At 36.3% G+C, this 72,089-nt stretch overlaps 2 protein-coding genes across 4 annotated transcripts; one reads left to right on the top strand and one right to left on the bottom strand.

The window, feature by feature from the left end:
• Positions 1 to 20,481: 20,481 nt before the first annotated feature.
• LOC131158209 (phospholipid:diacylglycerol acyltransferase 1-like) lies at positions 20,482 to 35,445 on the bottom strand. Its single transcript, XM_058112906.1, has 7 exons — positions 34,506 to 35,445; positions 28,326 to 28,548; positions 27,846 to 28,129; positions 26,432 to 26,756; positions 22,195 to 22,454; positions 21,383 to 21,875; positions 20,482 to 20,788 (listed from the first exon to the last, which is right to left on the bottom strand). Exons 1-6 carry the CDS (start codon positions 34,982 to 34,984, stop codon positions 21,392 to 21,394), a joined length of 2,055 nt encoding a protein of 684 aa, XP_057968889.1. The 5' UTR covers positions 34,985 to 35,445; the 3' UTR covers positions 20,482 to 20,788; positions 21,383 to 21,391.
• A 31,054-nt stretch (positions 35,446 to 66,499) lies between these two features.
• On the top strand, positions 66,500 to 72,023 carry LOC131158403 (protein Brevis radix-like 4). 3 transcript variants are annotated; one of them, XM_058113252.1, is made up of 6 exons: positions 66,500 to 66,835; positions 67,317 to 67,510; positions 67,601 to 68,019; positions 70,579 to 70,714; positions 70,941 to 71,341; positions 71,539 to 72,023. In XM_058113252.1, the coding sequence occupies exons 2-6, from the start codon at positions 67,391 to 67,393 to the stop codon at positions 71,615 to 71,617; spliced, it is 1,155 nt and encodes a 384-aa protein (XP_057969235.1). In that variant the 5' UTR covers positions 66,500 to 66,835; positions 67,317 to 67,390; the 3' UTR covers positions 71,618 to 72,023. The 3 variants fall into 3 exon arrangements, with proteins under 3 accessions (XP_057969235.1, XP_057969234.1, XP_057969233.1); XM_058113251.1 differs by having other exon boundaries at positions 66,500 to 66,850; XM_058113250.1 differs by having other exon boundaries at positions 66,539 to 66,830.
• The last annotated feature ends 66 nt before the right edge of the window (positions 72,024 to 72,089 follow it).

Genomic DNA, 72,089 nt, shown 5'->3' with positions numbered 1-72,089 from the left:
TATGTTGACTTTGGTGCAATTCCAAGAGGGGGGGTGAATTGGAAATTTAAAAATTTCTCCCCTAGGTTCAACTAATCTAGCAACAGTATAACATAACCTAGGATCTTTCTAAAATAGACTCAATTCCCTAAGCAAGTATGTATGCAAATATTTAAAGCAATTAAAATATTCACAGCAGTTCAAGTACAACGTACATGTGCGGAATTGAAAATGCAAAAATTAAATAGAGAGTCGACACAAAATATGTTATCAGAGTTCGGCCAATACCGCCTATGTCCCAGCCTTGGCTCACTAGTACAAGGATTCCATTATGGCTCACTTAACAGGTGGAGCGGTACCAAATACAACTAGATCAAATTAACACAGGGCTGACCTCAACCTTTACAAACAATCCTTCCAAACTGGATTACCACCTTCTCAGGTCATGCCTGGAATACAATAGAATCACAATATAATTTGTGTACAAAATTTATGTTTCTCAAACAAGCATATTTGTACCAGTAATAATCAGAACACACCAATAATGTATGAAACAATAAGTTCAATGGTGTATGTGTGCAAGCAACACTCAGTAAAATGTATAATCTCAAATATGCACAATAGTGTTCAAACAATCAATTCTTTGAAAACCAAGTATACCTAATCTCAATGTCAGATTAGTGTTTCAAAGATGCTAGCAATAATATTCAAACAAACTCAAAAGGATTTTCTCAAATGTAGTAGGCACAATAGTTGTTTGAAATCAAGTTTGTAAAATATTTTGCACACCAAAATAATGCTTAAGGAATCTTGCAATATCAATGCAAAGACCCCAAAGCCAATGAGTTTTCCCACACAAGATTTATTTATTCAAATCAGTGGGAAAAACTCTAGGTAACTCTCAAGATAAAAATCAAGCATTACAAACTTCAAAAGAGAGTTGTGGGCTTTTTAGAATTGAGCACAAATAATTTAAATACTCTTACTAGGCTTTCATAATCAAGGAATGTGGAGTAGGATAGTATTTGGAAGTAGTATGAACAATATATGCTTGGAAAAATTCAAAGAGTTTTGGCTTAATCACTTTTGCTAATCCCATGCTAATCTTTGCAAATGAGGGGATATATATAGACACCCTTGAATTTTTTACCGTTTAGGACCTATTAGTCCTTTCTGGAAAAGTTTAAATGAGGTTAATAAAAAATAATAGTGTTTTAACCTCGGTAAAACTCGAGCAACCCTAGAGGGCCGGTCAACCAATTTCATGGTCTAGTCGACTAGGTTGCCAAGTTCAGTCGACTAGGGGATTTTTGAACTATAGGTTCGGTCGACCGTACAAAGGCAATTTTGAACCCTCCGAGGTTTACTCAACCAGACTAAGTTCGGTTGACCAAACTTTATGATCCTTAGTCAACCAAGTTCTTTTGAACTTGGTGGTTAGATCGACCAGGGCATTGGGACTTCCCACGTGTCCGTTTGGTCGACCACGCGTTGCTCTACATTTCTAGTCGGTCGATCGAAGGGTCAAACTGTTGACCCCAGGGAGGTTCGGTCGACTAAAGGGCCTTGAGTACTAGGGTTCGGTCGACCGAACATGTCAATTTTGTGCATTTTGATCCTTTTCCTCTTATGTAATGTCCCTAATCACATGATAAGCAGTTCTAAGTCAAAAGGAAACTTTTTCATGCAGAGTTGTGTGTCCTAAGGTCAGTCTAAGGTCTTTGAGCATATAGTCCAAAAAATTCAACATTGATCCCAACGGTCCTATGGTTCCCTATGGTCAAACTATGGTCATTGAACTTATCTATCCTATCATGTATGCAATGCATTAATTATTATAGATCATAATTAATATTACAGACCCTGAATAATATGAAATATAAATTACAAAATAAACACTTTGGGTCTTCAATTTCTTTCAAGTCCATGTGCGTGCACCATATGAAACTTCCAATTGATCCTACACACAAACTCATCAACCATAAAATACCAGAGTATGTGTCATAATCAAAACGGGATATAACCTATAAGGTCAAACAAATTATATTGCATTATAGTTTATGTAGTGTGCTTCTTATGCATAGTTCATATTTGTAATTCATGCTGCACAATGTTCATATCTTCCCAAAAGTTCATTTTGCTCAATATACTAAAAAGTTTATATTCATTTATCTTTGCATACATCTTTTCTAGCATTTCTCTCACCCTTTGTCATTATTCAAAAAGAAGCGAGGGATAAAAACTTATCATTCCAACAAGGAGTCAATATAAGCAACCATATCAACAAGGCATCATACAATCGAAGTGGTTTGAATACGTCCAAAAAGATCTAAAATTTAGTTTCTTAAAAGTACTGAAAAACATCAAACTATCAGCTCCATCATCTTCTTCTTCATTTGCTTTTTCATCTTGCTCTTCTTCCTCAAATCCTTCCTCTTCTTCCTTATCTTCTTATTCTTCGTCACTCCCTTACTCAGAGTCCTCATCATCACTGTGAGGAGCTGAGCTGGTGTCCATGGGATCACCACCTCGGGAGGAGCTAGCATGCAAATCCTCAATCTAGATGAAGCATTGATCCAGTGATGCAACCTTCTCCTGAATGCTCTGGAGTCTAGATCTTACTTTGGAGCGGAAAGAAGAGAAGTCATTCTGAAAAGCTAGAAACCATGAAGGTGTGTCTTCAAGAAAACTCTGAGCATGTGCTGGAGGAGGAGGAGCTGCTGTAAGTGCGCGTTAAGGCCTACCTACTTTAAGGTACCAACCGTCATCACCTTTGTCATATCCCATTTGTTTCAAAGTTGTGGTATTGGAAAGATCATAATGGGTGCGCTTGATGAACAATTCATTAGGAGTGGAGAGGTTTAGCTGAGTGAAAAGGAGGTTTAGAATACCTCCGTAGGGAAGAACGACCCTAACTATTTCTAATTTGGTCCACATCCACTTGATGATCAAACTAGTCAAATCTAGTTTCTTGCTTTTGAGGAGACACCAAAGGACAAAACACTCGATGTAGGATAGGTGATCAAAAGAACCAGATTTTGGAATGATGTTGTAGGAAATAATTTTATGGAGGATTTGGGCTTTGAGAGTAAGTTGTTTATACAGAGGAGGATGCCCAAAGTATATTAGCTCATTTTCCATAACTAAAGGTAGAAAAACTTCTGGGGTGAAGTCTTGTTCTAAAATCCAAGATTGAGAGAGATTTGGACATTCAAATTCACTTGGAGTGATTTTTAAGATGGGGGCTAAAATTTCAGAGTTCAAAGTAATTTTCTTTCCCCGAACTTAGGTAGACAAAACTCCATCACCGTACACCATTTGCATAAAATATTTTGATAAGATTCGGAAACATTCCTTTGGATTGATGTATAATAAAATCAAACCATCATGTTTCCCTAAACAGAGGAAGGATTTTGGGAAATTCCTCATCAAAAAATGAAGTGTCTAGGACCTTACCAAGTATGGGATCGGTGGAACGAAAAGAGGTACGGTATCTAAGCTTAGCTTGTGGTGCCACTAACCATCTTTCTATATTTTGTTCATCTCTTCTTGAAGACGTTCCACAATTCGATGTGGTTTTGGTACGTGGCATGATTGGAGATAAAGAACAAGCAAGATTCAGTTTCTGGAAACCCTAGAATCCGTAGAGATGATTTAAACTTGAATTAGGAGCCTTGGATTCAGGAGTTTTTGGGTGAGAATGGAAGGAGATAGAGAGAGAGGGAGAGAGAGAGAGAGAGAGAGAGAGAGAGAGAGAGAGAGAGAGAGAGAGGAGTGATAGAATAAGGATCAAAAGACTGAAGTTAGGGTTTTTAAAATGTTTAAATATTTATACCCCACAACTTCAAAAGATTGAAGTACAAGTTCAGTCGTCCGAAGATTTTCAGAATCGAAAACTGAACAGGTAGTAGCACCTTAGAAGACTGAAGTCCAGGTTCAATTGTCTGAATCTTTAGTGCTACAGTGTTCAATCGGCTGAGCTTTCAGGCTCAGTTGTCTGAAGTCTAAACATTTTCCATAATTCCTTCTTTTCTTATTCTGAATTCTTTTTAAATCACTGCCCTACTATGTAATAATCCAAGTTCTCTTCTAATAGTTATAAATTTTTCTTCATTGATAGGTTTTGTAAAGATATCCGCTAATTGATCATTTGTATTAACGAACTCAAGAGTTATATCTTCTTTTTGTACGTGATCTTTCAAGAAATGATGTCTAATATCAATATGTTTTGCTCTTGAATGAGATACTAGATTTTTTGATATAGTTATAGCACTAGTATTATCACACTTAATTGGGATTGTTGTATATTCTAAGTGTTAGTCTTTTAGTTGTTGTTTCATGTATAAATTTTGTGCACAACAACTCTCAGCTGCTACATATTCAGCTCCGGCTATAAATAAAGTTACGAAGATTTGCTTTTTAGAAAACAAAGAGACTAGTGATCGTCCTAGAAAGTGACAAGTGCCACTAGTGCTCTTTCTATCTATTTTATATCTTGCATAGTCCACATCTGAGTAGCTAATCATTTCGAATCCGGTGTCCTTAGGATACCAAAGACCTAAAACCATAGTGCCTATCAAGTATCTTAAAATTCTCTTAACAACTATTTGGTGTGGTTCTTTGGGTGCTGATTGGAAACGTGCACACATACACACACTAAACATTATGTCGGGCCTACTAGCTGTTAGATAAAGTAAACTTCCAATCATTCCTCTATAATACTTCATATCTACCGGTTTTCCTTTCTCATCTTTATTAAGGCTAATGGAAGTGCTCATGGGGGTTCCTATGGTTTTACTATTTTTCATATCAAATTTTTTAATCATATATTTTATGTATTTTGATTGACTTATAAAAGTCTCATTCTTTGCTTGTTTAATTTGTAGTTCAAGAAAATAGTTTAATTCCCTCATCATACTCATTTCAAATTCTTCTTGCATACATTTTGCAAATTCTTTACATAAATTTTCATTAGTAGCACCAAATATTATATCATCTACATAGATTTGAATTAAAAGTATATCATCTTTATTAGTTTTGATGAATAAGGTACTATCAACTTTTCCTCTTGAAAACCCTTTCTATATTAAAAATCCACTAAGTCTTTCATACCAAGCCCTAGGGGCTTGTTTTAACCCATATAAAGCCTTAGTTAATCTAAACACATAATCAAGGTTTTTTAAGTCTTCAAATCCGGGGGGTTGTTCAACATATACTTCTTCATTAATATAACCATTTAAGAAAGCACTTTTTAACATCCATTTGGTATATGTTAAATTCTTTATGTGTTGCATAAGTTAAAAACATTCTTATAGCTTCCATTCTAGCTACGGGGGTAAAAGTTTTGTCATAATCTATTCCTTCTTCTTGGTTATATCCTTTACCTACAAGTTTAGCTTTGTTTCTAACTACTATACCATTTTCATCATTCTTGTTTCTAAATACCCATTTATTTAGATAATTGAATGATTTTCTGGTTTGGGGACTAATTTTCATATTTTGCTTCTTTCAAATTAATTTAACTCCTCTTGCATAGCTATTACCCAAGAGTCATCTTTAAGGACTTCTTCAACATTTTTAGGGTCATCTTAAGATAGGAAAGCATCGTGATTACATAGATTCTTTTGTAACACCCCGAACCCTTAAACCCGGGTCCGACGCGTTATACCTGATAAAATCCCTAATAATCCATAATCAACATATACGCAGCGGAAAACATAAATATAATCTCCACAAATATAATACTAGAGTTTTCTAAAATCTATCTACATATCGTAATAAACCATGCTTCCACCTGTATTCAACATATATACATATCCCCAAAAAACATCCAGTATTCATAATCATTCCTTTCTTACCATCCTTAAAACATAAAACATAAAATATAAAATATTTACATTCCCTAAAATTAACATAGAAATATACCATTTTCTTTTTCTATTTCCCAATAATGCTATAAAAATCTTGAGTTTTCAAAGCTCGATCTCGAGGAAAATCCTGAAAAAGATAAATTTATATTCAGGTATGACACGTCCCAGTAAGGGAAGAAACCATATATTAAACACAACGTGTGACTAACATGAGGTATATAACAACATAATATTTAACATTTAAAAATTGTTAACACAATTTTTGAAACCATTCTCTGATCCGAATTAAACACATGCAAAAGATTTAACCCACGAGATTACCTGAGGATAGGGGTGATTACCCACCCATACAAGTAGCACCCCTCTGCTATGATATTTAGATAACCCTAAAGTCACTAATAAAGCATACAAGGGCACTCACCTTACTCAGTAAGCCCTCAAGTGTTAGATTGATCTCGTACTCACACCGTTCAACAATAGCTTACCAGAAAAGGCCCTAAGGATAGGGAAATCTATCCGTCCATACAAGTAGGTTCCCTCGGCCCTAGTACGTTATGTAGCTATTGCCACATCTGAAGCTAGTAGTGCACTCGCCTTACTCAGTAAGCCCTCAAGCGAAGAGTGCGCTCCGCCCAAACGTAACATGTTCTACATACATAAATACTTCTAATATCATAATACATTATTCTTTTCTGTCATTATTCAATCATACACATCCGTTCATATTCATAGCTTAAACATTGCATTTCATTTCACTTTAAGTGACTCTTTCCCATTTTACATTGTTCACATTTCAAATTTTATTTCCATTCCATTCATTTCCCTTTTCATTTCATACCCAACATCTTTCAACTGTTTTACCCAGCATCTTTCAACTGTTTTTACCCAGCATTTTTCAACTGTCATACATTTACCCAGCATCTTTCAATTGTTTTATCCAGCATTTTTCAACTGTTACACATTTAACCAGCATCTTTCAACTGTTTTACCCAATATTTTTCAACTGTTTACCCAACTTTTTTCAGCTATTTACATGGTTGCATTAACACACACAAGCAGCATAGTCCATATCATGTTTTATTCACAATGCATTACTTACTTAACCTGCATCTCATACATTTAACATATATTTGCATAGAATCTCATGTCACACAGTTAGTAATAAAATCCATACATTGCCTGTAAAATAAGCCAGCCAACATTTATATTTATATACTGAAAATACCTTTCATTTCTTACATAATTATCCTGAACATATTTCCCACTTTCATCAGTTCATTTTCACATATACATATCTAATAAACAACCCTAAACTCGAAAAAATATAATTTAAATAGTTGGCATTTTATCCATACCAAACATATACACGTATATATAACACAATTAATTTTTTCATTAAATTCATAAAAATTCTGTTTTAATATATATTTTTCTCCTTACCTGATTTCTTGAATTATACCAATAAGGACTCCGAAAAATACCTGCGGTGCTCACCCAGATCCTGAATAAAAAATCTTAATTCCATGTAATTAATTCTAAATAAAATATTATTTTAATATTTCTTAAACCCATAAATTTTAAATAAATAAATATATCCTTAAATATAGCCAAATTACCAAAATTTTCAAATCTCACTCTCGTTTTGGAGTAGGGTATAAAAACCCCAATTGGAACTTTTCTTATGTCAAAATGACGACGATCACGACTAAGATCCCATAGTGGTGCCTGATCATCGATTTAACAGCAAATTTAACAAGAAATTGAGAAATTAGGGAAAAGTTACCTTACCCCAAGAAGGGTGCCTACGCCGCTCCCACGACAAATCCACTCTAGTAAAATGTCGGTGGCGGAGTTAAGAATCCAACGGTACCTTTCGTTTCCTGATCGGTCGAATATCTGTAGAAAAATGAGGGAAGAGAGAGAGGTGGAGACGGAGAGGCAACGGAGACCGCAGAGGCTCTCTCTCTGTTTTTTCGAAGGAAGCCTCTCTGAGGCTTCCTTATCCTTTTTTTTTTTCTTTTTTTTCTTTTTTTTGCCTTTACTTACTTTGCATATAATATAATAATATTATATATATATATATATATATATATAACATATTATTTATTTAATACATCAGATTTAATAATACTTAATTAATTAATTAATTAATTCATAATAATAAATTTTTTTAAAAGTTTTATTTATTTATTTAATTTAATAATATTTAATTAATTAATTAATTAATTATTACTCTTAATTTTTTTTCCATACTATTTCTTTTTATTTTTTTATTTAATACATTAATTTAATAATGCTTAACTAATTAATTGATTAATAATTATAATTAATTAATTTTTTTTTTCTGGGTTATTACATATTGAATGAAGATCTAGTGGTTACACCTCTAGAAGGTTCTCCTATAATTTGATCTTGAGGGTGATTTCTTACATACTTCCATTCTCTTGGTAATTCAAGATTTTCTACAGGATTATTTTTTGAAGTTTCTTCATTGGTTTCTTCTTTTTCTTCTTTGATTTCTAGATCATACACTTTTTGTGAAATATCATCATTTTGTTCATTCTTGATTTCTTTTGTAAAAGGGTTTGATTCATCAAAGTTTTACATGTATTGAATCAATGATGGTTAGTGTTCTTTTATTATAGATCCTATAAGTCTTACTATTTGTTAGTTTACATGGTGCTGATTTATTATGACTTATTCCATGATCATTACAAAAAATTCCAATATCTTTGTTTTAAATTCTCTTCCTTGGTCACTTCTTATGTTTAAAACATTGTAACCTTTCTCATTTTGAAGTTTCTTGCATAGAGTTATTAGCATATTACAAGCTTTATCTTTGTTAGCTAAAAACAATACCCATGTGTATCTAGAGTAGTCATCAACAATCACGAAGGCATATTGTTTTCCTCCTAAGCTTTGAATTCTAGTAGGTCCAAATAAATCTAAGTGTATGAGTTTTAAGGGTCTGCTAGTTGATATGTGTTTTTTTCTTTTTAAAGCTTGTTTTGATTTGTTTTCCAAGTTGGCAAGCATCACAAATATTATTTTTAATAAACTTAGTATTAGGTAGACCTTTTACTAAATTCTTCTTAGATAGTTTAGATAGAAGGTCCATGCTAGCATGTCCTAATCTTCTATGCCAAAGCCAACTACTTTCACTCATGGCAACCAAGCAAGTTACATCTTGAGAAATTAGGCTATCAAGATTTATGCAATAGACATTGTTCATTCTATGTGTTGTGAATAGAATTTCATGATTCTTAAGATTTTGTATTATGCATTTGTCTTTCTTAAAGATTATGTCAAACCCTTTGTCACTAAGTTGACTAATACTTAAGAGATTGTGCTTTAAGCCATCAATTAGCAAAACATCATCAATGGTGAGTGAGGATTCTTTACCTATCTTACCAATTTCGATAATATTGCCTTTTGCATTATCACCGAAGGTTACATATCCTCCATCCTTTTGAGTGAGGATGGTGAACTTTGATCTATCTCCCATCATGTGTCTTGAACATCCGCTGTTCATGTGCCATTTTTCTTTTGATGGAGTAGACCTAAAGCAAACCTACAAGAAAGGATTTATGTTGTTACTTTTGGAATCCAAACATTCTTAATTCTTTTTAAGTTTTGTCTAGTTTTAATGTTTATCTTTCATTCATTCTTTACTTTGACATATTTCTTCTTAAGTTGACAATTAAACATTATATGTCCCTTGTTTTCACACAAATAGCAAGTAGTATGTTCATGTATGTTTATGGAGGATGTACTTGCATAGTGTTTAGATTGTTTTACAAAGTATCCCATAAATAAATTCTTCTTTCTTTTATTTGTAATTCCATTATAGCCTATTCCCTCTTTATTGTTAGCCATTTTTTGTTATCCTACCATTTTCTCAAAGTTTTCTTTACCTCTAGTAAAATTGTAAATAATCTTTTCTTTGTCTTTAATTTGACTTTTGAGGTTTTTTATCTCTAGCTCTTTCTTGCTTTGATCATTTTCTTGATATTTTTCCAATTCTTGATACATATCATTAATTTTCTTCTTAAGCTCATCAATTTGTGAGTCTTTTTCTTTTTCAGTAGACTTTGAGAATTCTAGCTGACTTTTAAGATTCTCATTTTGTTCTTTCAAAGTTATGTTCCTCTTTGAAACTTTAATAGACCTATTATGAAGAGCAAAAAATTCAACTTGAAGTTCTTTATAGGATGGCATACTTTCACATGAATCGTTACATGATTCATTACTAGAATCTTTCGAGGAGTAAGAGTTTTCCTCTTTGTTGTGTGCCATGAAGCACATGTTTTCTATCTCATATTCGCTAGACTCGTTCTCCTATTCACTTGAGCTTGTGTTGTCCCAGGTTGCTTTCATTGCTGGCTTCTTTTTCTTCTTTTCCTTTTTGAGCTGAGGGCAATCCAGATTGATGTGTCTGACCTTTTTACAATGGTAACAAGTAGGTGGATCATTCTTATTTTTGTTTTCCTTTTTACTAGTTTCACCTTTTTCAATTTTTGAGCCTTTGAATTTTCTAGTGAATTTCTTATTTCTTTTGAAGAATTTTCTAAGTCTTTTAGTTATGAATGCTAATTCTTCATCATCTAATTCACTGGATTCATTATCTTCTTCAATTGAATTTTCTTTAGAGGCTTTTAGAGCTATGGATTTCTTATTTTTATTTTCAGTGTTTCTTTCTTTCATGGTCATTTCATAAGTTAGAAGAAATCATATGAGTTCATCTAGTGAGGTTGTTTTGAGGTTTCTACCTTTCGTTATGACTGTGGCTTTTGGTTCCCAAATAGGTGGAAGTCCTTTAAGGATTTTTCGAATCATATCATAGGTGGAATACGTTTTCCCTAAAGCATTTGTGAGTTTATGATGTGTGTGAACCTAGTGTACATGCTTGTGATGGTTTCATCAGAATTCATCCTAAAGGCTTCATATTCACTAGTTAACATATCAATCCTATTATCTCTAACATTTATGGTGTCCTCGTAGGTTACTTATAGTTTATCCTAAATTTCCTTTTTTGTTTTACATGCCATAACTCTATTGAATTCATTAATATCAAGTGCACAATATAGGGCGTTTATTGCACTAGAGTTAACTTGCAGCATTTTGTGATCTATTTCGGTCATCTCTTTTTCTTCCCTAGGTACCTCTTTTCCATCCACTAGTTTGATAGGGATTAAGTCACCATGTGTGACAATCTTCCATGCCTTCCAATCCATTGTTTGAAGGTAGATTCTCCTACGTTGTTTCCAAAAAGTGTAGTTGAGTCCACAAAAGATGGGTGGTCTAGTTGAAGATTGACCCTCTCCAAAGGGAGCTATTCCTATGTGTGTCATGTAAATCTTTATATAACTACTTTTTAAGATTTGTTATAACATGTCTCTGATACCAATTGAAAGTTAAGGAATTAGCCCAGGAGGGGGGGTGAATTGGGTTATTAAAATTTTAATGAATTCTTTTCAAGAATTTTAACCTCTTGTTATTTTACATGAACACACAGCAAAAGCTTATTCACTTAATCAATCCACAACACAAAATACAACACAAGCAATCGAAACTTGATCAATAAAAGAACCAATCAAACACCTTGAAGTAAACAACTAAGGAAACCAAACCAATATGAAGTTTGCAGCCTTTTGATAATTTCAGCTTTTGGATTGTAGCCCTGTGAATAAGTGTAAACCCTGTGTTTGAATGAAATTTGTTTGCAATTTCTTAATAATGATTTCTACAAACGATTAAACAACATACTCCCTTTTTAGGTTTCCGCAAGCATTTAATCAAAACATGCTTTCTTTGATTAAGAGTCTTCTTTTAATCTTGGTTTTATACTTTCAGCAACTAGCAATTTTGTTAACACCACAATATATATGTTTGTTGAAAAAAAAAGAGAAAGGGTAAAGAAACAACACCAAGATTTTTACGAGATTTGGCTTATCCCTAGCCTACGTCCTCACCTTTGGCCAATGCTACCATAGGATTCCACTATCGTACTCCTTTTCGAGCGGAGTAAACTGTTACAAGTGATTACCACACTCAGCCACTCGTTCACTAGGCTATAGAAATGCCTCTCCAAGTGATTTCCCACACTCGGTCAACGATCCAATAACCTGGAACCGTCCAAGAAACTACAAGAAACAAAAAGTAATTTCTACGTACAAGAATACTCTCACAAAGAGCATATTAGTACAATTCAAAACACTAGATACTTCAATATTCAAATATCAAATTGAAATACAATTGAAGCTCAAGTTAGAATTCACCAAGTTCCTTCTCCAGATGAGAATTCAGCAATAGGAACTCAGAGAGTGGTGATCAGCAAATCAAAATATCAGCAATTCAGTTGAGCAAGCAGTAGAGCAAGAGAGAGCTTTGATTGCAAGATAGCTTTCAGCAAATTTTTTTTCTTTCCCTAGTATAATTTGATTTGTAAAACCATGTATTTATAAGCTACTGAAAGTAATTTCGTGTTGCCCAAGGTTACTTGGAGTGTCTTCCAAGTTTTTAGAAAATTTGGGGCACAAGAAACCATTATTTGAATTTTGAACATTTAAAAAATTTTACTGTTAACAGTGTTCAGACGACTATACTATCGGGTTCAGTCTTCTGATGTTCCTTAATACATTGAAAAATATAGTCTGGACACAGGGTCAAATGACTGAACTTCAGGTTCAGTCTTCTAAAATCCCAGTTCAAACGACTGAACTATCGTGTTTAGTCTTCTGAGGGTGTTCTGCCTGTTCTGTGTTTCAACAAATAAATCTTCAGTTAACTAAACTAATTCTTCAATTTTCTAAAGAAATTTTTCAGACGTTTAAAGTAAAACTTCAGTCGTCTGATGATGCATCTTCAGAATTTTAAGGGTATACCTCAGTCGTCTGGGCAAACTAATTTTAGATTTTTTATTTTTGTTTTCAAAAATCATTTTTGCTCTTTTACTTTGATTTCTTATAAAACTTTTTTTTTTTTTTTGGGTTTAAAATAAGGTCTTAAAGTCCAAAATTTACCTTAGAAGAGCTTTAAAAATATTTCAAGAGATATTCAAACATGAAGTACTTATAACATGGTCCTAAAGCTTAAACACTATTTTTCAAGCCTTCCATGAAATTTTGCTTTTTGTTCCTTTTGACTTGAGCTTTGAGTCAGCTTTAAGTGTCCACATATTTTGCTCATGTTGGAGTTGCTTTAAGCTGTCTCTTGAATCTCTCTACATATGGATAAAACTTTATGAATCCTTGAGCTTTCCATTAGCTTTTCTTTTGAACTTTGGCATTCCTGAAACATCACCACTTAACCAACACATATTAAATTATCCTTCATTTGTTATCATCAAAATAAGATTGAAAAGTCATGTTAAGCCAACAGTATTGTACAAGAAAACTCTTTGTTAGAGCAGATTTGTACAATTTAAAGAACAATATACTTCAGCAATATAACAATATAAAGATTGAAGCTCAAGTAAATATTACTATGGTTCTATCGTAGATTGAAAATCTCAATGAAAGATCAAAAAACCGTGAACTTTTATCAACAAGAATACAACAGGTACTTAGCAAGAGTATTAGCAAGATAGCTTTGAAGAGTAGAAAGAATTTGCTTGAATGTTGATTGTTGTTATATTTAATTCTTGGGATTAACATGTATTTATAGATATAAAAAGTAAATTTTCGTATTTCCCAAGTTACTTGTAGTGTTTCCCAAGTTTTCTCAAAGTTTAGAGTCCAAGAAATCAATTTTGGAAACTTTCCCTCGCTGTTTAAAAATTTTAAAGTACGAAGGTCAGTCGATTGGGACTTGAGATCAGTAGCTTGTGCCTCTTAAGTTCAACGTATTTTTTAAACACAGAATGGGGTTAGTCGCCTATGCCCGATGGGTCAATCGCCTGTCCTAGTTCTGTTTGCTCAATTTTATCAATATAATTATGTCAGACGCCTGTCTTTGCAACTTGTATGCTTTCAAGGAATTTATTTCCAAAACTATTTAACTTTTAAACTTGGAATATTGAAATGAAACTTTAAAAAAAATATTTTCATGGTTTTCGAAAATGGGTCTCTAAGTCAATAATAATTCCTAAGAGTTTCAAACATTTATATTGAAATTTGTGAAGTACTTACATAAGACTTCTTAAAGACTATGACTTTCTAATCACTAAGTCTTCATGCATTGCTTCCATTCTTTATATTTGTCTTGTCTTCTTGCTTCAATAATCTTTAGCTTCATAAGATCTTCTAGCTTTAAGTTTAAGCTTTCAAAAAAAATTTCAATCACTTGATCTTGATATTTTATCAACACACTTGAATCCTGAAATTTCACTTAACCAAATATGTTAAGTTCCTTTGATTTGTTATCATCAAAATAAGATTCTAAGTCTTGTTAGATCAACATAAGCTAGTACTCAAATCTAAAGGGAGAGCTTTTGAAATTAAATTCTATCTTTTTACACTCACCCACCTTGGCTTAGAATCCTATCTTAAAAAGCTTACTGTGGCATGTTTGTTTAAAGCATAAATTCTTGTTGCTCATAGTAAATTATAAGTGAAAATATGGTTTAATTTGAAGCTCAAAACATTAACCTTAGGACTCCAAGTTTCATGAAAAACTTTTTCACTAAAAATGTTGAACTTATACAAAAGGTTTAAAGTGGGTTTTGAACTTAAAAGAAGGCAAAATTTTAATTTTTCATAAGGGTTAGTCGACCGGCCTTATAGGCCTAGTCGATCGGAGTATGTACTTGGCCAAAATGTGCTTTTACAAAGGGCCCAGTCGACCGACTGCTATAGCCCATTCGACCAGATAGTGTAATTGACCAATTTTATAAAGGCCCGGCAGACCGACTCTTAGGCCCAGCAGATCAATTAGAAAAAATGGGCATAAATTTCAATTTTACAAAGGCCCAATCAATCGGCCTTCATAGCCCAGTCAATCGGCATTCAAAGAAAGGATGATCCAGTAGATCGAATCTTAAGCCCAACAGACTGAACCTCGTGAATATGGAAAATCGTCTTTGATCGATCAACCGGACCTTAGGCCAGTCAACCAGACCTCTTGGGTTCAAGGCATTTTGAGCCTCCCACAACAATATTTTTTGAAAATAAAATACCATTTAAATGCCCAATGGTCAGTTAACGACTATAATTTGTTTTTGCCTATAAATATCAACCCTAAAAACTTGGGGAAGGTTGGAGAATCACCTTGAAACTTATGTGAACATCTATTGATTCTCCTTCATATTTTTATACCCTTTTGTGCATCAAATTTCATATTTCTCCTACTCTTTCATTTTTGAAAAATTCTTTTTGGAGAAAATCTTTGGGTCATATAAGTAAGCTTTGAGCATTTATTCAATTCATATATCTTGCTTGAAGAGCTTCTTATTCTAGAGATTTCAAAGGTCAAATCTTGAAGAAATTATTTTCAAATTTCTCCTACTTTCATTTTGAAATTATATTTTTAGGAGAAAATCTGTTGGGTTATTCAAGAAAAGGTTTGAGCATATATTCATTGATATATATTTGCTTGAGAAGCTTCTGGAGATAGGTTAGAACATATATTCACTCTTATATATTTTTCATGGAAGCCTCTTAGCATTTGGATTTTAAAAGGTCAATCTTAAAGAGAAAATTTTCCAAACTCTCACTCTTAATTGTAAAATATTTTTGAGAGAATTTCCCATACTCTATTGAGCCTCATTTTAAAATCATATGAGAGTGCATTTAGATTTTAAATTATACAAATCAACTTTTGAGAAGAATTTTTATTATACAAAAAATGTTTTTGAAACAACCCTTTGCAGTTCGGGTTGTGAACTGTGGCCAAGTGAGGGTACATCACTTGGTGAGGTAGCTCCACCTAGAATGAGCGAACCAAACGAGGGGATTGGAGAGGGGGGGCTCCAACCTATTTAAAGGAGTGTGTAGAGGGTGGCTCCACCCTATTTGATCGAGTGTACCAAGCATGGGGTATCGCTTGGAGAGGGGGGTTTCACCCTATTTGAAGGAGTGTGTAATGCGGGGCTCCACCCGATTTGAAGGAGTGTTTAGTGGAATCCTTGAGTGGTTTGCCTAAGGCGAGGACGTAGGCGAGTATAGCCAAACCTCGTTAAAAATCTTGGTATCTCTCTCTCTCTCCCTACACTATTTAAATTTCCACACGTATATATTGTTTATATTGTTGTGATTTTTTTACATACAAGCATTTATATTTTGATTGGGATATTACTAGGCGAATCGATTAAATTATTTTGCAAAAGTTTTTAAAATCCAATTCCACCCCCCCCCCCTCTTAGGGTTACACCATTCCTCACACAATCCCTTTTTTTTTTTTTTACCTCGAAAGGTTCAACATTCAATTTAATCCGAGTTTTATAAAAATAGACTATAATAATCCACAAAATCCTATCATTCTTCCAGTTTGATCGTATAAGTAAAGTTCTAATAAAATAGCTTCCCTAGCTTAAATTACATAATGTATATCCACTATAATAAATGTCAAACATGAGTAACCACCATTTAATCACAATAAATTCATAAATAAAATTATATATATCCAACAATGTAAATAATCAAATTTGAGAGATATATTGATATCATAAATGTCAAATACACACAACCTCATGAACATCATACATAAAATGGAAGTGTGATATAAAACAACATATCTAAATGTGATTAAGATGCATATTTTTTGAAAGGATCCAAGTATTACCCATGATGCTTGTTGATCCTAGCCATCACCATGTGTTAGGCAATGACCAAGGTCGTTGGCAATTGTTAGTTGGTGGTTATTTTAGTTTAGATTTGAAATTTTAAGATTCAAAGTTGTTTCTGAATCACTTGGTACAGTAAAAAATGGAAAGAAAAAAAAAGTAGCAAATCTTTTAAGAAGATTAATGGAAAAGTTTAAGGAAAAGAAAAGGGACTTGCATATAATATTTATTAACCTTGAGAAAGCATATGATAGGATACCTAGAGAAGTTCTATGGCGGTTTTTAGAAAAAAAGGGTATATGTTGTAAGTATACCGATATCATTAAGGATATGTACAATGAAATAATGACTAGTGTAAGGACTATAGATGGAGAAACTAGAGAATTTCCAATTACCATAGGTGTGCATCAAGGATCTGCTTTGAGTCCTTATCTTTTTGCTTTAGTGATAGACCAAATGACTAAGAGTATGCAAAAGGAGGTTCTATGGTGTATATTGTTTGCAGATGATATTGTTTAATTGACAAAACTAGGGATGGAGTAGAGGTTGAGTTAGAATTATGGAGAGAAGTTTTGGAATCTAGAGGCTTTAGGATAAGTAGAAATAAAACAAAATATATGAAATGTAATTTTAGTAATTATTGGAGGAATATTGGAGACAAAGTTAAATTTGATGATGAAAAAATAAATAGCACTTGTATATTTCGATACCTTGGATCTATTATGCAAGCTGAAGGAGAAATTGAAGATAATGTAATGCATAAAGTTAAAGCAGTTTAGGTAAAATGGAGAAGTGTTTCAAGTGTGCTATGTGATCGTAGAATACCCTTAAAATTGAAAGGGAAGTTTTATAGGACAACTATAAAACTAGCTATGCTATATGGATCGGAATGTTGGGCGACGAAGAAACATAATATCTAAAAAGTAAAAGTTGTCGAGATGAGAATGCTTATATGGATGAGTGGTATAATATTGAAAGATAAATTAAGGAATGAACATATTCGTGGTAAGTTAAGTGTAACTTTTATAGAAGATAAGATAATTGAGGGATGACTCAGATGGTATGGACACTTGCAACGTAAGCCTTATAGTGCACCTATGAGGAAGAGTGACTTAGTCACTATAGGGGGCAGTAGAAGGAGTAGGGGTAGACCTAAAATAACTTGGGAGGAGATAGTGAATAAGAATTTAATATCCTTGAATCTATCAAAAGAAATGGTTCATGATAGCATAAATTGGTGGATAAGACTAGCTATGCTATATGGATCGGAATGTTGGGCGACAAAGAAACATAATATCCAAAAAGTAAAAGTTGCCGAGATGAGAATGCTTAGATGGATGAGTGGTCCATGATTGCATAAATCTTATATTTTGCCTTGCTTTTTGTGCACAAGATCAAAAATACTATCAAACCCCTCACCATTTTGGACTATCCCAAATCAATAAAAATTATTATAAATAAAAAGAACAAAAAGTTTTTTAAAAAAAAAATGACAATGGTTTTGCCTCAATTTTTGTGCACGAGATGAAAATTACTATTGGACCCCTCCTTAGAATTTAGAAATGCCCTGGATCACCTGATCTAGCCAAAAATGACAAAAAGAATGCAAAAAAGTTTTAAAAGATAGAATATTATCTTGACTTTTGTGCACAAGGTCAAAATTACTGTTACACCCTACCTTACCATTTCAATCTATCCTCGATTACTAGGTGTAATCAAAAATGGAAAAAAGAGAATAGAAAAACTAGGAAAGATAGGGTTTTGCCTTAATTTTCATGCACGAGGTTAAAAACACTATCAAACCCCACCTTTCCATTTCAAACTAACTCGGATCACCCGAAATAGTTAAAAATTATTTTTAAAAAGCAAAAAAAAATTCAAAAATGAATAGAAATGGAAGGTAAAGGTGTGTGTTTTTAACATGTGTGTCTTATAGGAGGAAGCCCTAAATTCCTTTTTATAGAGAAAAAGGAAGGTAAAGGTTACTCTAATGCCCTATTTCCAAAAATGCACTTTCAAAATAAGGAAAACCCCCTCCTTCCCCCTCCTTGTCTTATAAGGGTGTTTGGAAGCAAGCCTCATTCTATCCTACAGGAAAAAAAATCCTTAATTCAATTAAGAATAACTCCCTACTTGAAAAAAATTAGAACAATTAAACCCCCAAAAAGTTAAATTGAAAATCTCAATTTTAAGTTGCATTAGTAGTGACTTAGAGAAAGGAGAAAAAAACCCCAATAAATTACTTGATGACCGATTAATACCTTTTATCTTCCAATTAATTGAAAAATTTTCACCTTGGACTAAATTGGGTGTTTTCAATCACATATACAACCTTTGTCTAATACCAAACCTTTGATCTTCAAACCCCAAACACCATTCCCATATTTGTCTAATCAAGTTGTGTCTGGGAAGCATGAAGTAAATATTGTCAATTCAGCTACACTATCTGGCTGGAGTAGGAGGTATGAATCGAACTGATCATTGCTACACTATAAAGGGTGGGGAAAACCTTGGCACTAACAAGCTAGTTATAGTTATTTTTTAATTTTATTTCCATTTTTTAAATATTGAAACAACAATGACAGGTCTATAACTAACATATGCTTATAACTTGTAATTTTAAAACAAATTAAACAATTGCCACTTATACATATGAAACGGTCCAAAGCATTTTGGGCACTTGATTAATCGACTGGGATTACTCGACAATTGCCAATTAAAATTGATCTTTACAATTTTATATATTTAATGTATAATTTTTCATTTCATTCAACTTCCAACATCCATTCTATTGCAACACACTAAATATAAGCTAGGAGAAGAAAAGAGGAATGGGTTAAAATTTCCTTTGCCTCTTATTTGGCCAAAAGTGACAAAATAAAAGGATTGATTGATGTTATCAGTGGCAAATCTCCTTATAAAAAAAGTTCTTGCACTTTTAAGGGAAAAGTTCTCTTTCCTCCCTCCACTTTCCCTTCTCTTTCCCTCCTACCAAACAGAAGGCAGCAGATATGAAAATAAGGTTGACATAATTATGTCTTCCCAAAAAGGGAATTACAGTGAAACTAATTTACCAGGGGACAGTGTGTCCTATCTTTTTGTGAGTTATCGTTTTAGATGGTTTCTCAAATTGTTGAATCTTCAACATATAAAATGTCATCTTCATTCCCAGAAAATGAAGAGTAATCTTCATTTATTTTGTTCTACATTCAGTAGACTGCTTGTGCTGTCATTCATTACAGCTGTCCATGTTCACCGCACAAGCATCTTCTAGCCCTTTGGCACTTAATAGGGATGAGCCTTATTCAATAATCAATTTTTGATTGATTTCCTTTGATTAATTTAATAATTTCTTTTTGGTTCAATTAAAACAGTTATAAATAAAATTGAGTACTTCAATTAATTTAGTTAATAGTTTCTAGTTAATGGGATCAACTATGTTATAATTTTTAATTGTTTTCATATCATATCAAGCATAATAATACTTTTAAAGTCAACTTAAGTACAATTGACATTTTAAAGTTGAAGTAAGTATTAATTAGAGGTTAACTCGGTTAATTTTATTAATATTTGGTTTGATATGATTAATTTTGTATAGAAAACTGGTTTATTTTAGTTGAAATAATTTTATAACTAAATTAATCGAAAATGCATACCTGTAGAGGGCTGACGCTCCAACTCAGAGACTGCAAAACTTACAAATGTAAGAGCATTCCTAAGTTACTGAAGCAAAACAGTTAATATTATTGAGCAAACCGTCAAAATTTTTCTTAGGAAAAGTCCCTGATCCAAATGTTCAATGCTAAAATAAGTTCCTCACTCAGCTTCTATGAAGTTCGAATATCAATTTACAGGGCAATTTAAGTGAAAAGAGAGATGCAATTGTTATACAATTGGACAGCACAGGAGTCATGCTTGAACATATCAAATTTTATTTAACTCTAGTTAAATAATTCTCAGCGTTCTAAAAAATTTTGACAAAATTGGAAAATTAAGCAAGCTGCCCATTCCATAAGCCAAAGATTAATGAAAGACCATGAACACAAATAGATGACAGCAGATACCCGTAAGCTGCAATTTGAGCAACCCATTCCTCATTTCAATCTTCAGCATCAATATACGCATGAAATGACATCACCACCATCGCCAGCAATGCTGCTGCGAGAACCACCACCAACAGGAGCAGCAAGTAGTTCATCGATCGACAAAGCACATGTTTCTGCGTGAACGGCACTTTGTTAAGTCTGTGTGTGTGTGTGTGAATCTATAAAGTCTAAGCAAATACACAATCGCACAGAGAGGCCACAAAAAGGGTAAGAAGATGAAGAACAGAAAATTGAAAGTGATAATCGAACCTGCATTTGGGAGCATATATTTCACGCCTTTGATTTGTGTTTGTGTAAATTTGAATAAAATATAATATAAAATTATACTGAATTTCTTCTAAATTCACATAAATCCAAATCCAAGAGTTGAAATCTATGCTCTCAAACAGTACCTAAGAATTGTTGGTACTTGTCCTTAAGTTGCTATGACTAATAATGCCATCCAACAAAACATTCGGCAACAGAAAGAGTTGCATTAAGGATTCTTACAGCTGATCTCAACTTGATGAGGTAAGGCTTACTGGAGTAAAGCTATTAATCCAAAAACATCAACAAATATATTCTAATTGTTATTTGGAGGCGTTAAAATCTTAACTTGATTTTTGTGCAACTTCAAAATTCAAAATTTTCAAAACACGAGACATATGAGCGACCAAAATGATAAATCCCTACATTCAAAATCATTATATCAGGCTTTGGGTTCTCACCATATGAATTTAGAGCTGTAAGTTGATCTTTTTGGACCATTTGAATATATCAGAGAAAACTCGATCTCCCCCAAGGTCCTCTCCTTTAGCCCCAGCTGCTACTCTAATGATATCCTCGATCAATGCAAAGTTCCCCATTATATCAACATGAGCACCACTTTGAGTGCCCCGTCCCTCTAGGAGATTGGCTGGAGGGGCATGATCATACTCCCTTACGTAAGTACGAATGCCTGAAGGATTAAATCGGGTCTTCCCCCTCCAACCTTTCGCACACATGAAACCTGCACTTAAAACAGGAACAGTTTCATCTCCATTAACCAGAAAAACCCCGCCTCTTAGACATGCATCCTCGCTTCCGCCCTCAGCTGAAGTATCAATCTGAAAGGGAATGTAGCATTCAGAAGAAGGGGTTAATTTGTAAACATATGCCCTTTCAGTGGGAATTCCGACTCCATACATTGAGTAGATCTCCATCTCTGGAGCATTTGGCAATCTGCAAGAGCATTTCAAGATGAAGCTAAGAAAGAAATGAATTTGCCCAAAAGATACTGGTCATTCATGAAGGGAGAAAAAACATGTCATGCACGCCATCAAATATTAACAACTTGAAATTTTAAACAAATGAAATATTTAAACATCAAGTTAGTTCACAAATGAATTCACTCAAAACAGCTGAATTGAAGTGCTACTAACAGCGATCAGGTGGAGAAACATCCACCAACTCCAGTTCGCAATTCACCATTGGTTGGAAAATAAAAATAATAAATAAAAATAAAGAAGCATAAATTATCAAATAAAGTCAACATTCTTACTTTGTTTCCAAGGGGTTCGACCAGTATTTGTAATGATCGTACTTTGGGTCATCCAAGTTGTCAGCAATGCCATATGAAAAATGAGCACCCCCACGTGCCATCATCTTCGGGGCAACAAAATGAAGCATATCCAAAATTGAGCCAGCCGTGAAAACTTTGTAGTCTGAAATAGCTTTGATTCCGCCAACACCCATGTCATGGTACTCCGTCCATACATCGCGGCAGGTCATGTTGGCGAGGTTATTACCCTTAACAGCACCCTGCAGATCAACAGCTAAATACAAATGAGACCAAGCTGATGCATTTCAGGAAAATAATAAGAGCTCCTTCCAAACAAGGCAAAGCTCCAACCATATCAGACATATTTGAACCCAAATTAATAATTTAAAAAAAAAAAGTGGATGATGCAGAATGGACCTTTGCCATTAGACCATGAGGAAACGTTTTTTCATATAAGTAAACTTTATTGAAGAGGCATCAAGACGATGCCAGCCTATGGTCCAGTAAATCAAGCACCCTGAAAGGTGTCACACAAATCAAAGATTACATCATAATCATTCACAGTAGTTCCACTATGCCAGCTATTGACCACGGTAAATCAGTGTTCTTTCCAAACACACCAGAAAATTGCAGGGGGAATGAGGGACATAGCCTTTCTCTTCACCTTTGTTGCTCGAATCCCTTTCCAGGCCCAAAGTTCCCCTCCCACAGAGTTAGGGATAACCCGCCTTTGTCTGATCACAGTCAGCACCATATTCCAGAGATTCCTTGTCCAAGTGCAGTGAAGGAAGATGTGCTCAGCAGATTCTGCGTCAGCCATGCAAAGGGGACATCTGTTGGCTACTGACAGACCCCTTTGCAAATTATCCATAGTCAAAATCTTACCATGGGTTTCCTCCCATGCAAGGAAGCCAACTTTTGTGGGGGCTGCTGTCTTCCAAATCTGAGTAAGGGATATTAAAGTTGTTTCGACTCCAAAGGGAAGAGCTTCCTATATAGATCTAACAGTGAAGGCCCCCTTCTCATCTAAAGGCCCAAATAGGAAGATCAGTGCTGTTATGGTGTTGGAAGCTCTAAAGAATGCTGTAGAAGACCATTTACTGGTTGAGTGCCCAATCTTCCACATTTCTAAGGAAGGGAATGTTCCAAAAGAGCCCCAGATCTGAGGTTTGAAGGTGTTGGCTGATGCAGGCATCTTTATCACTTGCTGAGTTACAGATGGCTGGAAATAAGACACTTAAGCGCTTCTTGATCACGCCACAAGTCATGCCAAAAGTAAATATTGTTCCCCCCTCCCCACTTGAAATCTGATACAAGAAGCAAAATCACTCTAGCCTTTCTGATAAAATTCCACACCCCTACACCATGTGGTCCTCTGTTAGCCTGGAAGTTCCAATCGTTATGTTCAAGCCCATATTTCACAGCAATGATTCCCCGTCAAAGGTAGTCTCTCTCAATCATGAACCTTCATTTCCCTAATAGGGCTTTATTGAAAATGTGCAGGGACTTCAAACTCAAGCCTCCTAAATGAAAGGGTTGTTTCACTATACCCCATTTGACAAGATGAAATTTGAATTCTGCCCCGAGTAACCCCCAAAAGAAACCTCCTTTGAGTTCCTTCAAGTCTCTTGGCAACTGAAGTTGGTAGGAGAAGGAGAGACATGAAGTTATCAGGGAGATTTAAAGGTGCTTTTGATGCGAGTGATTCTGCCACCTTTTGATAAGAAAATCCTCTTCCGTCCAGCCAACCTTTTTTCAAATTTGTGAATGATAAGATCCCACACTCCTTTCTCTATGAATTTGGCACCAAGAAGGTAGCCCAAGGTAGTTAATAGGGACAGTACCCATTTTTCAGAAGACCAGCAAGGAGAGGCCCATCTACATTTTCTACAACCAAAAAATAATTTCACTTTTTCCAAAGTTAACTTTCAAAGCCGAAACTTCCTCAAACCCCGCCAAGATAGATCTCAGATTCAGAATGTAGAGAGGGTCATCCTTACAAAATATAATAGTCTTCAACGAATAGATGTGTGACCTCCATGGACCTATCATGCCTGCCATCTCTAAGGCCTTTGAACAGCCCTTCTCCTGTAGCTTGTATCAACATGAGGCTCAACACCTCCATCACCACGATGAACAAAAAGGGGGACAGAGGGTCCCCCTGTATAAGACCTCCAGAGAAGCAGAACAAATTAGTGGGCACCCATTTATTAACACTGAGAAACTTGGTGTGTTGATGCAATAAGCATTCCAACTACACCAAAGCTCCCTTAAACCCATTTTCTTGAGAGTATAGAGGAGGAAGTTCCAATTGACGTGATTGAAGGCTTTCTCCATGTCAAGTTTGCACACCACCCCATTTTTCTTTTGCCTCCGATTAGTATCCACTACCTTGTTAACTATTAGGGCTGCATCCAAGATTTGTCTTCCCACCACAAAGGCATATTGATATTGCCCAATGACTTACTGAGTGGGTTTTTTAAGCCTCATAGCAAGGACTTTGGCAAGGATCTTATAGATACTTCCCACCAAGCTAATTGGAGGAAAGTCCTTAATGTTAGCTGCCCTGAGTTTCTTTGGGATCAAGGTAAGGAAAGTGGCATTGATGCTACTCACAGATCTACCCAATCTAAAGAATTCCTCGAAAGTGTAAATAAAATCCTGCTTAAGCTTGTCCCAATATGACTAGAAGAATGATAGGAGAACCCATCTAGCCTTGGGGCTTTGTCCCTATTGCAATCTCCAATGGCTTGGAGGATTTCAGCTTCCTCGAAAGGTCTCAAGCCACTTTGCAGTAGAGGGACTGATAGATTTAAAATCGATGCCGTCCACTACAAGTCTCCAACTTTCGAATTCAGAGTAAAGAGCTTTATAAAAGTAGCAAATTCCCCTTTTGATGTCTTCCTCCTCAGTTAAGATGTTCTCCCTGATTTCTATGTTTGAAATGGTGCTCATTATATGATGGGCATTTGCCATTCGGTGGAAAAATCTAGTATTCCCATCTCCCTCCTTAAGCTGTAAGGCTCTAGATTTCTGCCTCCAGGATATCTCTTCAAGGCTAATAGCCTCAGTCAACTCCTTCTTCAACAAAACTCTTTGGGCCTTTTCTTTAGAACTAAGCCCTTGTCTTAGCTCTTGCTCATCAAGGATCTTGATGTCGTTCGGAATAATGGTAGACCATGAGGAAAAATCGTCCTATGATGGTACAATCTTTATTTCTTAAAAAAGTTTGAAATTTTTTGTTGAACATGATCTTCATATTGTCGGCATTTTTTTTGTCCATTACATGCAAAAATGCTCCATCTCATATGTATGCAAGCACCCAACACACCCTGGACTAAAAGAAAGCCTCATTTCAGAAGTTCAAAACAGTATGATAGGTGGGAAAAGGTGGCCCAAGATTCCAATGTACCAAACATGCAATACCTAGATCTCTGTTAAACAAGTGATCCATCATTGGGATTATATCTCAACTAGATGTTGACACAGAAGACCACTTTGGAGGAAGCTATTAAAACTAAAATCCAGTATCCTTGGAAGAAAAACCACCATCCCTCCACCAGCCCACCCAAAAATTTCTCCACTGAGAATTTCCAACCTGTAGCCCACTGCCAACCATCTAATCATTCACAACTCCACAACCCACACTACCCATACCTACATCTAACTTCATTGTAGACCAGTGACATACCCCTGCAGCCAAAATAATACCAATATTCTTCACCACAATCAATCACCCTCCATGTCATATCTCCATAATCAAAAACTAGAAACTCTTAATTTATGAATTATGACCAACATAACACACCACCTGATTCCAACCTCAAAGTCCTAAGGCTTCATTTGTTACGACTCATTGTTACTATCAGAAAAGGAACTGAACTTTAAGATGAGCAATTTGGATACTACCAAGTAAGAATAAAAAACAGAAATTCATGCATAGAAGGGAAAAATAATATTTTAATTAGCTATGAAAGAAGTGGTAGGTAAACGAGTGATGGCAATCTAGTTAGGCTTGTAAGTATCCACATCACAGAAGCTGATCTAGAAAATCAATACTAAAATCATTTTACATGTTAACAACTAGCAAGAAATATTTAGCATAGAGGTATCAGCAATTTTTATAGATGTATACAAAGACAAACCAGATATGAGAGAGAGAGAGAGATGATTGATTTAGTTTCAGCAGAATGACTTCCTATATATATGTTAACCAATTTGAAAGTCAGAACATTACCCTAAAATCTATCCTGTCAATCTTGGACGAATGTTCTTCAGCTACATCCTTTCCAAAAGATACAAGTCTTCCATAATTTACAGCTTTCGCCATAACTGTTCTCTCTTTCTCATTTTGATCCTCAGTTTGAGTATCATTGTTCTTCAGCTTCTTCGCATTACAGCTGTAGCCATCTTCCGGGGACCAATCAAGGCCACCCCAAATTGTGTCCCCGCCTTTGGGTATCATTGACATGGTTGAATCCCATGTACGTGTCATTCGCATTACATGCTGTAAGGTTTGGAGACCAAATACATCCATATCTAAAACACCTGGGGCAATAGCCCTGCAACAAGAGCAGCATTTCACCAATTAACCCAGAAAAGGTGTTTATAAGCAGTCGTATCTACATATGAAAGTTAATTAGGATGCTTCACCAAATAACAGTTAACAGTAGAGTATACAGGGATGCAGGTGACTTAAATGGAGAATGGACAACAGTTCTAACTGGCATGTAGAATTTGGAGATTTTCTAGTACCAGAAAAACAGCCCAAAATATCAGTGAGACCACTGAAAAGGACTCAATGCAAGATAAGTAAATCAGACAATTAATAAAAAATAAAAAATAATATAGAAAGAAAGAAAATGGGAAAAAGCACAACAGCATTTGCTGATTCTTTCAGTATTTTCTGTGGTGATATAAAATTCCCTGGAAATAGAAACAACTGTTTCTGTTTTCATATTCTATACATATGATTCTGTTTACTTGATTTCGAATTCTACATGCAACACAATGGAAGAATTTTTTTTTTCCCCTTGTCTGACACTGCAATGGCACCCACAGGTTTATTGCAAGTTCCAAGGAACTTGTGCATTGATTTTGAACTGGAATGGATAAAGAATTAATATAATTAAACTATTTCATCCTTTAAATTTAATCTTAAGCAATAATTAAATTAATTCCCAAACAAAAACTGAATTATGATCCTGAAAACTAGCAGAACATTATTTCAGGCGGGACTACTTTTATTGTCTAGCAAAATTATGCTAAAAACCTAGTTCCTACAGAGTGGAATTCATCCAAATGTATATACCACAACAAGTATCAAGCGCCCTGGGAGAGTTTTATTCTGATTTAAATTGTATTTTTTTTTTCTTTTCTAAATTTTAGACAGTGGTAATGCAAAATTATTTATCCTTTTTTATTTTATATTTCCAGAATCTATGTTTGTACTCTGTTAAAAAATGAAGCACTACTGACCAGAAAGTACATTGGCCTGTCAACAGCAATTACACATTGTCATGTCGATGGGAAATGAACTAGATCATAGTTGGTTCCAAGTTTATGCACCATTAAGTAGGAAGAATGGCATGGTAGGAAAAAAGGAAAAAAAATTAAATAAAAATAGGTCCTTCTGTAGTCAAAAGACAAACCTGGCGACAGCAATGTCCTTGGCTTCAGCAGAGAAAAGCCCAGACACAGCTTTTGGGACACCTAAAAAGGGTCCTCCGATGTTGATTATTGCTTTTATGTGCTTAGCACACCAATCTGATCCACCCCCACCCCCAACTGGAGCGGGTGCCTCAACCCACTTCATAAAATGCAGAAAGTACAGTACACCCATTGAGTGTGGAATAACAACCACCTTTTTCCCACCACTTGTAGCTACCATAAGTTCTATATTGCTTTTTATCCTGCTTAGAGATTGGTCCCGCACCTGATAAATTCAGTTTGGCAGATCATAATGCTGATTTCAGAGCATGTGTCAAAAATAGAAGGAAACAAGATACAGCCAAAAAAAAAAAAAGTACAAAATGAAAGCTATTTTAGGATAAATTCCAGTGTAGGAGCCCAGTTGGGAAAAAAACATAAGTCTAACATGCATGATGGTAATTCTTAAATTTGAAACATACCTCAGTGTGCTGAAATGATAATCTCCAGTCATATGCAGCCATATACATGGTTTTCTCCTCATAACCTATGCGAGCCAAATTTGCAATTAAAACTGCCCAGACAAAATAACCAGGTGCAAAGTAATCAGCTGCCACAAGTCCAGATACAGGCCTGATCCGTACACCAGAAGGGTCCAGTCCAGTTTCATTATCCAGTGACATGTGCTCAACCCAGCATAACGGTCTGCAATAAAAATCAATACACATTATAAGGAAGGAATATGCCCTTTTACTAATCAGCTCAACCAACACCATGAACCAAGGGCTAGTCAATCCTAAGAAAATTAATTCCGATCTACCTGAAGATTATTGATAATAACCCAAAATGTAAAATCAAGAAATTTCCTACCAAGAAACTAGCAATAATTCTAGATCAACTTCATGAGTATGTATGTCACAAGGACAAAAAAGAACATGGACTGTAGCTCAAAGAGCTAAAAATCCAGATTTTTTTTTTTTTTTTAAGGCAACATTTAGCACTTGGAAGAACATGCAAAATCAAAACAATATGCTTAAAAATGCTAAGGAAGCACTTGCATTTGCTCTCCTTCATGCTTTATGATAACCAAAAAGGTAATTGCAAGGTGTCACGAGCTAAGCTTGTTCAGGGCATTCTGCTTGATAATGACCGCTTGTCTCATGTGCCTGGGAAAGGTTCCATCATGTAAATACTAGTGTAGGGTTATTTTCTGATAGTAGTTTTTTTGTATGCCAAATAAGGCAGTATGACTCCTCGGTCACTTTGATATTTCCTAGTGCCAAGATGATATTTACATAATAACCTCTTTAGAGGAGGGTGAGTGTTCATCAATCTTGTAAAACTCACTAGCTATTGTCAACGCGTTTAGCCTACTTGCGTCCCTCGCTAAACACACATTGTCAACGAAGGTGTTGTTGATGAATTGTGTTGCTTCAATGTTTACTACTTGCTTGTCACTGCTTTCATGATTGCTTGCTATTTCCGCTGCCATTTGATTGAATGCTAACGAAAGTGTTTCATGGATGAATGTTGGTAAATGATAGGCTGGCTAGTTAAGCAAGAGTTCTTTAGCACGACCCTTTCACAAAGGTGTGAAAATAGTCGGCCCGTGACACTTGGTATCATAGCAAAGGTTATTTACTACGTGAATTCAGTTACCTTCATTGTGGGATTTGGAAAGCTTTGATAAGTGACCATGGCACCAAACAATGCTGAGAGAATCAGCGTGCTAGAAGCATAGGCTAAGGAAGCAGCCAACAATGTGGCCAACGAGATGGCCCAACTAAGGGGACTTGTTGATGAAGTGATGAGATCACAACAGCATCAAGCAAGTTTGATAAGTGAAATGTCAGAGGACTTTCACCACACTGTTGAAACTTTGCAGGCTTGGATGGCTTATCTGGATGCAAATATGAATCTAATGGTTCTTGCTATGGGGAACTCCAACACTCCGGGAGTTAGCACGACCAAGGTAGTAGAACCCAGGATGTATGGGGGTGTCTGTGGTGCCAAGGAGTTGGAGAACTTCTTGTTTGATATGGAGTAGTATTTTCGCACTGTGAGGATGGCCTCAGAATAGGTGAAAGTGGATACTGTGACCATGTACTTGGTTGGTGACGCCAAACTGTGGTGGCATACCAAGTACCAGGAAATTGAAAATGGAAGCTGTGTAGTGGAGAGTTGGGTAGATTTGAAGAGAGAGCTCAAGGCCCAATTCTTTCCTAAGAACATTGAGTATAATGCTAGGAGAAAGTTGAGATACCTTAAGCATACTGGGTCAATCAGGGACTACGTTAAAAAGTTTTTTGCTTCGATATTGGATATCCGGGACATGTCAGAGAAGGACAAGCTATTCTATTTTATAGAGAGGATGAAACCGCAGGCAAGGACAAAACTTCATAGGCAAAGAGTTCAAGACTTGTCTACCGCACAAGCTGTTGTAGAACGCTTGACTGACTACGCTGGTGATAATACCACTTCGTCCAAAGGGTTTGGCAAAGAGGGAAATAGTGGAAAGTCTTTCAAGAAAGGCAAATCCAAGAGTGGGGGAGCCGACTATAAAGCATCAACCTCAAAGGAAGCTTCGTTGTCTCGAGGGTTCAACACACCCAAGGGAAAGGGTAAAATCGAGTGTTACTTGTGTCGAGGTCCTCATAGAGTTTTTGAGTGCCGTCACAAGGCAACACTTAATGCTTTACAAGCTTCCATTGCAGAACAGGTAGTGGAAAGCGATGGGGAAGAGGATGATACCCCAAGGATGGGTGCAATGCGGCTGGTGAACACATTGGAAAAGTAGACAAAAGCACCGAAAGTTACACGAGCAAGAGGGCTAATGTTTGTGGACTTGAGGATCAATGGGAAGAGTACCCACGCTATGGTGGATACCGGGGCTACTCATAATTTTGTTTCGCAACCGGAAGCATAGAGACTCAACTTATCCTTAGAGAAGGATACAAGACACATAAAAGTAGTTAATTTTGTAGCCCAGCCTACTTTGAGAGTAGCCAAGCAAGTTACTCTGAAACTTGGGCAGTGGGAAGGTCATGTGAATTTCATAGCGGTGCCATTGGATGACTTTCCAGTCATTTTGGGAATGGAGTTTCTAAGGGGGACGAAGGTAGTACTGATGCCTTCGGCTGGTTCTTTGTATCTGATGGGAGATCACTCGTGCATGGTACAAGCCGTTGTAACTAAAGGAGACGATGGGAAGTCCCTTTCAGCCATACAACTCGATGAGAGATTGAGAAAGGGTGAGCAGACACATCCAGCCACAGTGGTGGTAGATGAACAAGTAGGCCAAGAGCTGGTGCCTATGACCATCCAAGCAGTGTTGGATGAGTACAAGGAGGTGATGTTGAATAAGCTGCCTCGCAACTTGCCTTCACGACGGACTACGGATCATAGGATTGAGTTACTACCAGGAGCAAAACCACCTACTAACGGGTCATATTGGATGGTGACTCCAAAGCCAGCAAAGTTGGGGAAATGGGTTAGTGAGTTGGAAGCGGGATGTGCTCGCCCTTCCAAAGCACCGTTGGGAGCATCGGTGTTATTTTAGAAGAAATATGAAGAGCACCTACGAGAGGTGTTCGACGGGCTGAGGGGAAACAGTCTATATGTGAAGAAAGAGAAGTGCTCTTTCGCTCAGCGGAGCAACAAATTCCTTGGTCATGTGGTTGAACAAGGTCGTCTCAGTAGGGGTATGGAGAAGGTAAGGATGATTCAAGAATGGAAGATCCCTACGACAGTGAAGGAGTTGCGCTCCTTTCTTGGCCTCATTAGCTATAACAAGAAGTTCGTTGAGGGGTATTAGCAGAGAATGACTCCGATGACAGGATTACTGGAGCAGAGATATTATTGGCCGCACATGCGTGATGATGTGGTTCATTATACCCGGACTTGTCTAACTTGCCAACAAGACAAGGGGGAGCGGAGGAAAAGTGTAGGGCTGCCAAAGTCCTTACCAATACCGTCCAAACCGTGGGAAAGTGTCTCATAGGACTTCGTCACCAACCAACCCAGAGTGGGAAATATAGGGTCTATGATTGTGGCTGTAGACAGGTTTTCGAAGTATGGTACATTCATGGCCACATCAAAGTACTGTTCGGCAGAGGAGATGGTACAATTGTTCCTTGTGACTATTGTGAAATATTAGGGTGTTCCCCAAGACACTGTTTGCGACTGAGACTTCACTAACAATTTCTTGACAGAACTTTTTAGGATCTTCGGTTCACATCTTGACATCTCTTCCAGTTATCATTGACGGACAAATAGAAAGACAGAGAGATTCAGAGAGCTACTGGAAGAGTACTTATGCCATTTCAACAACAACAGCCAAAAGAATTGGGTGCAACTACTTGATGTGGTTCCGTTCTGTTTCAATGTCCAAAGGAGCTCAACAATCAACAAGAGCCCTTTTGAGCTTGTTACAGGCCAGCAGCCGCTGTTACCTCACACAGTGGGCGCGCCGTACAGAGGAAAGAGTCCTAGAGCGTACATCTTCACCAAAGAACGGAAGCAGAATGCAGAGTTTGTCCAAGCCTATCTGGAGAAAGCTTTTAAGCAAATGAAGTGGGCAGATCAGGGGAGAAGACCGCAGCACTTCAACCGGATGAAAGTGTATCATGTGTTTCATGTCAGCTGCCTCAAGCCGTTCAACGCCGACAGCGACGATTCGAGCAGAAGTCAGTCAAACAGAGTAGAGTTGAAGACAGTGCCACCTATCAGACATGAAGTTGAAAAGATCCTTGCAGACAGAAAGTTCATATCCCTAAGGAAAAAGTGGTAGGAGTTCCTAATGAAGTGGAAAGGCCAATGTGATAAAGAAATCAGTTGGATTTCTGCGAAAGATATGCAACCGTTCGTGGACAAAGTTGAAGTGTACCTAGCACCAAAGTCTACGAGGACGTCGACCACTTAACTGGGGGAGTGTCACGAGCTAAGCTTGTTCAGGGCATTATGCTTGCCTGTGACTGCTTGTCTCGTGTACTTGGGATAGGTTTCCATCATGTAAGAACTAGTGTAAGGTTATTTTCTACTAGTAGTTTCTTTGTATGTCAAATAAAGTAGTACGACTCCTCGGTCACTTTGATGTTTTCTAGTGTCAAGATGATATTTACATAAAAACCTCTTTCGGGGAGGGTGAGTGTTCATGAGTCTTGTAAAACTCACTAGCTATTATCAACGTGTTTAAACTACTTGCCTCCCTTGCTAAACACACATTGTCAACAAAGGTGTTGTTAATGAATTGCGTTGCTTCAATGTTTACTGCTTGCTTGCCACTGCTTTCATGATTGCTTACTGTTTCCGCTATCATTTGATTGAATGCTAATGAAAATATTTCGTAGATGAATGTTGGTAAACGATAGGCTGGCTAGTTAAGCAAAAGTGTTTTAGCTGGCGCCGCACGGCCCTTTCACAAAGGTGTGAAAATAATTGGCCTGTGACACAAGGGCATGGGCAACAATAAATTGAACCACAAAATGTAGGCCAATAAAATCCAGAAGCAAGGTAAGCACAAACTCAAATATAAAAAACCCTCATGAATAGTCCAAGTCATTATGGGGGTTATGTCACAGACACGCACGCAAACTCTTTAACAATCGTTCTGGTGCTACACTGAACAAGAATTGGCCAGCAGCTAACGACAGAATGCAACAGGCCATACAATTAGCCAACCATTTCTACTGTATTACCATCCAGCTCTTCTCTAGTCCTCACCTCCCTTTCAATACTTTTGTGCTTCAATATATCTAATGTCAACTTCCATCAAGTTACAGTTTCCACAGTTTCATAGGCATCTACAAACTAGTGATTTCCCTTAACCAAATCATTGTCTTCAATTATCTGCTTATTCCAACCAGCACGAGGCCAGAGCTCTAGGCTCTTGCCACCATATAAAGCTTATAGTTCATCCTATACATCACTTCCAGCAAGAAATCTTTTTACCCTCCCCACATATTAGTTTGCTATCAACCAACTGGAATTATTCAGCACTACAAGCTGAACATGGCTATCCTCATTGATTCACAACTGATTCCACATGCCTCGTGCTACCAATTTTAGAACTAGGCTAGTCATACTTCCCTCTGCTGGATTCTTGCACTCTGCCAGGTCATCAAAAGCGCTTTTAATGGTCCACAGTGATGAGCAAAAAACAAGCTCAATTTGTGACCCAGCAGGCTGTAAGATATGTTCAAATCGCTAAAAGCTACCACCACATATTTCAGCTGACACGCCTATATCAAGGAATCTAGTATCACCACATAAAGGAGTCTTCAAAGTCCTCAACTACATATCCAACCCCCATTAATTACAAGAAGACAGATGTTTTCTACAAAGACGAGATTTCTATTCATAACTCCACAAGTGGAGGGAAAAACAAAAAAAGGACACCTACTCAAAACCTTCCATCAATTAAAAATTCAAAAAGCAAAAATATTCGGCAAAACACGATCAACAATCAACTATACCTTGTCCTGACTTGTCACATATCATCAAAAACACGAAAATTTCACCCTAGAATGTTGTCAAGCATGAAATTCAGTCAAGCAAAATCCCACAGATATACTCCATTAGGGGTGGAAAAAGCAAAACACAACAAAAATAAAATTGATCACCAGAAGCAGTAAATCAGCACGAATGCATAAGAAAGTAGCGACCTTTTATAGACTTCTCCAAACGTGCCGCCCCAGAGCCTCTTCCTAAACAATCCATCAGCACATTGGTGCCCCTCCCAGAGCTCGAGCCCGCCGGTGACGATTCCCGGGACGAAAACCACCGGATGCTTCACCGTCAGCCCCTCTTTGCGCAGTTTCACGCCGGGAGGGTCCGGCAACGGCCCCGTGATGGCCTCCGTCACGTACTGCGGGAACGACGCGGGCATCGCATTGTATAAAAACAGCAAAAACCACCAAGTTGAACATATACACCCTACGAGCCAACAGCAGCTGTCGACGCAAGACCACTTCTTCTTCCTCCTCTCTACCGCTTGCTTTTTCTTCTCCTTTTCTCTCTCTTTCTCTCTCTTCTCCTGTTCTCTGCTATCGTTTTCAATTTCTCCAGGAACCCGAGCATCGGAATTCGAACTTCTTTCCTGTTCCGATCCCCTCCTGCGTCGCAGCATCGACATATTTATCATAATTTAAACGTTTCAGATCCTTGAATGCTCTGAAAGCTTCGATAACATGTTAATGGAGCCTGAGCTCGTCCGCTTTATCAGCTTCGAGTCTCGTGATTCACAAACCCCAATCGGTTCGCGCTCACACTTCGAATCTCTCCAAAACCCTAACCGTCGTCGTAGAAGCACGAGCACGAGAGCAACCGAGACTGGTCGAGGAGATTTCCCGGCGAAGAGTAACGGTGGGTCGTCGGCGCAAGGTCGAGGTAACTCATTAGAGGAGGCTGGAAGTCTCGACTATGGGATCTACTGTGGGCCCGTCTAATACTGGAGCGACGGGTGCAGTTTTGACACGTGTGCAGGTGATGAGCTGGGAGCGCCGTTGGATCAATTTAAGAGGCGATCAGATGGTGAAGATTTGGCTGTGACAATTTGATTTGGGGGCTTGATGTTCAATAAAGATGGCTTTAATTTCATGGTCGTCACTCGTCACGCTTATGGCCGTTGGAAGCGTCATGAAAAGGTTATATTGTCAGAAGCGGCAGCAGCTTCCAGCAGTGGGCTTAAAAAATAAATAAATGCGAAATTACACTTCTTCCAGTTAAATTAATAATTTACACAACAATTTTGAAAATTGATTTAAATTTTTGTGATCTAAATAAAATATTAAATTGATACGAATTGAAATTTAAGCTTTTAAATTTATATTGTCAAATGTAATATAAGTTAATATTTTAAATTTAAATTTATGTAAATTTGAACTATATTTAAGTTCACACAAATCAAATTACAGGCCGAAATTATAATATCGAAATTTTACTTGGGAGTCGAACTTCAATTCTTAACACATACAAAGCACACAACGTTAGATTATTTTGAATACGTGAAAATTAATTTGCTGAAGATGTGAATGGATCATACGTGAATCATGTTGTTGGACTTGAGGGTTTTTTTTTTTAACCTTCACGGATCATACTACCAAATGTCATTTCTAAAGTTATTACTAGGGATCATCTTTAATTCACTATAGAATAGATGCACATGTACATTAAAGCACAATAAGCTTTTTTGAATAAATAATTTTTTATGCCACAAGATCATAGTATTATCATCTTATTACAGTAAAAATATATATATATATATATATATATATATATTTATATTACATCGTTTTGATTCTTATTTAAACAATACAAATATACGTATATGAGTTAACCATTTCATTTCTCATGAAAATGAATTATTAGATGATCTTTCTGTAATAACCCAAACCTGGAAATTAAAAGAAAATAAATATAAAAGAAAGAAACAAAGGGAAATAAAAAAAAAACTAGAAAAAAAAATTGAATTTTGGCCAATTCAGGAGGAAACCAATGACGATTTTCTGGAGAGGAGAGAAACCGGCAAAGGTCTTTTGAATTTACTACTGGGTGATAAGTGTGTAAACGGTAAATCTAGGCAAGTTAAAGAGAAATCGGCAACGATTTTCAGGAGGCCTGGGGAAACCAGCGACGGTTTTCTGTGCAAAGAGGGTTATAAGAAAGTCCTGCAACCATTTTTCAAAGGAAAACCAAATTTCCTTTTCTTTCTTCTCCGAAACCCTGTGTCTCCCCCTCTCCATTTTCTTCAATTCTCACTCCACAAAGGATTATTTTGACGATCTAGAACCACCACAGGGTTCGTGGGATCATTTTCTGCAAAACTATCAGAACAGATTGTTGATTTGAGATTTTAGGGCACCATCCCAAAATCAAGGTAAGAGAGATATTTTAAAGTTTTATTATTAAATTGAAGTATATGGAACCTAAGAAGTATTAAATGAGTATTGTTTTGAGGTTTGAGTAAGGTTGGATTTTTTTGGAATACAAGGTCTCGTTTTTCGTTCGGCTTAGGCAGAAATTTGAAGAGCAGGAAAGGGGAAAACGTTATAGCAGCTTTTTATTAATTTTAAACGAGTTAATTTCGAGTATAAAAATAATATATATACTTAGATTTGATTTATCAGATCAGTTAGGCATTTGAAAAATAATGATTTTGATTATATTTTATAATTGGAAAAATTTGTGTGGTATGAAAATAACTTTTATAATTAAATAGTTACGAGTACTGCTTGATTAGGATTGTTGTTCGCATGTGGCTACTAATTGGGTTTTAAATTCTGTCTGGTTGTGAATACTGTTCAGCTGTGAAAATTGCTAGATTGCAAATACTGTGGTGAATTCGTTGATGTGCCTAGATGATTGGTTAAGCTATGGATATGTTTTGTGTTATGATTCATGTAAATTGTGATATAGCGTTGGTAGTGGTATGAGAAGGTCGTTATATCGTACTTGATATAAATCGTCATATAATGTTGGCAGTGGTATGAGGAGGTTGTTATATGGGCATTTATATTATGGGGGTAAAACATTGACAGTGGAATGAGGAGTTTATTTTACCGATTTACTATGAACGGGGTTGTGTTTGTGGATTTGTAACCTATGTGGTCGTGGTGCCTATGTGGGCCACTTTGTATTCTGTGAAGGTGTTAGTCTTGTGTGAACTAGTCTTGTGTAAACCGTGTGTTTTGTATGAATGAGAATCACATGTGGACGATATTTCTGTGTGGTTGATAGTCCTTTGTGGACCAGTCCTGTGTGGACCGTATTTCCTGTGTGGATGTGACTCCTATGTGGACATTATATTTTTTGTGGATATGGACCCTGTATGGGTGTGAAAGAAGTATGTGTGTATCCTGTGTGGATTGGTTATGGTATGCGTATACATGTGGATCTTTGTGAAATGATGGCATTGGATACGTGTAACTTTAATTACATAAGTATTTATGGTAAAGTAAAATTCTCCACCCGAGGGCTTATTAAGAAATGCGAGTGCTTGGTAATTTTATGTTGGTACCAGAGGAGAGGGAAGCTACTTGTATGGGTGGGTAAGCTTCCCTATTCTCAGAGACTTTGCCTGGACACATAACCCGAGGGCTCACTAAGTAAGGTGAGTGCCCTAACATTAGTGTTAGAGGAGAGGAAAGCAACTTGTATGGGCGGGTAAACTTCCTTATTCTCGGGAATTATCAGTAAAAAGAACTATGATTGTGTGTATAATATCAAATGACAGTGTTGTTATTGATGATGTGATTTCTTAGCTTTTATGTTATAGATTATCAAATAATTATTTTTGGTATGTATTAAACTCTTTGCCACACACTGTTATAGCTTTTTCTACCTTACTGAGAGGTGTCTCACCCCGTCGAATTATTACTCTTTTCAGGTCCTTCAGGTGGTCGAGCTTAGAAAGCTCTGGGGCGGGGTCTAGTTAGGGGTGGTTAAAAGAACAGGTTTATATACAGTTTTATATTAAAATTTTCCTAACTATGTAATATGGAGGACTTGGTTATACTCTTTTAAGGGTTTGTTAATATATGTATATATAACTCTAGTATTTTGTTTAAGGTTGTTTAATTAGTTTTACTGCATAAATGGTATCAGAAACACCTGATTGGTCTCATAAAACCCTGGGCCCCACTTGGCACGTTCGGGGCGTTACACTTTCAATCTTGTTCATTCAAGAATTTATCCTAAAACTCCAAATGAAATATTAAAATTAACTTTGTGTTGAACAAGGTAGCTAAATAGATCATATTTGTCCCATCCATGAACATAAAAAGGTTCCATGAGTATCATGTTACTCTTTAGAGCATGTTTAAGTGAATAAATAAGGTCACGAAAAAATGTACTAGTTAATAATTATCTAATTTTTTCCTTCATTAATAGTTTTACATGGAATTTTATAAGTATGTATAAATTTTTTAATCTTATTGATTATTTTAATCATTAAAACATTACATGTTAGTATGAATTGTATTTGCATAGCAGAATAACAACGCAACAATTAATGAAAACCAAATACAGAACACCCCCATGTAGGTTATATGAAAGCAAAATTAACAACACAAGGAATTACATGGTTCATCAATGCCTACACCCACAGCAGCAATCGCAAATTACTTGACTGTAGGAACCCGAGCCAAGAAAAAGAAAAGAAAATAAATAAAAGGGAAGGAAAAACAAGAAAAGAAAGGAGATGGTTTGGTATAGGAACAAACCGTCAACGGTTTGGAGAACTCCAGGAAAAATCGTCAACGATTTTGTGTGAGAAGTAGGTGATGAGGCGAAACCGTCGACAGTTTCAAGAAGCCCAAAAAACCCGTCGACGGTTTCTTGCGGGCCAGCATGCTTATAAATAGGATTTAAGTCATTTTTATTTCATTCTTTCCTCTCCTCTCTTTCTCTCTGCTAGGGTTTTGACCCTCCCCTTGATTTCTCACTCTCCTTCGTGTCTCTCTCCCTCCTATGGTCTCCTGGGACACCAGCTTGGTCTCCAATCAGTTCTCCTCTCTCGGCTTGCCAGATAATTTCCCACGGCAGTTTTGAAAAGTTAGGGTTTCCATCCTCCAAATGTTTTAGGCATATCTTTAGGAACATGTAAGGGGAATAGATTATGTCAGGTTGTTTTATAAAGTGAACCCAACTAAACTATTGTATATGGATATAGGAATATTATGATAACTGTATGGTAAAGACCAACCAATTAAAGTTGAGCATAGGCAAGGATATCAGATTATATCAGTTTATTTTACAAATTAATCCATTTAAAACTGAGTATGTGATTACAAGAATATTATGAATAATTTTCAAAATGATTCAGGCATATAGAAATGATGGTTTTGGGATTTTTATATGTATACTTGGGAAAACCAAAGTGAGTAGGGTTAATTATCTCTGTTTTCATGCGAAATATATATTTTTTTAAATTAAGTTGTGGAGATAATCAAACCCTAATTTTTATCAACTGTAATGAGTGTGTTTTGATTTTTTCCTCCGATCAAATTATTACCTTATGATACGACATTCAATCCGTGTGGCATGAGATTAAGTCCTTTATTTAACTATGATGGAATTGTATGATGTGATATTGAAATGTTATAGTTTTATACAGTTTTTTGGAACTACAAAAAAAATGCATATAAAGTAAATGATTATGGAAATGTACGGAATATGTGAAAGCTCGGTACCGAAGCTATGAACCCCCTAATATACAGGCTAGTACGGGTTTGTACCCCCTGATATACTAGCCAGCATGGGGTAGGCAAATGAATTAATGATGATATAACACCCCCCCCCCCGGTATATGGGCCAGCACAAGTTTATACTCCCCTATATATTGGCCACCATGGGGTAACCCCTCAGTATACGGGGCAACACAGGTTTGTAACCCCCCCCCCCCCCCCCCGCCAATATACTAGCCAGCACAGGGTAGGCAAATGGATTCATGATGATACATAACTAACAAACAGAAAGGTTTTTCTATGTATAATGATAGAATTATGTTATGAATGAAATGGAAAGAATGTTATTTATTGATACAGGTGAGAATTACGGGTTATAAATGCATTTTTCTTAAATTTAAAGTAATGGTTATATTTTGTATACACTAAAACTCATTGCCACACACTGATAATAATTTATTCCTTCTTATTGAGAGGTGTCTCACCCCATGATTATCCAATATTTTTCAGATGCCATGTGGAGTATAACAGTAATCAGAGTAGCACAGTGGAAGCGTGAGTGGGACTAGATAGAGAGGTTTAGATTAAATGTTAATTTTGTTATTCTGGTTTATCTTGAAATTCCTAAGGGTGTATTAAATTGATGTTGGAGATATTGTTAATATTTTATTTAGGTTTTTAATGAGTTCAGATCTATTATTGTTTCATATAACAGGATAATTTAGTACTCTGGTAATTTGTTATGGAGATCTTCCACTGTGTAATTACTTGGTATCAAAGAATTATATAAAATAACACTCCAAGCCCACTCTTGGGTTTAGGGCGTTACATTTACTATCTTGGTGTCAAAAGACACTTACAATGATCTTCTTACTATTCAAATATACCCAGAATAGTGTATATATAAAGTTCCCCAGAGGTTTCCCTCCAAACCTCAACCAAACTAATGTCCACTTATTCAAAATTTGAAATCTGCGTTGGTTTCCAAAACGAAATCGTCAACGGTTGAGATACCGAGAGCAAACCGTCTCTGCATGTTCAGTTAAGCTGTTGATGGTTCCTTCAAGGGATAAATATCAAGACCAAACATTTTGAAAATTCAGTCAAACCATCAACGGTTATCTATGTGTTTTCTCCTTGTGTTTGTCATCCACTCAAAGATATAAGCCACAAAATACAACAATCTCCACCTTGGTGAATATACACCCCTTAGGAGAAATCGAAAACATAACCCGCTACTCCACCTTGACCTTGGAACATTAGGTTGGGCCTATCTCCCTTCTAGTGCTTGGAGACATTAAGCAAGTCCAAGCAATGCTTGAACTTTTCAGTAGTAACCGACTTTGTCAAGATATCTGCTACATTATCAAATGTGTGAACTTTTTCAAGTACAAGTTCACTTGAAAAAATCAATTCTTGGACCCTGTGGAACCTTACATCAATATGCTTAGTTCTAGCATGATACACTTGGTTTGTTCGCCAAGTTGATGACACTTTGACTATCATAACGCAGCATAACTCCACCTTACTATATACCCAGCTCCTTAACTAAACTAGTAAGCCATAAGACTTCCTTTGCAGTTTCAACAACTGTCATATATTTAGACTTAGTTATAGACAATGCCACCAGGGATTGTACCATGGACCTCAAACAAATAGTTCCTCCCAAAATGGTAAATATATAACCCGTTGTAGACCTTTTGTCATATATATCCCCTGCATAATCAGCATCAACAAACCGCAAAACTGATGACCTATCTTGTTACTTGCCGAATATGATATCATAGTTAGAAGTACCCCGTAAGTAACTGAAAATCCATTTGATAGCTTCCCAATGTTGTCTACCCAGATTAGAGATAAACTTACTCACCACACTTACTGCATATGACAAGTCTGGTCTTATACACACCATAGCATATATTATACTCCCCACAATACTAGCATAGGGGGGCTTTTGACATGTCCCAGATTACATCGTCCGTCCATGGGCATTCAGCGGTAGACAATTTAAAGTGATTCGCTAGAGGTGTACATACTGGTTTACCATTAGCCATGCTGAACCTTTCTAACATCTTCTCCACATAACTACCTTGAGATAACCACAACCTCCCTGTACTTCTGTCCCGAAAAATCTCCATCCCAAGTATCTTCTTGGCAGTACCAAGATCCTTCATGTCAAACTCTTTATGCAATAGAGTCTTCAACTGATTAACTTCAGTTATGTCCTTCGCAGCTATTAGCATGTAATCAACATATAGTAATAAGAAAACGAGAGAACCATCATCAAGGTCTTGTACATACACGTAGCAATCATACTCACACATCATGTAGCGTATCTGGATCATATAGGAATCAAACCGTTTATACCATTGCCTCGGAGACTATTTCAGACCATACAGAGACTTCTTCAATTTACAAACTAAGTGCTTTTGCCTAGGTTAACTGAATTCCTCTGGTTGTACCATATAGATTTGCTCCTTCAAGTCACTATGTAGAAATGTTGTCTTCACATCCATTTGTTCCAAATGTAGGTCATAATGAGCTACTAATCCCAACATTACCCTAATAGAAGTGTGTCGGACCACAGGTGATAAGATCTCATCATAATCTACCTTTCTTCAGAAGTACCCCTTTGCCACTAACCATGCCTTGAATTTCTCTTATTCCTTTTCTGAAATTGCTTCTTTCTTCCTATATACCCATTTGCAACCTATCATCCTCTTCTTATCTCAAAGCTCCACCAAATCCCAAGGTTGGTTCTTAAGCAACAACTCCATTTCCTCAATCATTGCACCCATCTACCTACTTTTCTCCTAACCGTGCACTGCCTCTTGAAAAGTAGCAAAACCCTTGCAACTTGTAATGAAAGCATAATATTCAAGTTCATCAAATATATACTTGGACGGTGGTCTAATAGTGTGTTTATATCTCTATATAGGAACACTGTCAACTTACTGGTTTCCTAAGCTAGAACTCCCTGTAACCGGGGGACCAAGATCATCATTTCCCTGAGTTTCTAACTCCACCTACACAACATGCTCATCTCTATTCTAGCTTTTTGGAATTTATTTCTCTCATCATCTGTCTGAGTACACTTCACCATAACTTTCTTATCGAAGACTACATCTCTATAGATCACCACCTTGTTTGTCATTGGATCCTACAACTTGATTCCCTTCACACATTTATGATATCCCATAAATATGCAGTGTCTAGACTTTGCTTCAAGCTTGATCTCCCCTCACTAGACACGTGTGCATAGGCTAGACAATCGAATACCTTTAGTTCGGAGTAGTCTATCGCATTTCCCATCCATACCTCCTCTACCACTTTCTCCTTTAGTGACGCCCTTGATGATAGGTGTCATACTAACTGCCTTGGCCCATAAATTCTTCACTAGCCTTGCATTAAGCCTAAGACATCGAGCTCTCTTAGCTAGAATTTGATTCATCCTTTTAGCCACACCATTTTGTTGAGGTGTCCGATGAATAGTGAAATTTCTCATAATGCCCCACTACTCACAAAAATCCATGTACCTAGAATCAGCATACGCGGTCCCATTGTCTAACTGAGACATTTAATTCTCCTCTTGGTCTGATTTTCCACTTCAACTTTCCACAACATAAACCTAGCAAACGCATCTAACTTGTACCACATGAAGTACACCCAGACCTTCCCTGAGTAGTCATCAATAAAACTCACAAAATAAACATGTCCTCCCCATGATGCTACACTCACCGGTTCCTAAACATTAGAATGTATGTAATCAAGAATACCTTCTGTCTTGTGTATAGTTGTTTTAAACTGCATCCTACTTTATTTCCTAAGAATACAAAATTTTCAGAAGTTTAGCTTGCATGCTTTCATAACCTTCAAGAGCTTCCTCTTGTAAAGTTCTTTTATGTCATGTTCACCCATATGCCCAAGTCGCATATGCCAGAAAACAGTTTCATCAAATTCAAAATCTATGGCTGCAGCTCCACCTACAATTGTAATGCCTAGTAGTGAATAAATATTTCCATCTAACTTTTGCCCTTTCATCACCATTATATTGCCTTTACACACATTCATAACTCCACTTTCGGACTTGTAACTAAATTTGTTGACCTTATTGGTCATATCTCGTTTTGATAATGACAAATATATTTGTTTCTTACTTGTGCCTTGAGTTTGTAAATAGGACCATACTTTGCACGCAAGGGCAAGGATACAGTGGAAGCCATAGAGATCTTAATGCTCGCACCACAAGATGGTTTTTAAAGAAGCAAAAAGAAATGAAGACCAAATCTTTCATTCTTGTAATTGCAATTTAATTTTGTTGGTCTATAATAATGGTCTGTAATAATCTTCATATAATGCATAATAGGTATTTATGCTCAAGAGGCCTTAGAATAACCGTAGAACCAATACTCTTGAACTTAAAAGACATATGCTTGTTCATATAAGGTCGTTAAAGCACAAGGGACCAAAGAGGACGAAAATTCTAAGTTTCTAGTTAGCTCGGTCCATCATGCACAAATTGGCTCGGTCGACCAAATAGGTCAAAAGTCAACATGTTGACTTCGCTCGGTCGACCATGCTGAATTGAACGCACCATCCTCGATTGATTGAATCATTAACCACTGACATCCCAACTACTTGGTCGACCAAACCTTGTAGTTCAAATTGGCCTTGGTTAACCAACCTTTGCCTTGGTTGACCGAACTCACGAAGGGTTCAAAAACACCTTGATATAGTCGACCAAACCTGTAGTTCAAATTTGCCTCGGTTGACCGAACCTTGTCCTTAGTCAAATTGGTCAATTTTTTACCACAAGTAAACGAGGTTATTTTTAACTATAAGTGATTAATCTTTTTCCAAAAGGTCCTCCGTGTCCCCAAAGGTTAATTTTTTGTGGATGTCTATAAATACCCCCTCATTTGTCTTAATTAGCATCAGATTAGCAAAAATCATTAGCAAAAATTCTCTAAATTTTTCATACTCATTTTGATCATATACTTCCAATCTTCCAAACAGATCACTCATTCTCCTTACACTTCAATTTGCAAAACTATTTCTTAAGGAGAATCATCTACTATATCCCTTGGTTGTAAACTGATTGCAACTTGTAAGGGAGTTTGATTTCATATTAGTGTGCTCATTTCATACATATTCTTGAAGCTTACAACTCTCTCATATTGCATGACTTGAACTTGATTTTTAGAGAGTAAGCTAAAGTTTTTCCCGTTCTATTTTATTGATAAATACTATTCGAGAAAAACTCATATTTAGCTTCTGAGTCTTGCTATTTTTATTTCCAGATTTAAGGGCTTGCTTGTGTTATTTGATAAAATATTTTCTTACAAGCTTGAAACCCTGTCTCATTTGTGCTTAATATTTGAAATATATTTGTTGAGATATTTTCATAGAAGTTTAAAGTCCTTTGATTATTTACTTGTTAAATATATTATCTCCAATCAAAGGTATCACTCTCATGTATATACAATATATACACATTGGTTGAGAGTTGACATATAGATTGACCTTTATCTCACTTGAGCATAAATTACTATTATCTGTGAGTGAATTGATTGTGTGTATTGGTACATACTTGCTTATTGGAGAAGCATTGATATTTTACACCAAAATTTATATTGTTTATCTGTTGTATTCTAGGCGTGGCCTGAGAGGGTGTTGATCTAGCCCGTAAGGATTGGTTGTAAAGGTTGGGGTCAGTCCTGTTAATTTGACCTGCGGTTTACCTCACCCAGTAAGAATAGGTTTTGTAAATGATGATGGTCCACCCGCAAGTGAGCAAAGGTGTAGTGGAAATCCTATTGCTTGTTAGCTCAAGGCAAGGACGTAGGTGTTGCTGCCGAACTCCGATAACATATCTGTTGTTATCTCATATTCTAAATGCTTTACTTTCTAACACTTACTTGTTGATATATATATATATATATATATATATATATATATATATATATATATATATATCTCTTCTGAATCTATTCTTGAATACATATTTGTGATTGATTGAGAATATCTGAAGCAAATATTCATGCACATTAATTGTTGATTTATTTATTTGTTTTTAAATAAGAGTTTTAGATAGGCCTAGGTTGTGAACATACTGATTGGTGATAATTTGACCTAGAAATTTTAAAATATCTAATTCACCCTCCTCTTGAGATTACACGAAAGTCAACAATTGGTATCAGAGCCTAGTTGTTTAGACTTAATCTTTTTTCTACAAAAAGATCATAATGGGTCATGTTAGTGTAACCCCTTTTGCCGAGGGACACTCGTCCACACGTCCTTCTATTTTCAATGGTGTGAACTACACTTACTGGAAACAAAGGATATGTATTTATCTTTAAAACATTGATTCGAAGGTGTGGAGAGTGGTCTCTAGAGGAAATTATATTCCCATGAAAACTACAGAGGAGGCTAGAGTACCTAAGACTGAGGAAGAATACACTAATGATGACATGAAAACAGTAAATGTAAATGTAAATGTGACTGCTATGAATAATTTATATTATGCACTTGATGCAAATGAATTCAACAGGGTTATGGCATGTACAACCGCTAAGGAAATATGGGATAAATTAGAGATTACTTATGAAGACACTAGAGATGTTAAGGGCAGTAGGATTGACATATTAACTAGTGAGTACGAGGCATTCAGGATGAACACTAGTGAATCCATACAAAGCATGTACACTCATTTCACACACATCACTAACTCATTGCATGCTTTAGGAAAAACATACCCCACATACGAAATGATCAGAAAAATACTCAGGGGACTGCCACCAGTATGGGAAGCAAAGACTACTGCTATAGTCGAAGGTAGAGATTTCAAAGCAATGATTCTAGATGAACTGATAGGGTCACTCATCACATACGAGATGGCTATTAATGAGAGACTGAATGAGCACAATAGATTAAAGAAAGTAATTACTTTGAAAACATCTACTGACACCTTTAGTGAATGTAGTGAACTAGAATCAAGAGAAGATACAGATATGCTTAACTGAAAATTTAGTAAGTTCTTTAGAAAGAATAGTAGACCATATAAAAGCTTACAGGGCTCAACATCTGAAAAGAAAGAGTCAAGCAAAAGAAAAGAAAAATCAAATGCTCCCACATACTACAACTATAACAAAGTTGGGCATATCAAACCAAACAGCCCATTATTGAAAAAGGAATCAAAGAAAAAGAAGAAAGCAATGAAAGCCAGCACATCGTGGGACAAAAATAATAGCAGTGATTCAGACATGGACTCTAGTGACACTGAGGTTGCTAATTTGTGCTTGATGGCACACAATGATGAGGTACTATCATCTTGCTCTTTATCGTCTTACTATTTTGATGATGATTCTGATTCTAATAGTATGCCTACATATAAAGAACTGCAGCATGAATATTTTGTGTCTTTAAATTGCTAAATAAGATGACCAAGGAAAATGGTGTTTTGAAAACAAATGTGAAAATTGGTCAAAATTTTTTGAAATTGGAAAAAAGTCCCATGTCGCGTCACTTAAAGAAAAGGATTTGAAAATTGTAGAGCTTGAAAGAAAATTGGAGCATAGCTCCAAAATTATCTATAAATTTACAGAGGGCCAAAACAATTTTGAAAAACTTATAGGGGTCCTAAGAAATTCGCTTGATAAAGAAGGTCTTGACTTTAATGAAATTGAAAACAAAAGATGAAATGATATTTATTTGGGACATTTTGCTCATGAATCAAAAACACACATTCCACCTAAAGATTCAATCAGGAAGATGACATGTTATAAATGCAAATAGAAGGGTTATATTCAATTTGACTGTCCATTTAGAAATAGAAGTGTGAAAATTAAAAAAGTATGGAGTGTCAAAGGTGAACCAAGCACTAACCCTTTTGGACTTAACAGAATTTGGGAACTAGCATCAATTACTTAAATATTTTTGCAGGTGTGTTTGAGATCGTCATCCTCTAAGGACAAGTGGTATATGGATAGCGGCTGTTCATGACATATGACTCGTGACAAGGCCAAGTTCGTGTCCATTGCACCCAAGGAAGGAGGGCTCGTGACCTTCGGGGACAATGCAAAAGGCAGAATAATCGGAGTAGGTAAGGTTGGTAAAGAACTTTCCCTTGTTATTGATAATGTCTTATTAGTTGATGGTCTAAAACATAACCTATTGAGCATAAGTCAATTGTGTGATAAAAGTTATAGAGTGTCCTTTGAAAATGATAAATGCATTGTTGAGAATAAATCTGATAACAAAATTCTATTCCTTGTCGATCATCATGAAAATGTCTACACCACTAGTTTTGATAACTTAGCTTCACAACATGAAACATGTTTTTCTACTATAAGTGAAGCAAATTGGTTGTGGCATAGAAGATTAGGGCATGTTAGCATGGATTTAATATCAAAACTAGTTAAAAAGGATTTAATTAAAGGTTTTCCAAAAACTTAATTTGTAAAAGAAAAAATTTGTGATGCATGTTAGTTTGGTAAGCAATCTAGATCTAGTTCTAAGAAAAAGAAAACCATTTCTACTACTAGGCCACTTCAAATGTTGCACTTAGATTTCTTTGGTCCTAATCAGGTTTTAAGTCTAGCAGGAAAAGCATATGTATTTGTAATTGTGGATGACTACTCTAGATTCACATGGGTTTTATTTCTAGCACATGAAGATGAAACTTGTGAACAATTTACTAAACTTTGCAGGAAAATCTAAAATGAAAAGGGGTACAAAATAACACGCATTAGAAGTGATAGGGGAATAGAATTTAAAAATGAAGGCATAGAGAACTACTGTGACTTAGAGGGCATATCTCATAATTTCTCTGCACCTAGGACTCCCCAGCAAAATGGTGTCGTCGAAAGAAAGAATAGGTTCTTGCAAGAAATGGGTAGAACAGTGATTAATGAACATAAATTACCCAAATATTTATGGGCCGAAACAGTGAGCACTGCTTGCTACGTAATGAACAGAGTCTTAATCAGGCCCTCTCTTAATAAAACTCTCTATGAATTATGGAATGGGCGTAGACTAAACATCTTATATTTTCATGTCTTTGGCTGTAGATGCATTATGCTTAGGAATAATGAACACCTAGGAAAGTTTGACTCAAAATCTGATGAAGGAATTTTTCTAAGTTATTCACTTGACAGCAGGGCTTATAGAGTATTTAATAAAAGAAAATTGACTGTTATTGAATCCATCAATGTAGTCTTTGATAAGTCAAATCCTTTCTCTAAGAGAGCTAATGAAGATGTTATTGAAATTATAACAGGATTAGAGAAACTCTCCATTGAAAATAATGTAGATAAGAATTTAGATATCAAAGATAAATCAATTGAAGATGAAAAATAAGGTGTAGTCCCAAAAGAGGGGGTAGATTGGGTTTTAAAAGTTTCCTTTTACTCTTTTTATGGATTCACAACTTATTGCAAATTAAGTATTCAAAGAAGGATGATTTGAATTATAATATTAGCTAAAAATCAATATTCATTTTTAAAACTTTAAGACTGAGTAAATTGATCTTGCAGTAGTGTCAATTAACACCCAACCAAAGATTTTGATTCAATCAACACAAACCAATGATTCAAAATGTAATATTTTCAGATTTTGAATAATTCAACCAATCAATAAAAACACAAATTACTTAACCAATTGTAAGAGCTGCAACACTTCCTTGATTTAGGATTAGCAAAAACTCAGCTTAGAGTTTTAAATAAAGCCCTGTATATATGAATATTGGTGCACTTCCTTTTAACCAAGATTTTTATAAACGATTAATCAACGTACTCCTTTTAAGGTTTCTGCAAAAGATTAATCAACGTACTCTCTTAAATTAAAAGTTTTTTTCAGTCTCAAACTTTTAGCTACCTACTCTTAGAAACACAACTACACAATTTATATATGCTGAAAATTTAAAGAGAAAGGGTAGAGAGTGAGACCGAGTTTTTTACGAAGTTCGTCTTATACCTAGCCTACATCCTCACCATAGGCAAGACCACCTAAGGATTCCACTAAAACGTTCCTTTACGGGCAGAACAAACTATTTACAATCCGTCCTTTAGGGTGGAGCCCCCTTTCTAAGCGATACCCCATGCTCGATACAATGATCCAATAAACCTGAACTGTCAGAGAAAACAAGGAAACAAGAAAGATTTCTTTTGTACAAGAGATGCTCTTAGATAAAGCTACTTAGTACAATTATAGCTCAGCTAATATACTTCAAAACAAATATCAAAAAGAAACTAAATTGAAGATCAAGAATGCATCACCGAAATTCTTCCCTTGATATGAATCTGTAACTCAGAGGATTGAGCTCAGAGAAAAGTGATCTGAGACTCAGTATATCTCAGCAATTCTCAGTATGAATGTGTATGCAAGAGAGCTTTGAGAGAGGAAGAGCAATATGGCTTGAAAATAGATTTTTCAATTCTTGGTACTGATTTGATTTGAGAAATCATGTATTTATAGGCTCAAAAAGGTTTAATTCATGTTGTCCAAGTTACTTAGAGTGTTTCTCAAGTTTATATGAAGTTTGGGGTAGAAACAATATAAATTTGAATTTAAAAATTTTAAAAATTATAACCGTTAACGAGGGTTAGATGCCTGAGGCTTTGGGGTCAGTCGCCTGAGCCTTCTGAATATAGTGAAATTTTTTAATTTGAAACAGGGTCAGGCGCCTAAGGTTTCAATGGTTAGTTGCCTGAACCTACACTGCCTGTTCAAAATTTGTTCAGGAAAATCTTCATGTGCCTGAGGTCAAAAGTTCAGTCATCTAAACAATTATAAAATATGTTTTTCAGTTTAGTTTCAAAAACTCTTTGCCATCTTGCTTTGTCACTCTAAAATTTTTTTTCGGGGTTTTCAAAATAAGATCTCTAAGTCCATATCAACCCCTAATGAGCTTCAAAGCATTTCAAAAAGATATTTATAATGAAGTACTTACATAAGTTATTCTAAAGACATAACAACTCTCTATGCTTAAAGTCTTCATATATCTTTGCTTTGAATCCTCTTAGACTTAAACTTCAATATTCTTTAAGCTTGCACATATTTTGAACATCTTGGTCCATTTGAACTTTCTTTTGATCACTTTGTTTATGGAGTATGACTTTATAGTACTTGTGAGCTTGAACTTTCATTTCTTTGATCCATTTGAACTTTGTCATACAAGGTTTCCTGAAATATCACCACTTAAACAAACATATGTTAAATTAACCTTTATTTGTTATAATCAAAACAAGATTCGAAAGCCGTGTTAAGCCAACAATCTCCCCTTTTTGATGATGACAAATAAGGAACAATGATGAGAGAACCTTGATAAGGCCTCCCCTTACAATAAACATGCCTTTTAACAATTATAAAAAATGATGATATGCAAATATAAGTAAGTTCAAAACTCAATAAGTCACAATCAAGTATATTATGTTTTAATGCATTATAGCTTATGTCAACATATATGCTTATGGTCTCATTCTTCTTATGTTCTTATTTTTCTCATTATGCTCATTTGTGCTTTTACTCCCCCCATGTTATATCTCATGCCAAGATTAAGTGTTTTACATATTTGCCATGCTTTCATGTTCTCATGATTGCTCTCTATGATACTCTCTTCTCATGTTTTCTCTCTAAAATATCTCTCCCCCTTTGACATCAATCAAAAAGAAATGAGGAGCATAGTTACAAAGAGTCTTAGGATAACACATAAAAAGCATAGTCATACAGTCATTAAAAAATTACAAAAAGTCATAAGCAAGGGAGTTACAAGCCAAATGACAAGCAAACAAAGCTACACAAAGACTAAGCCAATACATAGATAAGACTTTAATACAAAATAGCTCAAGCTTTAGCATCATCATCATCATCATCAGCTTCAGCTTCCTGTTCATCACCTTCCTCACCTCCTTCCTCAGATTCTTCATTAGATGAAACATCACTATGAGGGACACAACAGGTATCCATGGGATCAATACTAGGAGATGAGCTACTATGCGAGTAAGGCGCTAGTCAAGTGAAAAGCAGGTAGTGTGGAGTGAGGATATGTTCTCCTAAAGTGATTGGAGGCCTGAATGCATATCTCTGCTGAAGATAGTAAATTCATGATGGAAAGGGATAAACCAAGAAGGAGTGTGATGGAAGTGGATAAACCAAGAAGGAGTGTCAGCTGGAGGTCCTTGGTCCTGTTTTGGAGGAGGAGGTACAACTGTTGGCTTTTGAGTTCATCCTCTTTTCAAAAACCAACATTGATCATGATTTTCATATGTAACGACTCAAAGAATAATGGTATTTAAATAATAAAGAGGGAGGAAAATGGAGACAATAATAGAAGGAGGCAGCCGACTTTGTCGACGACGTTGCACTTTGGGATGTAATGACCCGAGAAAATTTATTAGGTTCTCGTCGACGAACATAGGGGATTCGTTGATGAGGGTACAAGAGAGCTTCATCAACGAAGACAAGTTTCGTCGACGAGAAGATACCGAGAGGCTGTTTTCTAAGCTCTAAAATTCATTGACGAGGAGATGGTGTTCATCGACGAACCTCCTTCGTGATCTCGTCGACGAGATGACGTGGCTCGTCGATGAAGGCCGCAGTATAAATAGTGCTAAACTCATTTTCTTGCGCAGAAAACTCACCGAAATCCTCTCTCTCTCCTCCCTACGGTTCCTCCTTCTTCTCTCTTCGATTCCGGCCCCATTAGTCACCAGATTGACGATCTGAGGTCACCACGACCCTTTTGGGGAAGTTCCCTTCAAGTCTGCCCAAGCGGATCATCGATGGGATCAAGTTGGATTTCATTCCAAATTTAGGGTAAAACTTTTTTGTTGAAATTTGACTTTTCAGAAGTTGTAGGAAATGCTGTATATGTAGAAATAGTAATATTTTGTTCTGGAATATATGGTTTTCAAGGTGTTGAGTGGAGAACCTTGCGGGTGTAGGACCCATCATAGTAGGGGGATTTTAATAGGAATCAGGTAAGGGAAATATGCTATGCTAGGCAGTTTTAGAATGATTTTCAGTATGAAATGTATACTTTTACTAGGTTATTATTCACAGTAGAACTTTATACAATTTATTAATTATGAATAATATGTTTTAAAATTACTGTATGACTTGAGAATATAGATATAGTACAGAAACATACTCTACAATATTTTTCAGAGTTATGTTTTACAGACTATATAGACAGTGGATATGTTTTATAGTAATTACAGAATACCATGATTATACAGTTTACAGTTCCATGACATACAATTTTACAGTTCATTTCAGAAATACAATTGATACAAATACAGTTTATCACAACGTCATGGTTAATATAGTTATTACAGAATCATGGTAAAATAGATAGTTGTATATAGAAATGTATTATATAGTATCAGACCTTGATGGACCATACAGATACAATTTATAGAGCACGGTACCGTTACTATATACATAATAGAGTGCAACCACCTATTTAGATAATACGTGGTAAGTAGATCGATCAAATACCCACGTGTGGACAGACAACTCTTTAAATATGGGTTGAGGAGGGCTAATCAGACTGATGGAGTACAGTGGTTTATCCTGGTTGGCCAGTCAGGATAGATCCCGCATACGGGCTGCCGCACAACCCTATTATAAGGGGTCAAATCATGACATACAGTTATCCATTCAGGGAAGTTTTCAGTTATTATATGTATGTATAGCTTCACAAAAACATGGAATATATATTTATATATATTAAAAGTATTATGTATAGAAACTTAAAATATAAATATGTTAAGCAACATGGGAAAGGTGGTGGTTATATTATTTATACTATATTTACAGATTCAGTTATACATGATTTGAAGAACCTTAGAGGATTTTCATGTATGCTTCGAGAAGGTATTTCATTCTTGAAATCCCTTCATTTTTCCCATTTCTTCCATACTTCCATTTATCCCATCCTTACCTAGTATTTTTTAAGTGAGAGTTCTTCTCCTCTGATCTACATTGAAAAAATTTTAAGGTCAATCCTACATTTTTCATTTTGTGTTCATTAGCATGTCATTCTTGCTTTATTGCATATTTGAGAATGTGAGTTGACATGATTGATTTTGCATGATTCCTACATATGCATATTGGTTTGAGTGATAGCATGTCATCTAGGATCAATTTAGAGTAAGATTGTTCTTTGGATTCAACAAAAAATTACACAAAAATTTGAGAATAGTAGAGCACGTATGCAGGTAATCGACTATCCCACTAGAGACGATTGATCGACTTGGCTAGAATTGAAATATGCTTTTTCTTTTTGGCATTCCCCTTTGATTTTGAAATACTACAATATTTATATATTCTATGATGAATTGGTTAAGTCTTCTATTTTCTCTTCAAAAATTCAAAAATCATATTTTTTTTATCAAATTTTATGGGTTTTCCACTTTAAAAAACCAACAAAAAAAATATTTTTAGATAATATATCTTTTGAACGAACTATCCATGATGTGACTCTTAGATAGTTTAAAAAGCATATTTTCTAAAGACAAATTCAAAAAATGTCAAGTTGAGTTTTGTGGTTATCCTCTTAAAGTAATTAATATATATATATATATATATATATATATATATATTTACAAAATTTACCTTTTTAATGAACTATCCATGATGTGGCTGTTGAGTAGATTACAAAGTTTTTTTTTTTTTTTTTCTAAATATACAAAATCAAATATTTCAAATTGGGTTTTAAGGTTTTCCCTAAAAAACGTCAAGGATTTTCTCAAATAATCTCAAAAATGTTTTTGAAATTTGAAAATGTCTTTGAGGATTCCTTTTCAAATGATATGTAGACAATCTATCTATTTATAGATCCAACCATTTCAATGAAAAATTCAAAAGATTCTTTTTTTTTTTTTGCATAAATGCATGTTTGTTTTAAAGAGACACAAAGTAGTGATTGTATCAAGTTTTTTGTATAGACCCTACTTAAGTCTTTTCAAAAGGAGTAAGTATATGAAAATTTCCTGTAAAATAACAATAAAAAGGAATAGAAGACTGCAATAGGCGGTTGACTGGCCTCTACAAGCAATTGAACCAACCATCGTTGTAATTTGTATTCCACATTTATAAATCGTCATTTTTTTTAAAAAAAAAGATAATTTATTTTCCAAAAAGTGACACACACACATGCGTACAAAAGATAGTTATGGTAGTTATTCATAGAATGGGTGCTATTGGGTGTTAGCTTTTTGAATTCCATTAAGAAGAAATTGAAAGAATTACCTTCGTACTACTAAATCTAAATTTCTTCTAAAATGAGTCACCAAAATGTAGACAACAAAATGGGCCACCCGGCCTGGTGTCGAACAAGTTGCTCGCTAGAGTCATCATCTTCTTCCTCCTCTCCCTCTTACTACGTCATATCCGGCCCTAGACGCTCTCCAAACAATCGAAATCTCACCCTTGCCGGCATTGTCCAAGGACATCCAAGAGATCGTGCACAACGCACTGAACCACCACTTGGCACCTCAACTGGTGCAAGAGATCCATATTGATTTGGGGAAATTAAGGCACATGTTTTCTCCAATTTAACCACAATATTTCAGTGAATGAATCCCAAAATCCAATCTAGCTTAATGCCAAATAATTTTCGAATCCAAAATTACCACGACGTCTAAAAAATAGGACGACATGGAACAATTAAACAACCCCAAAATGTATAATTCTAATCAGAATCTTCACCCAAAAAACTAATTACATGTCTTTGGTTCATCTTAGCCTTACTCTGTTCCCTTTTGGCATAAAATCTGAAACTGCTTGGGCAAGAGGATGGCCTGCCGGTCCTCCGCTGACTTGTGAATGGAGCCAAGTGCAGCCATGGTAACAACTCTAGAACTCGAGCTCCTCTTGCTGAAATGAAAAAATTTAACAGACCTAGTTGTTGAGATGAAGGAATTGATTGTTTTGATGCAAAAAAACTGAAACTGGATGTTGCAGAGACAATTGGGTCCGGCTATGGTTTTGCATTGGACAGTGAGGGGAAGCTACACAGCGTAAAAAAAAGGTTCTTTGGGGGTGGGGGGGGGGGTGTTGTTCAAGAAGAAAAATTCTAGAGGAAAATGATGAAATTCCAAGAACATGAGAGCGCATTTCAGGAAAAAGAAAATTGTGGACGCCATAAAGGCCAGAGACCACTAGACTAGAGAGTTGGGAATCATTCAGTTCCATCATTAAATGAAGTGCCACATTCACGCCTCAATCCTTAACATTTACTTATTTTATTAATTTATGCTTTTGTTCATATTGTTATGGATTGCATTATATATTTGATTGGTTGTTCAAGAATGTAATTGATTGTGCATTTTGGTTTGAGGAAGATCATTGATGTGTGCTTGGTTGTTGAGAAACACACCCAAGTGATTGGTCGTAATGGTTTGCTCATGTGACATGCATGATGGAAACAACGGCAGTGGCAACGATGGCATCACATCAGGGCGCAGTTGCAACAGGCCTGGTAGTATCCTACGTCGCCACCCCTTTTTCGGAGAAAGTATCTAACATGAAGGAGCTGAAGGTGCGAAATTTGATGAACAATACTCACAGGCGAGATACCCGTCGTCGTCATTCTCTAGCGATGATGACTTCTGTATTGCAGTCCTCCAAGAGCCCTGCCCGTCAAAGGTCGTGGCAATGGAGTCTTCAATGGGCGGCCTCCAAGAAATACCACTGGCGCGATTGTTTGGATCATGGCGACGACGTTTCTCGTGGGGCGAGGGCAGGATCTTGCCCCCAAAGCTGAACATGAAGCGGAGGGACGTCGACTGGTCATTGTGGGAAAGATGGTGAGGTAGGTGGTTCGATCGGGAGGGGAGGTTGCAGAGTGAGTGGCTGCTGGGAGGCGTGGTGTGAAGAAGAGAGGGGAGGGGAATCTATTTTAGAGTTTATTTTGAAAATAAATAATTGAAATAAAATACTTTTTTTTTTGGAGGAAAATAAAGTGATGTTGCCGAGGAGGGCTTTAGACGAGCATGTAGTAAAAAATAACTTCAATGTAGCATATGTGATGAAGGGTAGTTTAAATTACATGGAAGGTGGAAAATGTTGAGAGAGATATCAACAAAACAACCATAGCGAAATAATTTTTTTCCCGATATGCAAGCAAATATAGTATATCTCTATTTTTATACGTGCTGAATATAATAGGAAAAATTAATCACACTAAACCACAAAACACAAGCAATTTTTTATGTTGAAAACTTTCCCAATATAAGGAAGAAAAATCACGGGACCTAATTTAGTTGAAATTTTCACTATCAACCAAATAATAGGTACTCAAAGTCTTCTCTAATCGTAATTAGAAGTTATAAATATATCTCATCAAAATATCATCAATCTTGACAAATACAAAGATAATTGGAGAGAACATAGCAAAATTGTGGACACTGTTCACGAGCACAAATCCTAACTCTCGAGCTCAAAATCTAATCTCCACCGTTCATATTGTAACTCCTTGAGTCGTGAACCTCTCCTCCAAATTCCAACTTGATTGGACCATGAACGTAGCAGGATTAGAGTATTGATGAAATCTGGGCAATATGAGAAAAAACCTATGTTTTTCTCTTTCTCTTGGGAAAGCTACAGCTAATCACTGCTCTCTTCTCTTTTTTTGACTTCCTTTAAGTTATCACACTATAGGGTTGGGCTTTAGACTTTAATAAAACCCACTTGGGTTTTCCTCCACATGGAAGGAAATAACCCAACAAATCTCCCCCTCTTCGACTATGTGGAGGGAATCACCATCTCGGCGATCGAACAACAAACTTCAAGCTTCTCCATTGGTAGTGTTTTTGTCAACATATCAGAACCATTATCACCAGTGTGAACCATCTCAAGTTCCAGTAACTTATCTTTCATTACATCTCTGATCCAATGGTATCGTACATCAATGTACTTCAATTTTGCATGAAAACTAAAATTATTAATAAGATGAATAGCACTCTGGCTATCACAAGACAACATATACCTCTGTTGTTTGAAACCAAGTTCTCTCAAGAAATTCTTTGCCTATAGCGACTCTTTAGTCTTTTCCATTGCTGCAATGAACTCTGTCTCTGTCGTAGAAAGAGCAATACACTTCTGAAGTCTCGATTGCCAAGTTACAGCCCCACCTGCAAAAGTGATCAAATAACCCGAAGTAGACTTACGAGTATCCACATGCCCTGCCATATTTGCATCTGTGTAGCCAACTAACAATAGTTGTCCATTTACCAAACCAAGTCTCAAAGTGGAAGTGCCTCGAAGATACCTCATGATCCACTTCACTACATTTTAATGCTCTCTTCCTGGATTTGACAAGAATCGGCTAACTACACCAACTGCATAGGCTATATCTGGTCTTGTGCAAACCAATGCATACATTAAACTTTCTACTGCTGAGGCGTAAAGAACTATTTCCATGTCTTCCTTTTCCTTATCTATAGAAGGACATTCATTTGTATTCAGTCTAAAGTGGGTAGCAAAAGGAGAGCTCACCACTTTAGCGTTGTCCATATTGAACCTTTGAAGCACTTTCTCAATGTATTCCTCCTATGAAAAATATAACTTCTTGGCACTCCTGTCATGACTAATTCTTATGCCAAGAATTTTCTTTGCTGACTCCAAATCCTTCATAACAAATGACTTACTCAATTGATTCTTTAACTCGTCAATCTTTGATGCATTCCTACCAACAATCAGCATGTCATCCACATAAAGTAGTAAAAAGATAAAATCATCATTAGAGAATTTTTTAACAAATACACAGTGATCTGAAGTTGTCTTCTTGTAACCTTGCTCCCCCATAATAGACTCAAACTTCTTATACCACTATCTCGATCCTTGTTTCAAATCATATAGTTTTTTCTTCAGCTTGCACACATAATCCTCTTTCCCTTTCACTTTGAAATCCTGTGGCTGCTTCATATAAATCTCTTCCTCCAAATCACCATGAAGGAAGGCAGTTTTCACATCGATTTGCTCAACTTTCAAGTCAAGACTAACTGCTAAGCCAAGTACTGTACGAATTGATGACATATTTATAATTAGAAAGAAGATCTCATCAAAGTCAATACCTTTTCTTTGACCGAAACCTTTTACTACCAATCTAGCTTTGTACCATGGTTGTGAAGAGAACTAAAATGGTTTCTTCTTGTAAATTCACTTGTTCTCCAAAGTTCTTTTTCCTTTAGGTAGCTTCTCTAACTCAAAGGTGTGGTTATCATGCAATGACTGCATCTCATCTTGTATGACCTCGACCCACTCTGTTTTGTGTTCATCTTCTATGGCTTCTGCAAAACATTGGGGCTCTTCTCCTTCATTCAATAACACATACTGTTCTGCTAAATACCGAGTGGAAGAATGTTGGTCCCTGGCAGACCTCCTAGATGAAATCTCTAACATTGTCAACTGCTCATCAATCTCAACATCTCCTTGAACCTGTAAGGGAACATCCACATCACCTTTACCCTTTTGGTCATCCTGAACATCATTCTCAACATGAGATGGAAAATTCTTCAAAGGAACTGGATCCACATCAGTCATATTGTCACCCTACTAAGACATAGATTTCTCTGTCTTCTCAATATCCTAAACCGTTTGATCTTCTACAAACATGACATCTTCGCTTCTCATAATTTTCTTCTTAACTGGATCATAAAACTTGTGTCCAAACTCATCTTGACTGTAGCCAAGGAATATACACCGTCGTGTTTTCTTATCAAGTTTGGACCTTTCATCTTTTGGAATATGCACAAATGCTTTGCACCCAAAAACACACAGGTGATTATAGGAGACATTCTTACCTTTCCAAACTCGATCTGGCACATCAAACTATAAAGGAACACTAGGTGTAAGATTCAACACATGAACAACAGTGCTCAATGCCTCCCCCTAAAAGGATTTTAGCAACTGGCCTTGTGAAAGCAAACATCTCACTCTCTCAACTAGTGTTCTATTCATCCTTTCGGCTATGCCATTCAACTAAGGAGTTTTTGGAGTTGTCTTTTGATGTCGAATACCCTGCTATTTTCAATACTTATCAAATGGACCAGAATACTCTCCACCATTATCATTCTGAATTCTACTCAGTTTCTTCCCAATTTGTCTCTCAACTAGGGCTTGAAATTGTTTGAACTCGGCCCACACTTGGTCTTTTGAATTCAAGGTATTTACCCACAACTTCCTTGAATGATCATCTATGAAGGTAACAAAGTATCTGGAGCCACCAAGTGTTCTCGTCTTCATAGGGCCACACACATTTGAATGTACCAAATATGGTATCTCTGACTTTCTTGAATGAGGGGAATTCTTGAAGGAAACTCTGCTCTGCTTTCCTAACAAACAATGAGTACACCTTTTCAGAAGTGTACTTTTCAGTCCATATAGTAGGCTTTTATTCCCCAGTAGAGCTAATCCTTTCTCACTCATGTGAGCTAGTATTTTGTGCCATAACTCTATTGTACCATTATCCTCCATCACATTAACAATGTCGTTAAAGATCTTTGTTTGCAGAACGTACAATGCAGAGTGCTTCATGCCTCGAGCCACAACCATAGCACCCTTGGTCAGCTACCACTGGCCATCACTGAAAGTGCTGCAATACCCTTCGTCATCAAGTTTACTTGCAGAAATCAAATTCAAACAAATGTCAGGATTATGCTTCACATCTCTAAGAACTAAACTCATGCCATTATTTGTCTTCAGATACACATTCCCAATTCCAATGACTTTAACCAAGCCATCATTGCCCATCTTTACTAGTCCTATACTCTCATTTGAAATTTGTATTGCTTGATGTTTGTCTTGAGAGTTTGGCTAGAGTTCTTCCCACTGATTTGAATATATAAATCTTGTGTGGGAAAACTCATCTATTTTAGGGTCTTTGCATTGATATTGCAAGATTCCTTAAGCATTTTTTTTTTATGTGCAAAATATTTTATAAATCTTGATTTCAAACAAATCTTATGCTTGATACATTTTGAGAAAATATTTTTGAGTTCGTTTGAATATTATTGCTAGCATCTTTGAAACACTAATCTGATATTGAGATTTGATATACTTTGTTTTTAAAGATTAGCTTGTTTGAACACTCATGTGCATATTTGAGATTATCATTGTATTGAGTATAGATTGCACATATAAACCACTGAACTTATTGTTCTTACATGTTTGGTGTGCATTGATTTGTGATTGTGCATAGTGGTACATATCTACTTGTGTAAGAAGCATTTGTTTGTATGCAAATTTTTATATCTATTGTATTCTAGGCATGAGCCTGAAAAGCGAGACTAGCCTTATGGAATAGTTCCAAATTGGCTTAAACCCAGTTAGGAAAGCTAGGTGCACCATCCTGATAAGGTGTAGGTTGAGGTTAGCCCTACTAATTGACCTGGTTATAACTAGTGCCGCTCCACCTATTAAGTGAGCTATAGTGGAATCCTTGTACTAGTGAGCCAAGGCGGGGGCGTAGGCACAGTTGATCGAACCTCGATAACATATCGTGTGTACACTGTTTATATTTTTCCCAATTTATATTCTTATACGTGCATGTTATAGTGTGAATGATGCGTATAATTTAATTTCCATATCTAACATTTATTTGCGCATTTGGGTATATGCGTATATAAAAAGACCCTAGGTTGTGAAATACTGCTGTTGGATTAGTTAAACTTAGGAATAAATTTTAAATACCCAATTCACCCTCACCTCTTGGGAATACACCAAAGCTAACACAAGCTGCAGTTTCAAATATCATATATATAATTTATAATAAAACGAATTAACTTGTTTAAATTTCAAAAATCACTTGTACAATTCTAGTATTTCACAACCTCATTCATTCATACTGTGGTATAAACCGGCACACAAACTCTCGGTTTAACCCTTTTCACATAATAAGCTCGATATATAACCGGCACTTGTTTTCCACATTTTCAAATAGCAAATTGGAACTCCAGTTCCCATAGTTCATATACGTATTTAAATAGATTTACATATTCCATTTCATATCATATGTCACACTTGTTTGGTCAAAATATGCTATATAGCATATAACTTGATAAATATCGTTTAAATGGAAAATAAAGGGTTCAAGCATCTCCTACGTTTAGATTAATATAAATAAAGAAGTTTTGAAAAGTTTGGAGATCATACGCCAAAACCCTCATTTTTACCAAAATCATCAAATCGTCAAATCGAAATTTTTACCTAATGAAACTTTACAAATAAGTAGTCAATACGTGCATATAAACATAAGCTAACTTTTTAGCAGTTTAGTTTTCTAAAAAGACTGATGTATACAAATTCCCTTACCTATTTCCAAATTCCGAAATATGAACTATACGACTCCCAAAACGGCGAACCGAGTTCTTAAAACCTATAAACCAAAGAATAGTATTTCAACGCAATCCTATTTACTACAGATCTACCGAACCAAAAACGAACTATGACCCTTACCTCAATTTTGGGATAAAATTCGAAAGTCCTCAAAACGAAGATCCAATCTGCTATAATCCTAAAGGTCCCCCCCCCCCCACCCGATCCATGTAGTAACATTAGGTCGTGGATTTAGGTGACGAATAATGAAGGAATTGAAGAAAGAGCGAGAGAGAGAGAGAGAGAGAGAGAGAGAGAGAGAGAGAGAGAGAGAGAGAGAGAGAGTTCACTGGTTCTAGAGAGAGAGAGAGAGCTTTTGTGATTTCTTAACCCTTAAGCAACCAAAAATGATATTTATAGACCCCTTGACCTAGTCAAACTCGTCAATGAATGGTGCCTTCGTCGATGAGCCACAAAAGGCTTTTCGTCGACGAACCTCTTTCCTTCGTTGATGAACCCTTGTCCGATATTTTTCCTATTAGTCAAAATCTCTTCATCTCCAAGACTCTAAATTTTGGCAACAAATAGCAGAAGGGCCTTCATCGACGAGAACCTTGGCTTCGTTGACGAAGCCCGCTAAAATTACCTTTTTACCCTTTTTCTTATTTTACGGGTTCGAGTCTCTACAGTTTTTGTGTCGTGTGTTTATTGCTCTTACTATCTGTGTGATTGTGTTTTTCGTATTATTCACATTAGTTGCTGCATTACACGATCGGTTCTGCACGCGTTAATTTGCACAACATTTTAGTCAATAATTAGTGACTATACATTAATCCAAATTTATTATATACAAATAAAAATTTTATTTTATGCATTAATGAAAAATAATGCACTTCATCAACAACAATAACAAGAAGGAGAATTAAGTCTTAAATCTCATTAGGTGGAATTGATTAAAAAAATTATCTTTGTCAATTTACAAAATTTTGAACCATATCCTCTAACAAATGGAGGATTATTGAGTTCTTACTATCTCATTTCAAGTTATTTTAAATTTATCATACTCTTTTTACTGCCAAGAAAATTAACTAACTCACTTCTTCATTATTCATTCCATAGTATAAGTCCCAAACCACCTCAATCATTCATCCTTTTTTTTTTTTATCTCTTTTTTGTTGGAATTGGTGTATTCCCAAGAAGGGGGTGAATTAGAAATTTAAACTTTCTCCTAGGTCAATTCAGATTCCTCAAACAGTATTGCACAGACCTAGAGTCTTTCTATACAATCATAAACTCAATCAAATATTAAAACAATTAAACGTAAAAATTCAAGTGCTGAAATTTAAAGTGTGAAAATTAAAAAGTAGGCACAAGAAATGTTATCGAGATTCGGTCAACACTACCTACGTCCCTGCCTCAAGCTCACAAGTAAGAGGATTCCACTATGACTTGCTTAACAGGTGGAGCAGCACCTAATGCAATACCTTAACAAGTTGGTGCACCTAGTTCTCCTAACTGGGTCTGAACCAGTCCAGGACATTTCACAGGGCAAGTCTCCCTCTTCCGACCACACGTCGGGAATACAACAGATATGAAATTTTTTGTACAAACAAATATACTTCTTACACTCTACAGATATGTACCACTACGCACAATCAATTAATGCACTCACATAAAGCTCAAGTGAGATTTCATTAACCAATGTGTTGACTTTCAACAATATGTGTGTCAACATGTATATGTGAGAGTGAGACCTTTGATTTCAAGATAATGTATTTGCAATGTGAATATTCAAAGCATCTCTGGAACCCTAAGCAAACATCCCAAAAATATTTTTTAAATATCAACCACAATGGATATGAGGGCTTAAGCATGCTAAAATGTGATTTTATCAAAACACAAAGCAAGCTTATGAAACCTGCAATAAGAATGCAAGTTCTTAAGCCAATGAAGAGTTTTTCCCAATCTAATATTTATAAGTAAAATACCATGTGAAAAACTACTCTCCAAAATCAACAATCAACAAATGCAAGTATGGGAGAGTTATTAGCTTGCAACGAGAATAAATGAATACCCACAAAAATAATCTCTTTCAAAGATATGTAATTTAAATAAGTATGAGAAAGAGATTTTGCAATATGTTTTGTAAAAAAATGGGAGTATGAAAGATTTAGTACAATAAATTTTCAGAGAAAAATTTTGCTAATCTATATGCTAATCACTTGCTAATTATAACAAATGAAGGGGTATATATAAAGTTGGGCAAAAATATAACCATTAGAGACATCAAGGGTATTTTTAAAATTATTTAATTGAGTTTAATGAAAATTAACCTTGATTTACTGCGGTAAAAATTTGCCAACCCGAGAGGTTTCGGTCGCTTGAACACTCACAATAAGAAAAAGCAATTTTGAAGTTCGGGTGCCCAATGAGAACTTTGGGTGGTTGAACCAAGGCGATTTCCAAATTGCTAGAGGTTCGGTGGCCCGTCCTAAGTTCGATCTACCGAACTTCTCAGTTCGGTCGCCCGAGGTCAAAATAAACGTAAAGTATGACGCCTAGGGAAGGTGAAAAAGTCAGTAATAAAAGTTCAGTCGACCGAGAATGTTCAGTTCATTTTGATTTGGTCACCCGACCTTCAGTCAACATTTTGACTTTTCACACGTTCGATCGACCGAGGTGTCTTAAAGGCACAAGTTTGGTCGCCCGAACCCTTTTCATTTTAGAACCTAAGTCATATTTTTATCCCTTATTGCATAGATGATGACTTATAGAATAGAGGGGATTTTCCTAAGTGAGTATGCAAAGACCTAGGGTCTTTCTAAAGTCTTTAAGCTAACCCTAAAAATCGATGTCAGTCGACCGAAAGGTGATCCCTAAGGTCATTCTATGGTCTTAAGCATAAATACCTATTATGCATGATATACAGATTATTATAGACCCAACATATAAAACAAAATGCAATTTACAATACAAACAAATGTCTTCAATCTTCTTGCTCGTATGTCTTCATGGAATACGTCAGATACATATGATCTTGAAGTTTCTTCTGGCTTTCAAATCCCTTGATCTTATGTGTGTTGAAATTTAGACTTATTCACATACTTAAACACACATAAGACACTGATACTTTGTCAACATCAAAACATAAATCAGACTCAAAAAGTCAACACTTTTTATTTAACTTACCACGAACATATTGTTGGGATTGTCCCATATCAGTTGGGGAAGGGACTTGGTGGTCAGTTATTAAGTGTGAGGGAAAGCCTCACCGCATGAGCTAGCTTTTGGGGTTGAGAAGACTCATGACCATCCAATACTAGTATCAAAGCCCATGGTTTCTCCCTGGGATGTTGGGCATGTGGTGTTGCCGATTTGATGAGCCCAATTCGTGAGAAGTTTGGAGTCTGATCCCAATTCGTGAGGAGTTTGGAGTTTGATGTGTGAGAGGGAGATTGTTGGGGTTGTCACACATCGGTTGGGGAAAGGGTTTGGTGGTCAGTTATTTAGTGTGAGGGAAAGTCTCACTCCATAAGTTAGCTTTTGAGATTGAGAAGGTTTAAGACCACTCAACACACATGTATTGTGTTTAATTTATGATTATACCAAAATACTAATGACATTCCTTCTTTATTCAAGTTTAAAGAGACTTTGTGTGAAAAGAAATGCAAAACATTTATTACTCTTTATTAATGATTATTTAAAAAATAAAAAAGTTGTGGCAAAAAGAATAAATAAAACTTGAGAGGAAGATTTTATAAATTTATAAGGCTCAAGAAAATAAATGCACAATTCAAGAACCTTTACCTTTTTTTCAATAAATAGAGTTTCCACTTAAGTAAGAAGATCATGCCAAATTTAAATAAATAAAGATCTCATCCTCATCTTATTTTAATTTTTTATTATTATTTTTTTGGAGAAGTCTTAAAAAACAAAAAGAAAGAAATTCAAGTCAAAATTCAAAAAGGGGTACAATCAACGTCTTCTCTTGTCCTAGAAATAAGAGTTGCCTAATGGTAGGGGCGAAGATCCCTTTCCCACTGTCTGACCGTCAAAACCCCAAAACCAAACAGAGAAGCCACGTAGCCGGTGACGAGCCGGTAGCAGGTAAGACTAATGCCCGCTGCCTTTGCCTCCCTTTCGAAACAAGAAAATGGCAATAAAGAAGTTTTCCTGGTAAAATTTTTTTCCAGGAAAGAAAATGCGAGAAAAAGTGCGGAGCATTTTCTTACTCCTCCTCCTCCTCCCGCTCGCCGCTTGCTCCCTTGCTTCTCGTCAGAATTCTCGCCATCACCACCACTACCACATCCACAGTCTCTTAACTGTTCGCATTTAAATTCGCTGTACTGCTTTTGTTTCGTAATTGTAATTAGCAGGAATCTCTGATCGCGCAGTTTATGGCATTTAAATATCTGAGCACGAGCAGTGGTATTGTGTCGTTATCTGCGCTTTGAAACTGAACCAGCTGATCTTGAGATTTCAGAGGTCAGGTATCATCTCCTAGTGTAAGTAAGCTGTATGCAGATGAGTGCAGACAATGCCGTTTTTCTGTTTCTTTATTATGAAAGTTCAGCTTTTCATTAAGAGCTTTTAATCGTATATTCGTATCTTTATATTTTTTATTTTTAAAAATTTTCTTGTACAAAGAGCTTCACGTAGATGCTTGAAGCTTCAAACCTCGAAGATTGAAACATTTTTCCCTATAACATTGCATTTCTCGGTGTAAATACTAAACGGTTCGATTCTCTCATCGATGACAGAAACTTGCTACCCGTTCGCTAACACCGAATACCACAGGCATCGCAGCTTTTAAAAACTTTTAATCGAATCTTTTTTCAATTTCTTTATTTTTTTTTATAAAAATTTTCTTGTACAAAAAAAGACCTTTACCAAAGAGCTTTGGAATTTTCTTTAGAACATTGCATTTCTCAATGTAAATACTGAACGGTTCAATTCTCTCATCGATCACAGAAACTCGCAATCTAATCAGCTACCCAACACCGAACTAGTTTCCAAGACATCGCGGCTGAGAGAAGTGAAGAAGAATGCTGACTTGCATAGCTCGTTCGAAGCAACTCAGCGATGATTCGCCGAAACAACAAGAAGAATCTGGAGGTGGCACATCCAACACCAAGCACCAGTCAATCAAAGCCCTCACTTCTCAGGTACATGAGCATTCATTCAATTAATCCTAACTTGTTTTTTATTCAATTAACTTCTCTCTGGGAGGACTGAGGTTAGCCGTCGCTTCGCAGATCAAAGACATGGCGCTGAAGGCTTCAGGGGCATATAGGCACTGCGCACCGTGCACGGGCTCGTCGGGTCGGGTCCAGCAAAAGGAATACGCCGGTTTGGGTTCAGCGTCGTCGGGTCGGGTCCAGCACAAGGAATACGCCGGATTGGGTTCAGTGTCGTCGGGTTCAGACTGGACGTCAGAAAGGTTCCGGTGGTCTTACCGGCGCACGGGGAGCTCGAACTCGGCGGCGACGGCGAGGCTGAAGGGGCTGTCAAGCGGGGAAGGGACGCCAAGCTCGGCAAGCAGCCGGCGGGACCCGATCGTGTTCGTGGAGGAGAACGAGCCCAAGGAGTGGGTCGCGCAGGTGGAGCCTGGCGTCCTCATCACCTTCGTCTCCCTCCCTGGGGGCGGAAACGATCTCAAGCGTATACGGTTCAGGTACACCGTACACCTCTTATGTTTTGATTCGATAAACGGACGGCTGTGATTTGTTTAGGGCGATGAGATTGTTCGGGTGAACAGGGTTTTGCCACCGTTATTAATTTTTCGAATTTTCGTCGGACGGTGTCTACCCACTTGGTCGTGGGTCCCACCGTACCAACACCGGTTGCATGCTTAAAAAAGATAAAAGTTAAGCGAGAGAGAGAGAGAGGTAAGGTTTTTAATTTTTTTTTTGGTTAGCAGTGGGAGAGGGAGAGCGGCGAAAGGTTTGGTTCGGTTCGCCGAACCAATACGAGCTCTCAGCATAAAAAAAAAAAAAATGATAAAATGTGCTGTGGGTTTGTAAGAGGAAATTTTAGGATTGTGTTTTGAACAATTTATTATTACTATATGCTAATTTAAAAATGCATGCGTCATAAATAAAAAAATTCTATAATTAATTATAAAACTGTAATTTTCCCGAAATTTCAGTCAAAGTGTTTTTTTTTTTTTATAAAAAAGATGACTAAAATATTATTGGACTTAACTTTTATTTATTTTGTTTTTAAAAAATTTTAGTCCCATTGGCGATGGTGCCCCCACTAGATTGAATGTGGGTCTGCCACTCTGTTTGCATTCACGCTGTTAATACATTGTCACTGTAGGAACAATAGTGCCTTATTATTTGAAAAGGAATTATTCTCGTTTCTCCTGACTTTTTTGTTGAACAGCTATGAAAAATTAACTTTCAAAGAAAGATTATATCTTGTGAAAAAATGTGCTTTAAAGGGGAAAAAGCAATATAAAAATGCAACTTGATTTGTAGTTTGCACAACTGCTCCAAACCAGGCTTGATAAAGGAGCATCCAAACACCCCCTTAGAGATCACCGCTTTTGAACAGTACATTTTATAGCCCTTTCGAAAAGTGATCATAAAGGGAAGTCCGCAAGCAGTACTCATTGCAGCTTCATCATAGTGGGGCTGTTTTGATTGTGTTGGAAGCCTTTTTTTTTACTGGGTATTGTCGTCCTGTCGGGGGAAGGCTCTTCCTTTCCTTTTCTATTTTCTTTTTTCTTTTTTCCTTCTCACGCCAATTCTCTGTAGTTTTGTCATCATATGAAGGCTTCTGTCACTTTCATCGTAAATAACTTAGGAATGGAATAGAGCATCAGCTGCCAATTTGGACTATAGGGGGGTTGGGGGACATAGAATGGACCTAATATTGGAACAAACAGGGACAGTGCCCTGGAACTTTCACTTTCACTTGTTTTCTAGAATGAAGAAAAAAAAAAAAAAAGGAGGGGGTGCTAGTTCATGAGTTGTTCCGTCCAATATGAAACTCAACCCTGGACTGTAGCCCACACTGTTTTTGACCCTTCCTGTGAGTGATAGAAACATGGGATTCCTAGGTGTACATTCAATTAAGACAATTGGGTTTATGAGTTCTCTTGTTGTAGAATTATTGGGGAGCTATCTCCGGTGAAAAGACTAGTATGTGTTTATTGGTTCTTGGATTTGGGATGAAATGAGTCCACTGATATGGTTATGGAACCTCCATTTTTGATTTAGTGGGCATTCCATACTGGATAGTCAATGTTTCCATTAGATTACTGTTTTGTTTTGTCCACAGTAGGGTAGTTTTTGCTTTTTGATTTCATTAAAAACAAAATATTTATTTAAACTAGAAAAAGTTAGCATCCATTTTGTCAAAAAGTTTTGTCTCCAATTCAACGGCCTAACATAATTAATAACAGTTCCAGCAAATAATTATATGCTATAATGCTCAAGATACTGGGTCATGATAAGGCTAGGAGCCACTAGGCATGTGAACAACTTAGGATGATAGATTTACATGATTAATGTCTCCACTTTTGAAAAATATTGAAGTACTCTAGTCCTAGAATTACAAAAAAAACAAATCTTTTCTCAGGCATCCAAGCTATTCATTATCAAAACTGGGAGGCATGCTTGTGACACATGAGTGTAGGCTGTTTGGTAGGAAAGAAAAGTGGGAAAATGGCAGGAGTGAGTGGGTGGAAAAAATGGAAAGAAAATGGGTTTTGCTCATGTTTGGTGTGAGAGAAATGGGAGTAGGAAAACTGAGATAGATTTGACGAAAACAATCTTATCTAATTGGGAGAGAACATGTGGAGAACTAGAATTAGGGATGTGATCTCACCTAATTACCGTTTATAATTACAAACTATTTTCTTTTTTTCCTTTTTTTTTTTTCTCGCTTCATTTTCTTACCCTACCCAACAAAGGAAAGAAATATGTGTTTTCTTTCTATTCAAATACGTGTATTCTTTCTACCAATTTTTCTGTCTTACCCAGCACTCCAAAATTTTTTTAATTAATTTTCCATCTCTCTTAAGCTTCTTTTATTTTCAATCTTTTCTATCAAGCAGAGCCTTTGGTATTTCTTATGACCACCAGAATTTCCAGACTGGTTCAAAATTTCACATGCATAGCACATCTGCACATTCCATGTGCCACTGTGCCACAAATTCTCACTTCTAATGCAGTAATTCCATGAACATCAACAGCTCTGAATGGTAGTTTGTTTCTTTGATTAGTCGGGAAGCGTATAACAAGTGGCAAGCTCAAAGGTGGTGGGCAGAGAATTATGACAGGGTCATGGAACTCTACAATGTTCAAAGGTACAACCGCCAAGTTTTTCCACTTCCCACCCCGCCAAGATCTGAAGATGAGGTGAGTTTCGAGCCTTGTTGCGAATATTACTGTAAAATCCAGTTCTTGTTGATTTAATGTACACATTTCTGTTTTGAGGGATTTTTAGTTGGGGCAGTCAATATAAAAATAATCCATTGCAGCTCAGTGCCAAGAGGATGTTGGATCCAATCCAGTTTTTTCCATTTAAACCAAAATTTTCATGTCATTCTTCCATGTTAATAATGTCATCCCCTTCCTCTTGTAGAGCTCGAAAATTGAATCTGCTGAAGATAGTCCCGTGACACCCCCATTGAGTAAAGAACGTCTACCTCGGAATTTATACCGCCCAACAGGAATGGGCATGGGCTATTCATCCTCAGATTCACTTGACCACCACCCTATGCAATCACGCCATTATCGTGACTCATGTGGTCTCACCTCAACCCCAAAAGTCTCTAGCATAAGTGGGGCCAAGACAGAAACATCCTCAATGGATGCCTCTATAAGAACTAGCTCATCGAGGGAGGCAGATCGTTCTGAAGAGCTATCCATCAGTAATGCCAGTGATCTGGAGACAGAATGGGTCGAGCAGGATGAGCCAGGAGTTTACATTACTATCAGAGCATATCCAAATGGCACAAGGGAGCTTAGAAGGGTCAGATTTAGGTAAGTTATAACTCTGTTTGATAGCCAACTTTGTTCTTTAATTAGCGCATATGATTTAACAACTTCAATGAACACCCAGATACATAAGGACAGCTATTAAATTATTTGATATCTTTGTTGTGCTGTCTATCATTTCATGTCTGAAATTTTTTTACCTGAACTGGATATGGTTTTCATTTTGTGTGCTCATGCTGCAGTCGGGAAAAGTTCGGAGAGATGCATGCCAGGGTTTGGTGGGAGGAGAACAGAGCCAGAATACATGAACAATACTTATGATTGGGCAGATTAAATGGCTGCAGGTGCTGTGATGGTTTGCTGATTGTGGTGGTGACTTTCCTGAGTGTTTCTAAGTTCTGCTGTAGTAGTTGAGTCAAATATGCTCTATAATATCTAGCTATAAGAAGAGGCAAATGAAAAGAAACAAGAGAAAAAAAGAGAAGCTACCCGCACTTTGCAAGTGCAGGAGCAAATCAATTATGTGATCACCTGGTTTTTTCCTCTTTATATTTTGGGGGGGCTGAGATATGCGGTTTGCCAATTTGTTAAACCGCTCGTAAGAAGTATATTATGTATTTCAGCATATACTGAAACATATCCTTGTGGGACTTGATACTTTTTTCCTTCGATAACTTCATTTTTATGATTCGCAATGGAAGAGCATGGCTGTGTATTTGGGGTTTAATGAGTGTAGATGTTGAAAGTCGAGGGGGTTGAATTTTGAAATGGGTGTTACCAATACTATAAATGG

Source organism: Malania oleifera, chromosome 6 (genome assembly GCF_029873635.1).
Source record: "Malania oleifera isolate guangnan ecotype guangnan chromosome 6, ASM2987363v1, whole genome shotgun sequence".
Classification (NCBI taxonomy): Eukaryota; Viridiplantae; Streptophyta; class Magnoliopsida; order Santalales; family Ximeniaceae; genus Malania; species Malania oleifera.
The sequence above is the reverse complement of the archived record's forward strand: the minus strand, read 5'-3'. Positions and strand labels throughout refer to the sequence as shown.

What these genes read in the sequence shown, in the direction of transcription:
- LOC131158209 (XM_058112906.1), bottom strand. Translation starts at nt 34,984, where the DNA reads ATGATAAATATGTCGATGCTGCGACGCAGGAGGGGATCGGAACAGGAA. An exon ending in TTTGGAGAAGTCTATAAAAG is followed by an intron (nt 28,549 to 34,505) that starts GTCGCTACTTTC and finishes TTTTTATTGCAG; the next exon opens with ACCGTTATGCTGGGTTGAGC. An exon ending in TATCATTTCAGCACACTGAG is followed by an intron (nt 28,130 to 28,325) that starts GTATGTTTCAAA and finishes TGAATTTATCAG; the next exon opens with GTGCGGGACCAATCTCTAAG.
- LOC131158403 (XM_058113252.1), top strand. Translation starts at nt 67,391, where the DNA reads ATGCTGACTTGCATAGCTCGTTCGAAGCAACTCAGCGATGATTCGCCG. An exon ending in CGCCAAGATCTGAAGATGAG is followed by an intron (nt 70,715 to 70,940) that starts GTGAGTTTCGAG and finishes TTCCTCTTGTAG; the next exon opens with AGCTCGAAAATTGAATCTGC. An exon ending in CTTAGAAGGGTCAGATTTAG is followed by an intron (nt 71,342 to 71,538) that starts GTAAGTTATAAC and finishes CTCATGCTGCAG; the next exon opens with TCGGGAAAAGTTCGGAGAGA.